General features: G+C 34.5%; 3 protein-coding genes and 2 pseudogenes across 4 annotated transcripts; 3 read left to right on the forward strand and 2 right to left on the reverse strand.

Annotated features, from left to right (window-relative positions):
* Window positions 1–9,362: 9,362 nt before the first annotated feature.
* On the forward strand, window positions 9,363–12,674 carry LOC120116844 (annotated as a pseudogene).
* Window positions 12,675–13,798: 1,124 nt separating this feature from the next.
* Window positions 13,799–16,323, reverse strand: LOC120116729 (mitochondrial substrate carrier family protein B-like). Its single transcript, XM_039137135.1, has 8 exons — window positions 16,176–16,323; window positions 16,045–16,139; window positions 15,286–15,462; window positions 15,053–15,202; window positions 14,803–14,904; window positions 14,649–14,719; window positions 14,469–14,536; window positions 13,799–14,367 (listed from the first exon to the last, which is right to left on the reverse strand). Exons 1-8 carry the CDS (start codon window positions 16,192–16,194, stop codon window positions 14,126–14,128), a joined length of 924 nt encoding a protein of 307 aa, XP_038993066.1. The 5' UTR covers window positions 16,195–16,323; the 3' UTR covers window positions 13,799–14,125.
* Window positions 16,324–33,377: 17,054 nt separating this feature from the next.
* LOC120116716 lies at window positions 33,378–35,254 on the forward strand. 2 transcript variants are annotated; one of them, XM_039137122.1, is made up of 5 exons: window positions 33,378–33,876; window positions 33,965–34,219; window positions 34,321–34,585; window positions 34,669–34,766; window positions 34,873–35,254. In XM_039137122.1, the coding sequence occupies exons 1-5, from the start codon at window positions 33,589–33,591 to the stop codon at window positions 34,966–34,968; spliced, it is 1,002 nt and encodes a 333-aa protein (XP_038993053.1). In that variant the 5' UTR covers window positions 33,378–33,588; the 3' UTR covers window positions 34,969–35,254. The 2 variants fall into 2 exon arrangements, with proteins under 2 accessions (XP_038993053.1, XP_038993054.1); XM_039137123.1 differs by having other exon boundaries at window positions 33,379–33,876; window positions 34,669–34,788.
* Window positions 35,255–37,421: 2,167 nt separating this feature from the next.
* On the reverse strand, window positions 37,422–38,044 carry LOC120116824 (copper transporter 2-like). The gene has a single exon (XM_039137240.1). The coding sequence runs from the start codon at window positions 37,911–37,913 to the stop codon at window positions 37,488–37,490; it is 426 nt and encodes a 141-aa protein (XP_038993171.1). The 5' UTR covers window positions 37,914–38,044; the 3' UTR covers window positions 37,422–37,487.
* Window positions 38,045–69,453: 31,409 nt separating this feature from the next.
* Window positions 69,454–71,911, forward strand: LOC120116728 (annotated as a pseudogene).
* The last annotated feature ends 178 nt before the right edge of the window (window positions 71,912–72,089 follow it).

Raw genomic sequence — 72,089 nt, forward strand, 5'->3', positions numbered from 1 at the left:
ATAGATTCTGTTCCACTGTCTTATTCTGTGCCATAAGTCCTCAATTCAAATTCAGAAATCTTCTGAAGGACATAATGGATATCATCTTGACAAAGAAAATGATCGGCATAGAAGAAGTAGCAATAATGTATCAAGACTTGAGCCAGCATCACGGTATAACCAGAGTGCAGGTAGACTTGTTCATGGCTCTATGATGTAATCTTCTAGAGAACATGAATTGATGGTTGGGAAAATAATCTGTCTGATGATGCTTATCACCCTCAGTATGAGATAAACGATAATCTTTCTTGATGAGCTGCTAATAATGTCATAGGAGAGTGTTACAAGTTCAATTCTCCAGACTTTCTGGCTTCTTGGACCACTTACCTTCAAATGTGAAGTGCTTCATTATTCTGGCCTCGTTCATTCTTTTCTACAACAGATGTAGAATAAGCAACAATTGCTTCAAGGACCTTCCTCATTTAAGGTGTCCTGTTTGAAAATGTTTTTCTCATTTCTTTAATGAAGAATGAAAGAATTTTGCAAAGTATTACCCCTTTCAGGTTCACAATATAATCAAACATAAACAATAAGTTTAATGAATATCCAATAAATCACTACACTTTTAAATCATTCAAAAATCATAGTCCTATGGCAAATGTCAAAATTATTGACTGATTTGAGGTGTAGGTTGATTTTGGTAAAGTAGGTTCTTTCAAGTTGGTTCAGTATGTCGCTTCGGCTCCACTATCTTGAAGAAAAGGTTGTTATGCTCATCTTGTAAAGATGCTCTCATTCCAAAATCTCAGGAACGTCTTTGGGATGTGCGGTGCTTCTTTTAAGAGCTTAAAATTGTCTCTTATGTCGTTGTTGCACCATTAATATTCGAGCCGCCTTTTCAGGTTTTCAACTCAAATCCTCCTTTGGTTCTAAGATGTTATTAAAATTATATCTTGAACCCACCTTTATCATTTTCATATGCATTAAAGATTTTAAAAACCAATTTTTGCAAATAAAAATCAATCTTGGAAGGTGGAATGAATTATAAAGATATTCTCTTTTACTTAGAAATCCATGGTCATCAAACCAAGGCAATTTATTCTGATGCATCAATCTTGTTGTTACTTGGATCTGCCTTGGGGAATTTCCATCAACTGGATCCCTCTAGACTGCCAATTTGGATCATTTCCCTCTATCTTCAGCATTTCTTGCTCTCTTGTTTGTACTTGATCAACCTTGTAACTTGAGGCTCAATAAGTCACCCATCTGATTCAATTTTTTTCTTTTTCTTCTTTTTTTTCTTCTTTCTTTGCTGATGAGTAAATACTTCAATTGCTTTGAGCACCTCCTTTTCCTTTTGCATTTGGAGGTTTTCCGTTATTCTTGTTGGATTGATCTTCAAGCACTCTGTATTTGACATACTTTGTAGTTCAAAACTTTCATGACTTCATGGAACTTGTCTTCGTAATAAAACTGTATGACAATCTTTATTCTTGTGAGCCATATCCTTTACCTTGCCCCCTAATGTAGAGGGTGATCCTTGGTTAGGGTGAATAGAAGAAATTATTCAGGCTCAAATGGGGACAACAAAGGATATATATATATATATTAAAGGATAAATGAAACAATCGTTCGTCTCTCATACACAGAAACCTTTGTAAAAAGAGGTATCTCCAGGGGATGAATATTCAAGATTAATTTTACTTACATGAAAAATGTAATTAATGCATGATATATTTATTTCAGTCAATCACTTTCCCCTTCTTCTTTGAGTATGCCCTAATCACTCGAATTATCATCAATGAGTTGGTCCATGATGCCTCATCTCGTCTCTTCTTGCAGTAAATTCATGGATAATTGAAAGTTTGGTTCTTTGAGGTCTTTTGGTTTATGATGGTTTTGTGTTTGGAAGGAAATGTGTGACTCTTAAAGTCATGTATATGGTGGAAGGGGTAATATCATAAACCAACCAACTCTATCCGAGAAGGTAACATCTAGAGTTGATGTCTCAAAAACAGTAGAGACATTTCTTCAGATCTCAGATAAATGTAGTGTCAGGATTTGGTTTGGTAAGGGTCGAGTAATAACATTGGATGGGATATTGAAGATATAATTTTACCACTTGCCAATAGATCTATAACTCTTGAAAATTAAAGAATATTTAATCTACTTGATACTCAATAATCTCAAGATTAAAATTGAATCCTTGCTCATAACCATAAAAGAAACACATATTTATTTATTGCCAAAAGGCGGAGAAAGAACAAAAACATTCAAAGATGCTGAAAATAGAAAGTACTACAGTGGTAGATAACACTTCCACTTGTTTATGCATCATTACTCCTCTATTATTGGGTGTGTACTTGGCCCGGATTTTATCCTTATTTTCCCCCATTCTGATCGTTTCTGTGTCAAGACTCCCTTGTCGACGAGCGTCTCTATTTCCTTAACAGTGACCAACATTCCCTGTTGAATGTCCAGATACTCCCAAGTGAAAATTACAGAAGATATTTGATCATAGCATGGCATAAGGCTTTGGTGACACCTTCACCAATCTGGTGTAATGTATTGACCTTTAACCAAATAAGGTACAGGTCTGAGATAGATTCTTGAAACACTTCAGAGTTTTCTCGCTCGCGAGGCTATCACTTTCTTTGATCGTTCTGAACGAATGAATGCTCTCATGTTATCGAGGGGGTTCTGAATGCTCATTTCAGCTATAACTGGGGTATATTAACCAGATTTCTTAAGTTGTCCTTTGCCTTACTGGTTTCGGAAAATCTTATACATGTATCGAGGTCTTCGGGTTATATTTCCCATTCTTTCTTAGACCTATAGGCCATCTCGAATTACATCCATGGGCCTTTGATTTCTTTCCCATTTTCTTTGCAGGATTTGGTCACATTAGTCTGTTGAAGCAACAATTTCTGAACATTGAACCTTCACCCCTTCTTTTACCTTATATTTTGAATTGTTGCTCTAAAGGATCTTGGAAATTTCCCTCAAGGTTACCAGGACCTTAGCTGAACAATTTGAAATTCAGTCTGATTTTTCCAAGGAACCTCCTAATAGGTCCAATTCTCATTTGGAGGCCACTGTGGTGGAACAAGTCATGGAGTAGTTAATCTGGCTGAGAGCATTTTTGAATGCAGTTTTTCACTCGAACAAGAAGGGAGGAAATTGAAAACCCTGCATATTCTTTTTCTTCTTGACACTTTATAAGGTTTGACACCATGTTTAATGAATAAGACCTCATTATATTAACTTCAGCTTCTTTCTCGACGTTAGTATCGTCAGAGCCGCTTATCTTGCCATTCTTGATAGGTATTTCGATCATTTCTCCAATCATGTCGATGTCAGAGAATTATTAGTGGCAGCCCTATCATGTGATTATATAGGGAAATTTAATGTACGATGAACAAAGTAGTGAACTCCCTTTCAGTCAATGGTGGATCACTTGAAAAGCGACGCCATTCCATCGTTGTGAATACTGTCGAAAACTTTCATTGCACTTTATATTCATGTTTGCAACATTGTTCGATCAGGGGCCATAGCCATATGATTGACCCAAAAAGGCTTGAGATAAGTCCCTCCAAGAACGTATTTGAGTACGTTTTAGCTGATTTACCTTTGATGCAGACCCGGATAAACTGTCTTGGAAATAGTGGATCAACAATTTTTCATTCTCCACATAGCCGTTATACGATAGTACATAGTGATATGATTCAGGGCATGTGGTCCCATATACTTCTCAAAATCTGAATTTTAAAATTTGGTGGGAGAACTAAGTCGGGGACCTTGTTCTTGCGTCAATCTCATAAATGATTCAACCGTCTCTCTAGAAGTAGTACAAAATTCATTGACTTAAACCCAGAAGCAGTAAGATAGTCAGTGGGGAACGAAACTCCAACTTGATATTGTGAGTTCTTAACAGCGAATGAACTGGTGATTGGATTTCCTGACGTACAGAGGTGTGCTCAGGAATGTGAACAGTGTAATACCCAGAGAATTTGTGGAGTTTCAACAAGACTCTTTCCAGCAGTCAAATGCTCTCAATTTCTTTCATATTGTTCAGTATCGATCTGAGAATTAGCTTCGATTTGTGCCAACTTGCTCCTCAATTTTTCCTGTGTCTCTTTTGCTTATCTCAAATTTGGCTAGCCTATCTTCAGTTTCTTTAGACATTTTTTTGTGTCGCTGAGCGTTCTTGCTTCAGGAAAAACCAAGATCACTTCGTTTGAAATCCTTTTAATGAATGAATGTTTTAATGTATTAACATAAAAATGCAAAGATGCCAAATGCAAATGTAAATATGAATGTAAAATGTAAATGTAAATTATTTAAATACCAGAATAGGACATCCAGTTATATTAAGACTGCCCTTTTCTTTGATATGAAAATAAATAAACATTATTTAATTAATATGTTTTAATGCATGATGTAAATTAAAAATGTAAATGTAAATACAAACGTAAAAATGTACAAATGCAAAATACAAATGCTGTATGAAAAGGTGTTACTCAAGAGTGATCATCTTAGAACAGATTTCATTGAACGCAAAAGTTCGGTACATCAAACAAACTTTACATATAGGGATATATTTTACTCCTAACTTCCAAAGCCTAATTAGTTTCCATTCATGCTCAAAAAGTTGAGTCTTCAGTCTGCTTCATCTCCTTGTAAAATCAGCTAAATCTATCATTAAGAACCATATTGCTTGTCTGGCTGCAACTTCTCTATGACATTCTCTTTCATCTTCTGTGTCACTTCTCGAAGTTGCTCATTTTCCCTTGTAATAGATCCTTACTGTCTAAGAAGTTCTTAACAAGATCTTCATATGTGTAGTTCTTTTTCAGCTTGGTGACCCCTGTGATCCCTCTTCTGGGGTACTTCCTAAGCCAGTATTTTGAAAGGCTTGACTGATTTTCTGAAAATCTTCATGCATAGTTTTCATTTCTGTGTTCAATTTCTTGTTTTGGTCGTCAAGTCCTTCAAATAACATGCTTGAGCTTCATAAAAATCTCCTACTATGAATCCGGACTGATACTTACCATAGACTGCTTTTGGTATCAATCTGGCAGAATCTTTGTGGAGTACTTTTGGTATTAATATAACCGGTTCTCTGTGTGCAGAACTTCCCTCGATCCTCGTAGTTTCTTCAGGATGCCTTCCTTGGCCGCATCATATTTTGTTTGATCATAAAACTTTTTGTCCATTTACGATTTCTTTCAATATGATGAACAGTCTTCAAGTAAACACCTTTTGGTTATGCCATGATCATGCAACAAAAGAAATCAATATGAACAGATTAGAGCAATGTAAAATGCATGAAAAAAATAAAAAAAATAGAATAGTTATTACCAACTAATGGAAAAAAAATCTATCAAGGTATAAATCTTAACCTCATGCTTTCTAGTTCCATGCTTTGTTTGGAAAAAGTTAACCTAACCACATGATTTCTAGTTCGCATGCTTATTCAGGAAAAAAGAAAAGGAAATAAAATAAATTAAAAGCTAGAGCGTATTTCTCCTTTGTGTATACCTATGAACAAGGTTCAGTATGTCTTAGATCAGGTGAATTTCTAGGGTTTTATATGCAGAGTTTCAGTTCTAGGAGTAAAGGTACTCGAATTGTCCTTGTTGATGCCCTCTTGGGCTGTCAACCCCAATCATAGTACTAAAGACTTAAGCAGACCGAGTTCAATTCGAGGGGACACATTCTCTATGCCTGACACGGAGAATAAATTCTCACGAAGACAAAAAGCATATGAACCCGAAAGTTACTTGCTAGGTCTGACACGGAGAATAAATTCTCACGAAGACGTCGCTTTCACTCCCACTTAAAATGGACAAACTCAATTATAGAGCTTTATGTAATGCAAGTGTTGTGTGTGAGGAGAAATGTTCAAACCTCTAACAGATAAATAAATAATGAAATAAAATGTTTGCAAATAAAATGAAATAATATATATAAATACTATAAAAATATATAAAAAAAATTGAAAAGAAAGAATTATAAATTAAATATATGAATTTTAATTTTCTAATTGATAGAGATAATTAATAATTGGTTTTAAAGTTTGACGTCCCCAGCAGAGTCGCCAAGCTGTCGTAACCGGTTTCGTCCGGGCACGAAATATTTATTACTTGACGGAAAAAATGATGTGAATAAATGGTTTTAAAAATAATTTGTGAGTCGCCATCGGCCTTTTGGGTCAGGTAGGTCGAATACCTAAAAATTATCTTTTAACAGAGTTTTTAAGAAAACATCAGTTAAAAGATGAGTTGATCTGCGTTTATAACCAAAAATTCTTTCTTTTTAATAATAAAAAGGGATTCGTGGTCGGTTACGTTTAGGGAAGGATTAGCAGCCCTACAACGCCCAAAATTGGTACTTTTTAATTATAAATTGTCTCTATTATTAGAAATTTAAAAATTCAAAATATATTTAATTTATAATCCTATTATTTCAAAATTATATAAAATATATTTATTTATTTAAAAATATCAGAAAATGACTTCTAGGTGCCTTAAGACAGCTCTTTTCTTTGATATTAATAAAATTAAAAATATTTTTTTATTAATATTTAATTTTAAAATACCAGAATAGGACATCCAGTTGTATTAAGACTGTCCTTTTCTTCGATATTGAAAATAAATATTAAAATAATTTATTGAAAAAATATAAACTATTATTATATATATATTTATGACTACATATATTAAAAAATATTTAAACAAGTAAAATTAAAACAATAAAAATACAATTAGAACTATATATCTAAAAGTTGTAAAATAAATGAAAATATTTAACTTAGTGACTAAATTATAATAAAATTAAAATTAAATATCTAAATCATAATTAATCAAAATTATAGGGATTAAACATATCATTTTCCTTATTTATTAATTTGGTGACTAAATAAAATTATATAAAATTCATATATCAAATTAAATAAATTAAAATATATACTCGGGATTAAAAAATAATTATTAAAATTAAAGGACTAAATATGATATTTATCCTAAATATTATTAATACGGTTAATGGCTAAAATATAATAAAATAAAATTTAAACATTAAATTAAAATGATTAAAAGTTAATTTTAGTGACTAAATTGCAAAGTTACAGACCTATAAGGGTTGCAGAAAGGGTTTACCCTTTCCTAAATTACACAGATACTCTCCCCAAAACGACGTCGTTTGGGGAGGGTTTTAAATACCCTAAACGCCTGGCCCGAAGGGCCAAGCTTCCCCATTTGCATATTTCCTTTCTCTCTCAAAAATGAGAGAACCAGAGTTCTCTCTGGTTTCTCTCTAGTTTCCCTCGCCGGAGGGAAACTGGCAGCCATAGGCCACCGTACTCCGCCGCCGGCCACCGTGAACGGTGGTCGAAATTTACAAAATACCCCCCAAAGCATAGATCTAACCGTCCTAATGCCCGATATAAGGTTATTTTAACCTAAATTCCCATAATATATCGTAGATCTACGATTTTCACCTTTGGCGTTTCGGTTCTCCGATGACTCGTGGAGGCTCCCACGGCGGCGATTTCCTCGGTAAGTCTCTTTTTCTCTTCTTTCGGTTTGTATTTTCTGGGATCGTTGGTGTAGCTCTTTCTCTGTATCTCTTTTTTTTCTGTTTGTTGTTGTCCGTTTGTTCTCGATTTTTTCTTCTTCTTTCTTTGCTGTTTATTGGTTGCCTCCTCCTGGCTCTCCTCCTCTTTCTTTTGCAGATTCGGTGGTGGCTTTATAGGCCACCACGACGTTCGCTTCAGATCGGTCACAAAGGGGTGAACCTCGATGAGTCACCAAACTATGGTGGTGACTCATCCTAGAGTGAAGACGTGTGCGGCTGGCGTTCTGGAAGTGGAGCTTCCTGAGGCTTCAGCGGCAAGGTGACGTGGTACTGGAGTGTCAGCGCCGCGTGACAGCTGGAATGGCTTCAGAGGCGGCTGGAAACCCTTGAGGCGGCGTCGCACGGGGCTAGGGTTAGAAAACCCTAACTGAAACCCTAAATGTTTTAGGGTTCCTATCTGGTTTGGGCTTGTAAAATGGGTCTGATTATTGGGCTCTGGGTTTTGTAATTATTTATTAAATAATAATAATATATAATATTAATATTAATAATAAATAATAATAATAATAATAATAATAATCAAATGAAAAAACTAGTGTCTTCACAAGGTAAATGATCTCATTGACCTACCAACTTATGGGTTGTTTTCTCCCCCTTATAATTTTCCATCTTTTTTAAGGAATCTTTGTGAGGAAATCTTACACTTCCATCCTCCTAGCCATATGGTTTAACCTTGGATGTTAAATTTGGCTACATGTGCAACATTGCAAGTAAACTTTTGGCTTGTTGGTTCATCAAATTGAGACCATCCATTCTTTGGTTCAGTTTATGTGCTTCTCTAGCTTTAAATGTCCTGGAAATGGTTTCTTTTCTCAAATTTAAAAGAGATGTAATCTTTGGGTGTAACAAGTAACTTTGTGATTTGTGCTTAATATAGTGAAGAATGAAAACCCTGGCTTCAAAACATGATATGTGTACTAAATTTAGATCTTCCCTCTCATTCTTGTAACATTTTGTACCCTGCCCTTGATTGCAAGAGATATCCTTTGGATTTTTGCCAAAAAAGAGAGAAGTTTGGAAATAATTGCAGAAATAAATGTAGCAGCAAATGGTCCTATCTCCTATGTAATTGGAATAAGCGAGTGAAGTTATTCACACTTATTATCTAGGGTAAACTACACAAATGGTCCCTATACTATAGAGCACTACTTTGTTGAGTCCTCAGATTATTAGAAGTTACAAAATGATCTTCCAATTATAGGAATTGCTTTGTTGAGTCCCTCTACTATTAAAAGTTACAAAATGATCACCCGACTATTCATATGTTCCAAACTCGTCATTTTCCGTTAAAAATTGACAGTAGTCTAAGCTGGATGTTAACACGTTGACTGGGATGTGATAATCATTTGAGATTTTTGGAAGATAAATTTGGAACATATGAATAGTCAAGTGAATATTTTATAACTTTTAATGGTCGAGATTCAACAAAGCAACGCCCTATAGCGGGAGACTATTTTGTAACTTTTAATAGACGGAGACTCAACAAAGCAGTACCATATAGTCGAGGGATCATTTTTATACTTTACCCTATTGTCTATTATCATTTATGCAATTAAAATGTTCATTTGTTTATATAACCCTAAGTATGATAGGGGAAAGAAGATGGAAAAGATTTTAATTTCGTGGAAACAGTGCTCTGGAAATCATTTTTCTAATGAAATTTTCATGCATAGTCGATGATTACAACATAGCACTTTTGTTCTGTCAGATCTCTGCAACCTAGGGGGCTTGCCGAAACATTATGTAGTTCACCGCTTTACATGGCTCCTGAGATAATGCAACTGTAGAAGTATGATGCAAAGGTGATAGTTACTCCCCTCCCATGGCTCCTCTTTCCTCTTCTTGTTCTACCTGAAATTATTGCCTGCTAAGTTTGACTTTAATACACAGGCAGATCTTTGGAGTGTTGGGGCTATTTTATTTCAGCTTGTTATTGGGAAAACTCCTTTCACTGGAAACAATCAAATTCAGGTTTAATGAACTTTCTCTTTGTGTAAAGTAGTCCCTGGGTTTCTAAAAAATTCTAAGTTTAGACTTACAATTGTTCACCTGAGTTGGACTGGTGATCCTTTTGGTGCATTTGCAGTTTTGTCAATCTATTTTTCGTATCTTGTCTTATGCAGTTACTCCAGAATATTATGAAATCAACTGAGTTGCTTTTCCCTGTGGAAAACAATTATTTGACTGCTGATTGCAAAGATTTATGTCTAAGACTGCTGCGCCGTAATCCAGGTATTTCACAAATGTAGACATTAAATACAAATCTCTGACATGTACAATTGAATTATCTGCTGACATATTAGAGAACATAACCTCAATTTCACTATTAGGTGCTTACTTAATTCTAGGACGTGAGGGGTCCAAAATTAGAGTACGTGGAAGAACACTTTAATTCATAGGCTTCAACCTCAACTAGAATTGTGTAGTTTGTACCTACAGTTCTTATCCTTTTGGCTTGCAATTTTGGGCGAATGCCTTTATCTTCCTATTTGTTTATTCAGTTTTCAACTTACAAGAATTATTCTAATCTAACAGCCTCTAAATGCTTAGATCAATGAAAAAGGATGATCCTAAGATAAAGCTTTAGCTGATCCATGAAGATATGGAGCAAAGAGTACCATAAGAGTCATGTTTCATTTAGTAATGCTATAAGAATAAACTGTGCCGAGCAATTCTTATTTATATGTTTTGCCTCATTCATGGTGTCTTTTTTCCTTGCATTTGCAGTGGAACGTTTAACATTTGAAGAGTTCTTTAATCACCCATTTCTTTCTCAGGGCCAACCAAATGAACCATTGAGGTAAATAAGGAAATGATTGTTCCCATCAACTTGTCTTGATGTACATCATCCTTCAGTTCCCTAAATATGAATTAATGATCCATTACTGTATTTTCAGAGAGGCAGAGAATTTCAAGAACTGGTTATTCTTTTTTCGAAAGCAGTCCTGGAAGGAATACTGATGAAAGCTTTCAAGAGGACTGTCTTCCTTTCTTTCTGGATGATGATTCAAGTGGTCCTGAAGGGAGCCCTTCCTTTGGAAAGAAGAGGTCTTCAGGAAATATCCTCATGGATTTTCTCCCGAAACAAAAGATACTAGAGAACAATCTTCTAATCCTTTAAATAAAGTATACATGGCATGAGCAATTGTCATACTTTGAATAACATGTCATACTCTTGCATTGCTTCCATAGTTGGGGATGCGCTGGAGTTAATCGACCAAGATTATGTTCTTGTATCTGGACCTCCCATTGATGTGTCATCCTCTTCATCTAGCACTTCCAACCCAAACCATATTCCATACAAACCAGAGAGTCCACCTCTGATTCTCTTTACGAGTGACACCACATCAACAGCTCCTGTGCTTATTGTTGGGGCAACCAATATTAACGTCTATCATGTAGGAAGCTTGGAAAGTCAGAGCTCTTCCCCTGAGACTTCTCCAGGATCCTTGGATATTGGGGATGCTCTGGAACAGCCATCATCACATTGCACGACAAGGATAAAATCATTACAGCAGTGCGCATCTGCAATTACAGAATTAGTGCTTGAAAAGGTTAGTCCATAGTATACCTACTATGAGTGTTATGCATGGTAGAATATCATACTAGTTCTCTCTTTTAGTACCTTCTCCCACGCCTGCATGTTTGGCTGCCATTTAACCAATAAATGTCTCATTTGTACACATCTTGGTATGCTGGAACATTTGATTGGCTCTCTTGAATGGGCCTTTGCATGATGTGTTAATATATGTTGTTGACCGTATTTGCTTACACAATGAGTGATCTCATTGAAAATTACTAGATTGTAGTATGAGAGGCAAATATTTTATGGTTGAAGTTGCCAGTGTAAACAGCTTCAACATTTAGATTTTCTACCTACTGCTCTTTTCTGCTGCTCCATATGTGACTTTTGGGTCGGTAAGGTTCGTGCAATAGTAGATATTTAAATGATATGACTCAATGCCACTCCTAATTATAATCGCTGTTGCTTGTGGAGCAGATTTTGCTAGCTAGGTTCACTTGGTATTTTCTTTGCTTTCATGAAGTTTATTGAGGATGTTTTATATTGTAACATTACCATGGTTCTTTTATAGACCCAGACAGATGGGCATCTCGAAGCATTCTCAATCCAGCTTGTGATTCTTGCAATATGGAAGCAAGCATTGCATATATGCCATACACAGGCTGCATCAGCCATGGAAGGACGTCCAAGCGAAGAGACAAACAGATTGAGAAGTGCCAGCAAGAAGCATGGAACATCTGATACGGAAGAATGTACAGAATATGTATCCTCAGAGATAGAGAGGGAATTTCTCCGGGAAGTTGAGAATGCCGAGGAACTTGCGAAGGCTATTGGGCCTGTTTTGCCTTTTGATAATTATCACTCCCTGTATCAATATTTGTTGCCCCACTTCTGAAATTGCCCAAGAGTCATTTCAGTTATTGCTGATGTGCATGAAAACAAAGCCATTCCGTTTTTGCTCATTGTAAAAAGTTTTAGAGTCTAAATAGCATTTTATTGTCACGGTTGCAGGAAGTACAGAGATGCCTGATGCGATGGAGACGATATTTCAGGCTGCGCTTGCTTTGGGAAGACGTAGAGGAGTGAGTCTTTTCCTTCTAACTTTCATATCATGCAATAGCCTAAACTGTATTCATCTGTCAGTCTAATTGACTAGGCATTGTCTTGTCCCATTCAAATGAAGTGAAAAGAACAAGAAATAGGATAATAGATCGAGCAGAGATCTTTTACAAATGAAGTTTTATATTTATTCATCATGAAAGTCAACAATTGAAGGAAACTTACCCTGCATATATCTTTCCAGGTCGATGAGCTCATGGGTGAAATGGAAAGTGCAGCAATTCTGTACTCAAAGGCAGTGTATTTATTAGTGTTCCTTCTAGTCGAAGCACCATCCCTCATTTTGAGCCCTCCATTTTCCCTCACAAACTCGGACCGGTATAGACATCGAACTTACATCGGTTTTCTTAGAAACAGGCAAGGTTACTCAAGATCCCAAAGGATGGCACTTCTCAAGAACAAGAATCTGCCATAGAGTCTTAACATTTTTTGCCTTTTTGTTGAACTTGTGATCCTGATAGCTTGCTCTGTGGCATTGTGTAAAAATATCTATTTGTACAGTCATTCTTTGATAAAAGGGGAACTGAGGTGTTAATGGGTCAACTGTATCCCGTTTGGATGTTGTAATATTCTCATTTCTGCGATTAAATATATATATATATATATATATATATACATATAAATAAAATAAAATCTTTAGCTGTGCTATTGTTTTCTACTTGGCACTTTTTTTCTTCTGCTAATATGCTGAAAGAAGCAAAAGTTAGAACGATACCGAACTGATGCACATTTGTAGACAATTATTGGAACTTAAATCATTTAAGGAGATTGACATTGACCATTTATTAGGGTTTAATATTAACTCTTAAATATGAATATAATTTGATTGCAAGTATTTCGGTGTACCCAAAAAGGGAAAATTGTAAGTATTCCGGTTTTCTCAATATATTTGATTCCATAAAAAAGCCAGGTAAAAGGCTCAAGAAATTCAAAGGTATTATAAAAGCCTTAAAGCACAAACCAGCCAAAACTCCTCAAACCTCAACAAACGAGCCGCTGCCGCCTCCGTGATGGGGGGAAGAGGGAGAAGAGGACATACTATAACAAAGCCCAAAGAAAAAAGTGCCCAAAACAATCATAGTACCAACCAAAAATGTCGTCCGTGTGGAACCATAGCCGTCTACAAGTGGCCACCAGCCACAAGAGGCAGATATGATGCAAAGAGTCCAAAAGTTCCCACAAAATTCAAAACCAACAAGACTCCGGAGTGAAGGTGTCAATTCATCATGGCCGAAGTGAGCTTTGCTGAAAAAGAAACATCACAAGCAAGTACAACGGTCAAATGTCGTACCGCTGACAAAAGACAACCATGGAGTAGCCCACTGGCTCCTAACATCACTACCGATGTTGTTCCAGGACAATCCCGAGGTCATTTACTGAAGCATAGAGAAGGGGACAACTCTCAGGGCCAAGGAAAACATCAAGGCTGATCTTTTAACAATGACCATATATAAAAACTGAAAAGAACTTGGTTTCTGCAATGGGCAAAAGTTGATGCCCTCAACGAACAGTCATTTTCCATATAACAAAGCTTTCTGGTCAATAACCATCATTTGTAATTAAATATCGCTTCAAATACAAAAGAATTGAAAAATGGCAGCCCGTCCGACCTGAATGGAGGCAGGTTACAAACAAGTGGAATAAAAATCATCTATAAGTGCTAATTCTATGGACGTTAAGGCCTAAGCATGTTGGAGCTACACAATGATGTACTTCTATTCATGGCAACAAAAGCAAAACCTACCACCAGTGTTTCTCAGTTAGCAGAACCACAGGACAATATCTTGACCTAATTTAACCGACTTCTTTCCCTTTTTAACCCTAATTTCCTTTTACCCTGCCAAAAAGTGGGAGTCTGAGATGATGCTAATAACTTATAGGGTTGCTTGATAGAAGCATCTTCAAAGTCTCATGGGTCATGAAGATTATGCCCACACCAGGAACCACCTTGTAGTACTCGGGCAGAATCCCTCTGTACAAGCCACGAAGGCCTTCAGACTGGATTATGTGCCTGAAAGTCCCAAACAACCCAGTTTTGTAAACACAGGCTCGTCCGGCAGCCCCTTCCAGTTGCATACGTCTCCTCACGAGATCGACAGGAAATGTCGCTGCAAATCATCCACGAAGAAAAAACAAATCGCGAAGAGATCAGAAGCAGCTTCTAAATAATTGAGAGTCAAAGCAAAGAGCAGGGTTGCAGATTATTAACCTGTTGATGATGCAATGCCCGAGAGACTGCCACAGGCAAGACTAACCATGATTTTGGAATCACTGGGCCTGATGTAAAGTGACAGAAATTTCAAAACAATTTACAGCTTAAAGGCACCAAGAAGAGACAGCAGAAAAGAAGGCATGCTTTCAATAAATCTAAACCAATAAGAACTTTTACCTTTGCAACTGCCAATAAGATCTCAAAGACTCATAAACCGAAAAGCTTATTGCCAAACTTGGTCCAACACCCTGGCATTGAATATAGCATTTCATGAGCAGTTACAGACAATGTGATAGGAAAATAAAGAATTCAAGAAGAACAATTCATATACCAATAGTGTTGCTCTAAGTCCTTTATACAAGCCCAAAAATCCCTCTTCCCTACAAATAGTATGAAAAGCATGCCAAATGCCTCTGTAGTATATTGAATTTCTCTGCAAAATTCAGAAGAATGATTGAAATGAGAGTAGGAACAAAAACAGAAACTGTATGCATAAACGTGGAGCAGTAGACTATATGTGAACCGTGTTTGAAGGCTATGCAATGCAACTGCATTAATCACCCATATATTACTGAAATTACCTGTGCTGCAAGTCGTGTCCTTACAAGATCCAAAGGATATGTAGCTGAGGCAGCAGTCATTCCAGCTAACCCACCACCCACAAAGTGCACACAAAGATCAGAACTAGCATTTTTCCCTTCATTTTCCAGACCAAGAATAGACTGCAACAACTGCAAAAAGAAATGAAAGAATGAAATGAAAAATCCTGTTGGGAACTTGAAAACAAAGCATGCTATAAAGAGAGAGAGCATACATTCTTGTAGTGTTCATGGGCATAGAAGCTGACGGCAGAATACGGAAGTCGATGAGCAATGGTAACCAGATTGCCTTTCCAAAATGCTCTAAAACCTTCTTCATTAATTATTCGTGAAGCCTCGCGCCATATGCTAGCCTTGCTCATTGATGATACATCCGGGTGCATTCCTTGCACCTGAAAAAATATGTGATCATCTTTCAACAGTTAAGGTAGAAGGTATTTGAATGCTTAATGTAACAGCCTGGCGTATTAAACTCAGGACCGGCATTCTGAATTATATAATTCAAAATCATTAAGCTGCAACTACAACTATGTTATTTCATGCTCGATGTACACATGAATTGAGTTGGTTTTAAATAGGGTCAATTCGAATTTTTAAATTTTCGGGTTCGGATCATTAAAAATTACTGGTTGGATTTTTAGTGCAAGTTATTTCAAGACATTTCGCTACTTTTCAGATTCGATTTGAGTTGTTTTTTGGGATTAAATTGAGTTGAAGCTAGTTCGAAATCAGGTAAAACAGGTCAAGTTTCGGGGCTTGGATTAAAATCGGCAGGTCTACCCACAACTTAAAATACACTTCACAACAAATTTTACTTTAAAAAAGATCTCACAAAATAATCCTAATCCCAACCCAGGTATACCTAATCGAAAACATATAAAATCACGAAATACCCAGATCAAATTACCAACAAAAAAAAAGAAATTAACATTTCATTTTTCTGATAAACACAAGAAGCAACGGTAAAACCATACCTGAAATAAGATGGTTAGACGAGAAAGGGGAGCGGTACAGGTCTTGCCAAAAGCACCAGCAATACCACCGGCGAGAAGCTGTTGAACAGTTCCAATATGCGGAGGCAACCCCTGCTTTGAAGAATGTCCAACTCTTGCCTCCATATTCATAATATCTCATTAAAACAGAAAATGGGGGGTTTGGGGGTTCATTTGATATCTCATGGTTTAAAAGAAGGAAGTGGGAAGTTTCAAGGGAAATAGGTATTCATTTGTTGAGTTTGGTCAAGTTTGAAGTAAAAGAAAACTGAAGAAACCCTAATTGGTGGGTTTTTTGGGCGGTTGAAGGCAACTTTGGGAGCTGGGTATTTAGCTTTGGAATATACTTTTTTATTTTGGTCAAAGTCTGGTTTCAGTCCCTCTATTGTGCTAACATTTGATATTTTGTCTTTGTAAGTAACTTTACATATTTGCTTTTATAATAGGCTTAAATGTGCATGAAGCGCTCAAAATTTTTGAAAATACATGAATTAAATTTTTGATTTTTTACACTCAATCATACTTTTAAATCGAAAAATTAAATTAATTAAGCCTTTATATTAAAAAGTTAAATCAGTTAAGTCGTTTAAGTAATTTTAACTGATAAGTTATAACATTTTCTAAAATTAATACTATAACAAGACAGTAATTTTTTTATAAAACAATTTATATTCAACCAAATATTCAATAATATATTTGAAAAATAGTAAATATTTAATTTAATAAGAAATTAAATTCCAGGAAGAGATGAATTGCATGCACGTTCTCCACGTTCACCGCGTGGAAATTTACAATGAACCCAAAATTCCATTAGACCAATTTTACGCGGATTTGGGTAAACTTCGTACCATCTAATGGTATTAACAATCAACCCAATGGTTTGGCATGTGACACATTCATAAATATAATTTAGAATATTAATAATATAAAAATTTTATTTGAAAAGAATATAAATATAATTTTAGAATGAGTATAATCGATAAAATAGATAATATTTTTTAAATAATATAGGATGATTATAATAACTCAAACTATAATCAATAATAATTGATTTTTTAAAAAATAATATAAGATGATTACAAGATACTATTTATTCAGAATCTTTTTAGTTATTGACAATATGTATGAATCTTGCATACATAACTAACTACTCGAATCTTCTAAAATAGTCCTATTTTATGATTAAGGTGACTCAGTCAATTTCAATAACTATCAGATTAGAGTGCATATGATTTATAAAAACAAGTTACTTGCGTCCCTAATTCAAATTGTAGCCACGGAATGCAAGGAAAGGCAGAGCCTAGCCTAGTACACGATCTTCATGGAACGGACCAGACTGTATTCCCCCCCTAAACTAAAACTTGAAAAGCCTAATGATTATTTGGGCTTTACATCAATCCACATCTTAACGAGCCTTCACCAACCTTGATTATTACCAAATTTAAACATGATTAGATGCCTAACCTATCATCTGTATTTGCAATGTCCAACGCTCCTCATATTTATGTTATAAATTGCATAAGGATGATAAAAGATTTATATCAAGTATTCAACCCACATTAAAAAAAAAAGCTTGATTTATTTACATTTCTTAGTTTTTATTCTTAATATATATAATAAATTCTTATTTGATATATTAATACTGGACTTTTCTCCAATCTCAATCTATTGTCATATATCTTATTCATTTATTTAAATATTAATCAAAGTCTAAAACATGGATTAAAATTGTTTGCAGAAAAAATCAAGTAATGTAACAAATAATTAGTTTAAAAAGTGTATTTAATTTATATTATCTAAGCTTACGGCTGTAATTATTTGATATATTGATAGATTATTTTAAAGGGTAAACTATACTATTTGTAACACCTTAAACCGGTACGACGCACAATCAACCGATCAGAATGCTACACGAAACCACCGGAGTGATTAACCAAAATTTTCTTTTAAATTTTTCCACTTTAAAAATGACCATTGTAAACAATCATGCTAAAATAAATCAACCACAATTTAAATAAAATGATTTACATCAGGAGCTCCCAAAAATATTATTTCAAATCATACAGACCATCGCTCAAAAACGACCCATACAAAAATATACGAAGGGTTCACAGGTATGCATGTCCTCTATAAAGATGACCTGAGACGTACTCTGCACTAACTGGGTCTGGTGACTGTTGGTCCCAAAAAGTCCTCGGACTGCTTGTCTAACCTGCGTAAGGAAACAAATTCCAAACGTTGAGCTAACTGGCCTAGTGCCACACTAACAACTAAGTCATACTAAAAATGTTCATGACATGCTCAAGCTATCAAGTCTATTGATATCTATTATACTATCTATTATGTTCTACTAGCCCACTCCTTGAGTATTGGATCTTGTGCCCAAGCTAGTATGCTTTAAAACTGCTCTAGTGAATATTCTCGAATACTCACTCTCTACGCTATGGTAGATATCATGGTGCGGCTGAGGGTTATGCATCTCGGAGTTCACACACCCCTCTAGTCTACCCTGGATACGGCCCCCGAAATTCTCTGCATCGAAAACTATACCCCTGACTAACCCACCCTTTCTTCTAAAGAGTGTTAAGGCAGCAACAAACATAGTTATTCAGAAGAGCCTCGACCCTACCTAAGGATATATTTGGACTGAATCTATACTTTCGATAATGCTAGCATTTTCTAAAGGAACTCGGGTGTCTTGGTCGTTTCCCGAGCATCATCCAAGGCTATTTTTATGTCATCCTAATAAATCTTGTTTCTAAGTGTAATTAATATCATTAATATTCTCATTTGCATTCTTATTTTATGAAAAAATGAAGTGTTGGATACCTCGAGTCTAATTCCCTTAAAAACTTACATTTTTGCCCAAAACAGACTGAAAGTATCGATATGCTGCAAAAGCTTCAATACTTCATATAAGTATCGATACTTTTAAACATTCTGTTCTGCCAAGTTTTGAAACTTTATGGAAGTTTCGAAACTATGACCCAAAGTTTCGATACTCTTAAAAGAGTATCGATACTTTTTCCCGAAAATACACGAATTTGCCCAAAACAAAGAACAAGCATTGATACATAATATCGATACTCTGCCTACATAAGTCATCACACACATACTAAAAATTCTATATTTCAAACCTAAAGACCTTAGTGATGTCCCCAAACATGCTTAAAGTTTTATTGAATCAATAAGGGTCATAATAGAAGCTTTAAACACATTTATAACTCTAAAACAAGAATTTCACTATGAAAATGCTTCCAATGCTCAACTCAACCATTTAAACTATTTTGAACTTCTAATGACTCACTAAGAGTATAGAAGAGTTGTAAATGTGTTACCTTGCTTCTTTGGTGGCTACAACCCTCATCAACTCAACCAATGCTCAACTTTATTTTGTCTTTTGGTTTGGAACTCTCTCCCACTTCCTTCACTAAACAAGGTAAGAAAATGGATTACTAATCTATCTATAGGTTGGATACATTCTAAATAACTCCTTATAATCCAAAACATATCTAGAATCCATATATTCTCAAACTCTCTAAAAACTCATTTTTCTCTATGGATAAAAATTAGTGAAATGGAGCTTAAAATGAAGCTTGAAGGGCGACGGTTAATAATCTTACCTTTGCTTGATCCAAACTAAACTTGAAGTCTCAAATCCTTCAACTTGAAGATGGGAGAAGAAAAGAGAAAAGATGGAAGAAGAAAATGAGTGTTTGGTGGGAAAATGGGGAGTTGTTCCCGTATATCTCATAAAATAGTGGAGTTTTCAACTTTTGAATTAAGAATTGGGTAAATTGCACTTTTAGTTCCTTTATTTTCTAATTCATAAGACATTCATCTTTTACCAATTAACTCTTAGGCCCAACTCAAGCCCAAAAACACTAAACTGGGTCCAACTATTTTATAAGGTCTAATTGGGCTCAACTTTAGGCTTCGGGTTGACCTGAACTACTAACACATGATCCGGGGCGTTACACTATTGAAAACTCATCTATGTAGTCCTTTTACTTTTGCCATTGATCTTTTAATTTTGTCAATCAGACCACTTAGCTATTTAAATGTGTTCAATCAAACCACTAATTGTTTATAATTAACGGGAATGTTGATGTGGCAGTCAAAGAAATTGGTGTAATTATGCATTTAGCCCTTAATGTTTAAATAATATTGTCATTTAGAAGAAAGAATCAATTATACCAAAACGTGATAGCTACTAGTGCTACGTCTCAATTATGAAATGATAAAATGTGCACGCCTCATTCTTACAGTACTAATTGTTTTTCATGTGCGTATATATATATATATATATTTCTTATTAATTAATCAGCTTTATATTTCAATGCCAATTATTTCAAAAAGTTAAAAGGTTTGGTTGCTTTCACACAATTTCTTTCTAATAAACAAAGACTTTAGAGTACTATTGTCTTCCAAAATCATCCTCCGAGTCTAATTTATTAAATTTAAGATGGCTCTACAATTCCATTCATTATGAGAAATTTAGAAAACACTGAGAAATTTTTAATATGGTCTTGGTTATTAAAAAATTCATTTATTAGATAACTCAAATTCAAACAGCATATTCTACAGGTGCGTATGAGTTAGATTTAAGTCTTCTAGAAAAACATGAAAATTATATTATTTATTAACGATATGAAGAATAAAAATTATATATTTTAAGTCTCAAATTTTCATTTGATCTAATCTAAAAATTGATCTTAGGGTAATTATAAATTCTCAAAGAAATACGATATAAATAAGGAAGATAAATATAACATATAATAAATCAAAGAATATAGAGATAATCCTTGTAGGTTATCAGCTAGTGAGATAAATTTGAAACTCTCTACTTAAATAAAAAAAAATGTTGAATTGTCAAAGTCCATCATGGTCTGTTGCCTCCGTTTATACATATATATAATGATACTCCCAAAACTCCATTGCTAGATTGGTGCTAAGAAGCAAAACATAATTAAAAAATGAACAAAATAGAATACCATAAATACTAAAACAAAGAAAAACATAATTCGTCACTTTATAGCAGTGGGTACAAGTGTTTCACTATTTCGCTTATTGTCAAAAAGCCTAAAAGCACATGAATAATAAATAGGAACCCTACCTCTTATCGAGAACTTAAAGAATATAACCTGATGTAATGCCCCGATTCCCAAGTTAAAATTTATGGATTGACCCGAAAGAGAATTATATAAATAGAAAATAATCTCAGTGGCCGAAAATTCTTTATAATATACGATTTTAACCAACTTTTTTACGATTTGTCAAAATGACCAACAAAATCACAATGCGATCTCTAAATCGCAACGCGATCTCCATTATCGCAATTCAGTTTCCAGATTCGCAACGCGATTTTGACCATCGCATTGCGATTTTTGAAATCCGCGTTGCGATTTTAGATAATCGCAATGTGAATATGTAAATCGCAATGCGAATATGTAAATCGCAACGCGATAACACGTGATCGCAACGCGATTCTGACTATCACAACACGATTCAGACTATCGCAACGCGATAATACGTGATCGCAACGCGATTCAGACTATCGCAACGCGATAATACGTGATCACAACGCGATTCTGACTATCGCAACGAGATTCTGACTATCGCAACGCGATAATACATGATCGCAACGCGATTCTGACTATCACAACGCGATTCTGACTAACGCATCACTGAATTTTAAATTCGCAACAGGTTTTAGTTTCGCAACATAAATGAGTATATAACTATTACGCAGCAGCATCAACTTATAACCTAAATCCCTAAATCGCAACTCATTCCATCTCCATCTATCACTCTCTCCGGCGACATCCGTTCCTATATCCAACGACATCCTTCCCCATCCGGCAACAGGTTTTAGTTTCGTAGCTCGTTTGTTTAGTAAATTAATTTACAATAATGAAATCATCTAATGTTGATCATGTTTGGATAGATTTGTGTTTTGGAGGGTCATGGGAGAATGTTCATGGTGTTTTACAATATATGCCTTTACCCATGAATCTTCAACTAAAACTGTCATTAAAAAGGTTAACTTATGAAACTCTAATGTTACGTGTTGCAAATAAATTGAATTTAGAGCCCTTAAGTGGATTTAGGCTATCTTATCAAAGAAAAGGTAAAGTTTATTTGTTAACCGACAATGAAGATGTTGAACGATTCATTGCTTACATTAGTGTTTCGTAATATGATGTTACATTGTATGTTGTTGAACCTAGAAGTAGTGAAGTTGGGTCAGTAGCGGGTAGTAATCAACTAAGTTTTTCAACCCCAGTTTATGGTGCTCAAAATTTAATGGTTCCACAACAATTTCATCACCAAGCAAATTTTGTTTCACCACATTTCCAATACCAAACACAATCTCAAAACCCACAACCTTTCCCTAATCCAAATCCCAATCAACTTTCAACACCAAATTCCGGTTTTCGTATTAACCAGTTAGACGATGATGAGCCAACAGAAAAAATTGTGAGTACTAGTCGGTATTCAAAAATTTGATCTTGGTCAATACTCGGACTTTGATCTTGGTCAATACTCGGATTTTGATGATGTTTCAGAAGAATAAACAGACACTACGTGTAATGATTTTGATATTGGTCAATACCCGAATTTTGATGATGAAACAACCGCTGTCGAGGAAGATGTTGTTGATGATAATGAGGAGGAAGTTACGACTGTGAATGAACATGTTGAACATCCATTCTGTAATTCATATAACCCTGAAGAAGAAAAAGAAGAAGAAGAAATCCCCCGAAGAAAAGTCCCCGAAGAAAATACCACGGGAGTATAACTGGAATATGCCAGAATTACTTCAGATACCGGAAGAAGAGTTGGTAAAAATAGCAATTGATTGTTACACAAAAATTATTCGTATCAAGAAAGATGATTGTTTTGATACAAAGGAAGACTTGAAGATAGCTTTGTATATGAAATGTGTGGAAGATGGCTATCAACTAAAAGTTAACAAATCAAGCAAAGATTGTTTCGAAACAAGGTGTATGATTGACAAAAACTGTATGTGGCGTATGATTGCAAAGAGGATAAAAGATTGTGAAATGTTTCAAGTTAGGACTTTTATTGATAAACATACATGTTCAAGAACCCAAGTTTTTCCTCACCATAGACAGGCAAACAAAAAGGTGTTGGGTGGTTTTCTGGCTGAGTTAATGTTTTTGAATAGCAGGGTATATCGGGGACATGAAATTATGACTGACATGAATGCTCGGTTCAAGATCAGTATCTCATATTCTCAAGCTTGGAGAGCCAAATGTTATACCTTGGAATTGTTGAAGGGGTCGCCAGAAGCATCGTTTGCCCAACTGTCGGCTTATTGTCACAATTTAAAGCTGAAAAATCTTGGGTCGGTAACTCATATCAAAACAGATAGAGATGGACGCTTTGAGTTGCTGTTTATCGCCATTGGTACTGCGGTTAGTAAATCAATATAATTTTGTTGACTCATTTTTGTTAGTTACATGCATTTTACATTTAAATGATTATATTTCTTGTGTATATGATTTTGTAGATTCGTTCGTTTATTACTTGCATGCGCCCAGTTATTATAGTTGACGGAGCACATTTAAAAGGTCGATATCTTGGAGTAAACTTATTAGTAGTAGCCATGGATGCTAACAATGGGATACTACCAATAGCTTACGGGGTTGGCAAATCTGAAACCTCTTATTCATGGACATGGTTTATGGGGCATCTTAGGAATTGCATAGGTCCTATTAGCAATCTGACAATCATATCCGATAGGGAAAACTCAATTGACAACGCTGTTAGAAGGTGTTTCCCAGATGCTTTTCATGGACTTTGTGGTGTTCATTTATATAGAAATCTAAAATCAAGGTCTGCTGGTATAAAAAATCACAAATGGACATACTGGAAGGCTGTAAAAGCTTATCGGGAAGTGGATTTTAATAAGCATATAAATTGTTTAAGACGTGTTTTGCCTCAGTGTGCTCAAACACTAGAAGATGTCGGGTTTGAAAGATGGTCAAGAGTACACCAACTTGGAGCAAGATATGGTTTCATGACGTCTAATAGTGCAGAATCAATCAACGCTCTAAGTCATCATTCCCGGAAATTACCCATTACTATGTTAATGGAGTTTTTTTGAGCCTCTATTCAACAGTGGTACTACAAGAAAAGAAACCATGCAGGTATTATTTCTTTAAATTCGTAACTTATCATATAATTTACTAAGTATTATTTATTTAAATTTACAGGAACATTGGAACATCGTGTTACACCATGGACTGAAAAAAGATAACGAAACGTGTTGTGAAGTCAACGTCATGGAGAGTTGAACCATGTTCAAACACTTTGTTTGAAGTACTGGATAATAACTTAAATGGGCTTGTCGATCTAAATGCAAAGACGTGTAGTTGTATGAAATGGCAAACATCTGGTTATCCGTGTGGCCATGTTATAAAAGTTGCTCTTCATCTAAACCAAGATGATTCAAGCGCATATGCTATGGATTGCTACACTACAAAAGTATATCGATAGACTTATGCCGAGATTATCTACCTTATTCCACATCCTTATGAGTGGGACATACCAGATGACTTACAAACAGTTTTGCCACCAGCCATGGACAGAAGGCTACCTGGCCGACCAAAAAGTCACGATCGTATACCGTCTAAGGGTGAAGAGAAGAAGAGATCGACGTGTAGTCGGTGCAAAGAAAGTGGTCATACAAGGTTGACATGTGGATCACTAGTGCCATCACAATCATCTTTTCCTCTACCAAAATATGGGTCATCATCAAAATCCAAAGCTCATATGGTGTCAATCAAAATCGCAATCAAAATCAAAATCCCAATCACAACCGGCTTCAGCTTTTGGGACTATTAACTTAGGTGATTTTTAAATGCAAACGTTGTATTATGTGTATTTTATGTGTAAACTTTTAACATTTTCAGTTAGACCCATGTATATTAGTAACTTGAGTTTGAACATTGCTATGATTTGTTCAGTTGTTATCACTTATTACACATTCATTTGACTATCGCAACGTGAATTTGAATATCGCAACGGGATAATCGCAATGCGAAAATGACTATCGCAAAGCGAATTTGACTATCGCAACAGGATAATCGCAATGTGAAAATGACTATCGCAACGCGAAAATGACTATCGCAACGCGAATTTGACTATCGCAACGCGAATTTGACTATTACAACGCGAATTTGATTATCGCAACAGGAATTTGACTATCGCAACGAGAAAATCGCAAAGTATATTAGACTATCGCAACGCGAATATGATGCAGATTAAAATCAACAAATCAACTTTTACATTTCAATCAATTAAACAAACACAAATAAGAATTATTTACACATCAATAATCAACTTTTAATCAATTAAACAAGCACAAATAATAATTATTTACACATCAATTAAACAAATAAGAATTATTTACACATCAATTAAACAAATCAACTCTTATTATATTATTTTTCTCATCAATTAAACAAGTAAGACTTTTAAGAATCAATTACAATAAAAAAAAGTGTACCCCAGACAGTTGTTTATGCACATCAATTTCACGCAGCTTACTTCAGGATTAACCTGCAGAAACCAAACATTTGCTCAAACAACACTTTCTACACATCTAAAACCAACAAACAACAAATTATATTGAATTCTAGGTACTTAACAACACTTGCATTTGACTTACCAATTGTTTATGGACACTTTCATAATGCGGATGCATGTAGGCAGTGTCTCGCATATATCGTTCTAGCCATAAAATGCCGAAACCACAAGCCTACTGCACCTCTATCTCTATCGGTGGGAGGTAGAAACTCTGTACTTCATGTCGTCAAATGCTCCAAGCACATGCATACGAGAGGACCACAATCCCCTCTAGCTTATTGCGTTTGTTGTGGCGCGGTCTCGTCTCTGATAACTGTAATATTGAACTTCTTTGGCTTCTTGTTTCCAGATTAAGTCCAATAATTAATCACATCCAAGAATTTAGCCAAATAAGAGCTCAATCCCTTAATAATATCTCTTAAATCAAGCAATGATATGTAATTTATCATGCTGTCATATACTATTGTCTTCAGGGATAGAAGCTGAAGCTCGACGAGAAGCCAATGAGTACGTTCCAAAACAGGGATAAACACCTACAATCATAAGTAATAATTCAATCGCGCACTTATTTATAAACACCTTTAAAATATTTAAAAAATAAATACTAACCTTATCGACCTCCCACCATGCAGGATAAAGTTTAGCTTGTCCATTAGCCAACACATATAATTCCTGTCGTTGATTCTTCATGTGAACTACGTGAAAAGACGTCGGCATAATTGTATATCGCGTATTTTTTTATTTTTCTTGATTTTCCTTATTATTAGAAGACGTGACACCCATGCATCAATATGCTGTTTACAAAAAAAGACATATATTAGTGAATTACATAAATTTAAAAAAATTAATCAAAATGAAATATAAGAAGAAAAATATAAGACTTACCCCCCATCGAAATAGCCATTGTCTTCAACCCCTAATAACATACCCCACCAAGACCGATCAATCAACAAATGCATATCATCGTTGAGTTTGTATATGTCAGCGTAACACCCCTGGCTTCGCTCATGTAGATAAAAATCAACTGCGGTCTTAGCCCAAAGGGTATTATCCAGAATTGTTTCCGGTAGTTTTTTCCTCTCCACTTCATCTGCCGGAATGGTACTGGCAGATAACTTATACGAAAGCCAACAGTCATCCATCATGTCTGGCACGGGAGGGGGTTTCTCAATAATTCGATATAATATGTCGTGTGAATCGGGCTCTAGAATATTGGGAGAGACCTCTTCAACGATGATAGTGGCCACTTGAACAGTGGGAGGGGAGTCTTGAGGGATGATAGGGGCCTCTTAAACGATAGGAGAGGCCTCTTGAACGATGACAGGTGAGTCGGGCTTCTTCTTACGGAGTCTTCGCACTATTGGGGTGAACGGAGACTTAATGGCACTTGCACGCCATCTGATGCATGAACCTTGTCGTGCAAGAAAAACCCAACGTAAAGCATCCACCTTATCGGGCCGTTAAAAATAAATTAATACATAAAATCAGTAAATAAACAGACATTATATTAAACAGTGAAAACAAAGACAAATATGTTTCAAACTTGCACGGTATTCACCCAAGTCATTATTTTATCATAGTTCATAAAATGCATCAGATAACATTCCGGAAGTAAGCACTTATATAAACATTTAAAAGGACAACATATAGGTTTAGTGCATGTTCAAGGACAACATAAAGGGTAGTAGTTTATTCTTCAAACTTAAATTTGCAACACTGTGAAGTTAGTATTTATCTTTGTCTTTTGGTTGAAGTAATGCAATCCATTCAAGTTTCAATTTGCAGAAGAAGAATAGTTTCTGAAACTTAAAATCGCAACACGAAACTTAAAATCGCAACACGAAAATGATTATCGCAACGCGAATTTGACTATCGCAACGCGAAATGACTATCGTAACGCGAAACTAAATTCGCGTTGCGATAGTCATTTTCGCATTGCAATTATCCCGTTGCGATAGTCATTTCCGCTTTGCGATAGTCGTTTTCACATTGCGATTATCCCGTTGCGATAATCATTTTCGTGTTGCGACTATTCTTCTTCTGCAAATTGAAACTTGAATGGATTGCATTACTTCAACCAAAAGACAAAGACAAATACTAACTTCACAGTGTTGCAAATTTAAGTTTGAAGAATAAACTACTACCGAATGAATTTACTAAGCAATCCAAAAGACAAATATGTATTTACTGACTTCAACCAAAAGACAAAACAAAGCCAAATACTAAGTTATTTTAGAACTGTTTAGCAGTATTGGCAGCAACCGAATGAATTTACTAAGCAATCCAAGTGAAATGGTTAATCTAAGTGAAATTATGAGTAAATCAAGTTAAATGAAAAATCTTAAACTTACCTCGTTGCGTAGAGTATGAACCTCATTCTGCAACGATGCTACCATCTCACGTAGAGCCGCTACCTCACCACGTAAGGTAGATACCTCCTCACGCCATTCACCATTGTCATCGCGTAAAGTACTGACCTCCTCACGCAAGGCATTGAGATTACCAGTAAACTTATCATTAATTTCAATATGAAAAACCTAATAATAATGCAAAAATTTCAAAATAAAAATAATTTAAAAAACTAACCCGAAATGGCTATCGCAACGAGATAATCGCAACGCGAATTTTGTCGTTGCGATATTCATTTCGCGTTACGATTCTCGGGTTTTAGGTTAAGAGTTGCGATTACGGGTAAATATTCGTGTTTGGAATTTAAAAATAAAATACGCATTGCGATACTAATGGCGCTTTGAAAATCGCATTGCGATTTTATATTATCGCAACGCGATAGTCAGAATCTCGTTGCGATAGTCAGAATCGCGTTACGATCACGTATTATCGCGTTGTGATAGTTAGAATCGCGTTGCGATCACGTGTTATCGCGTTGCGATTTACATATTCGCATTGCGATTTACATATTCACATTGCGATTATCTAAAATCGCAACGCGGATTTCGAAAATCGCAATACGATGGCCAAAATCGCGTTGCGAATCTGGAAACTGAATTGCGATAATAGAGATCGTGTTGCAATTTAGAGATCGCATTGCGATTTTGTTGGTCATTTTGGCAAATCGTAAAAAAGTTGGTTAAAATCGTATATTATAAGGAATTTTCGGTCACTGAGGTTATTTTCTCTTATATAAATTTAATAGGTTAGAAGTTATTGATTGACCCGAGAGAGAATTATATAGATTCAATAGACATGTAAGAAACTCTTGTCTAAATATAAAGTGATTGGGCTTCATTATAGGTCCAAATAGTAGTAAAAATGGGACATTGTTGATTTGGGACTAAACTAAGGAGAACCAAAGTTGTAAAATTTCCCTTAAAAGTTTCAAAGGTTGACTTTCTTTTATGAATGGGTGAGGTCACACTAGGGGAAAAATACAAACAAGGGTAACACTCTCATATCTATTTTTCCTCATCATTTATCTCATTCCTCATTCAAACTCTCCATCTTTCTTCTTTGTATTTTGATTCAAATGTGAAGACTTTGTGGGTGTCCATCCTTAGTTTGAAATTCTTGTGGTAAGGGTTGAAATCTCCATCTTCTAAACTCAATTTTAAGCCCCTAATATTAGAGTTTGGTTATAGTTGAGTTTATGGAGGGTTTTAGGTTTTAAAGCTTGTGAGTAGCTCTAGTTTATTCTCAAACCCTAGAAATTTCGTTCTTACCTTTCTTAAGCTCATAAATGAGTTGAGAACTCATTTTCATTATTCTATTGAGGGAAGTGGGTGAAAGGTAAAGAGAAAAATGTGCTTGGGTGAGTTTGAGGTTGTTCTTACAACTCCTATGTGTAAGGTAACACACTCCTAACATTTCATTACTGCTCGTAGATCAACATGTATAGTTTTGATGCTTGTATGAGTGTGTGAATCATTTGGGTGCATTTGGGGGTTCAAAGCATAAAATGGAAAATTATTGTTATTCATGCATAAAGTAATGACCTTTCATGTCCCTTAAACTCTAAATAAGCTTTAAACACCATTTGGGGGGTCTTGGGGACACTTTAAGAGGGATTTGAGAAGTTTTAGATAAGAGAAATGAAGTTTTCTAGGTAGAGGGTATATGTACTGTTCATATAGTATCGATATTGCTCATCGTGAATGGGCAAAATTCAAAGGATTTGTGAGGAGAGTATCAATACCACCTCAAGACGTATCGATATTGCTCAGGTGGTATCGACACTCAAGGGCATATTATCAATACTCAAGGACTTGATCAGATTCCAATAGGTCATTTTAGTATTGGTACTCATAGGAGTATCGATATCGAGTATAGAGCATCGGTACTCCCAATAGGGGTATTGATACTAAGGTATTTTCTAAAACATCAAATGAAATTTCGGTACCAATACTTGGGGAAGTATCAATACCACAAGAGGGGTGTACCGATACCCAAGAAGGAGTATCGATACCATCGTGAATTTTTAGGCTATAAGCCTAGCTTGGATTAGAAATACGAAACCAAGGGATTTGGTGAGGAAAACCTTCTAATAAGCTTACAAGTGGAAACCTTAATGAATTGTGTGATACCATAAGATTTTAATGAAGTAAGATTCCATAAGACTTATGCCTTTGTATGATGCTCGAGAAACAACGATGACACCTGTGTCACTTGTATGACGATTGTGTGATAGAATAAGGATTATTCAAATATATCCAATTTAGTACTTGTGCACTTTAAATGCTAGTTGGATGTTGTGCTGACACTATGTGGCCAGGTCATGTCCCGAGTACTCTAGAGGAGTAGACTTGCCGGGCAAGGTACTGATGTGACCCGAACCTAGCCTAAAGTATAGGGGAGATGTTGATGCTATGTGACCCAAATCTCGCCTAAAGGTGTTGTAGTAAGCAATTAGAGGTGTGGTTTCCGTGATGCTAGGTGACCTCGAGTTCCACAATGATGCTTACTTTTGTTGTTGTATGAATGTATTCAAATGTTCATAACCATACTTGTCGCATACTATGTTAAATGCATGTAGTATAGTCGGGTTATTTGTGTGGCACTAAGCTTGTGAGCTCAGCGTATGTAATGTGTTTTTGTGCGCATGTTTTTAAGTGTCATCTAAGGAGCTCGTTGATAGGTTTCAGGACTTCCAGACTCGATCCTTTATCAGAGTATGTCTCGAGTATTGCAGAGGGCATGTATTGTTATAGACCATATTGTTTTATTAAGTCGTAACTTTGTTCTACACTTATGTATTTTGGAGACTATTGTTGGGAGCTCTTCGTATTTTGTAATGGTATCTATAATGGTATTTCTATATTATGTTTAAATGTTGAAATTTGGTTAAGTGTTTTCAAAAAAATGTCAACCACTTAAATCATTCCATTCCGTCGTTCCATTCCGTGTGACACTTTAATCCTCCAAATTTCGGGTTAGACCAAATTAAGGTGTTACATTTCATTTGATACATCAATCCTCGAGCCTCAACCTCATATTTGACGTAACCTAAGAATTGATCCTATGATAACTATAAGTTTCGAGAGAGTTAAGATATAGATAAAAAAAAACAAATACAACACAAGGTATAGACTAATGAATATAATTTTCTTTCTCTTTAACTCACTCACGACTTTCGATCACATAAGAATAGATGAACCATAAATCATTAATTTATAACTATTGTATTTACCAATTACCATCATAAACTAAGATCTCACCTGTTGTTTATCAATAAATACATGTTTATACAAAAACGAATTTAGAAATTTGTAAAATAAAAACCGCTCAGTTAATCTTTTATTTAGTAAAGTTATGAGTTGCGAGTATTACTCTTTGTAGCTCGTGTAGTTAAAAACATAATATTGGCTAATTTCGTGTCTCATTTACCTACTAGTAACCATATTTTGAATGAACGTCCTACTAGATATATACACAAGAAAAGGTCAAAAGAATTTGGCCTGGCTCCACCGAAGCATGAAATGGACTTGGTTTGGTGGGTCCAAATCATTTTCATTTGGTTGTCAACTTGTGTGCAAATTTGCATGTTAGATCCTTCAGTAGATTTCACATGAATACGGTCAACTCGTAATGGAAGAATAACCAAAAAGCTAGCGATGCATGTGCTTAGCCACAGTGAACACTCTCCGTATCCATTGCTTAAAAGTAACGTTTTTAAAGAGCAAAGACTTGGTTATCATTAAAATTGAGACTTTTTTTTGGGGATTAAACTAGATTATATCGATTACAATTTTTAAAAATCTTATCTTATTATTTTTTTGAAGTTAATTAAGAATTTGCTAGCTGTAATATGAAATCAATTATCTTCAAGGCGTGAAAGTTAAATTATTTGGTGAGATTTTGTTCACTTTAATGGGGGGAATTATTGGAACAAAACGAGTTCATGTCTGTCACGCCGACTTGTCCAGTTTAATCGATCATTTCAACATCACGCGCTTCCGTTACAAGGCAAGGTCACGAAAGCTCCATCAAGCATTGGTAGCATGGAAACCGACAGTTGTGATCGCGAGTATATCATACGTGGATCTGGAAGACGGATGAAATGTACGGTCTGTGTTTTAACAGCCAAGTAGTACTGTCACTGTGAGCTGTTCCATGTCCCCCTAGTGACACATTCCCAACGTAAAAAACATATTGAATGGAATGGGATTGTGGATTTAAAAAGGTGGTATGGAATAGAGTTGAATGGTAGGTGTTGCGTCCGGGATAGGAGCACCGTCCAACGACCATACTTGGGGAAATTTGAAAACGACACGCCCTTAGTGAATGCAAAAAGGATTGACCAAACCGACTTATCTAACTAAAAGTTAAAAAATTACTGACTCCATTCCACTTCCACGTCATCCTCTTTTTAGCTTGCTTAATCTCGAATCCCCTTGTGTTTACTGAACTCCTCCTCCTTAATTATCACCTACTAATCATTAACAAAAAAGCATCTAGGTTGTTAAGCTGATATCAAAAATAATTTTGATTTTCCATCTTTTAAATTTGAGTTATTAATTTTTAAATTTTATTTTTTAAATTTTTTTCAGCGATATGGTATGAATTTATAAGATTAGATTATATAAAGAGAATATCAAATCTTTTTAAACCTAGTCGGTGGAAAAAATACTTATGATAATATACAAAAGTTTAACGTTTCAACTGTAAGTATTATTAATTCAGATTATTTTTAATTTTGTTTTCAATTCGAATGAAAACATATTTCATATGTAGCATTCATGGTAAGCGGTTGTTTCCCTTAATCCAACCTATTATACAGAATTATAATCTTAATTTTATACCCATGTTATTATCACAAAAGAATAGAAATACATTTTACAAAAAATCTTACTGTTTTTATTTAATTTTAGATGTAGAAAAATGTAAAAAAGTAAAATCATGCTTAGTTTTTTTTTTATAAATTAACAAAAATTAATATAACACCAGGATAAATTGATTCGAAATCAAGGGAAAAATAAGATATGATATTTAAGATTACAGATGTATAATAAAAACAGAGAAACAGAACATTCCAAATAGACAACATCAAGCAGCGGGATTTCATTTGAGATATTGCTTTACTTTGAAGTTAAACCTCAGAAAATGGGAAGAAAACAAAGTGGGGGCAGTCACATGCAAAACTGCGATCTGCATAAGCCCAAACGCTGGACTTGGGCCCCACGTAGTTCCAAGTATGTATAAATCTTAGCTGCCATACCGCCAATGGAAACGGAGGGCAGAACGTGTTCCTCTGGATTTTTTTTTTTGCCTTTTCTAGCCCCACACTCCTATCTGTTCTTCCTTGTTACAGTTACTTCCCTATATTTATACACCTGCGGTTATATTCAAAAGCAAAATTAAGAATCAGTGGTGCAAGGTGCAACTGCTTTGTTTTTTAAGCAACCCCCACCCATTTCTCATATCAAACGTCCCTTCTTTCTTCTTCTTTCTTTGCTCATGGCGGAGGTTTTGGACGACGGTGAGTTTTGGCTTCCTCCACGGTTCTTGGCCGACGATGATTTGTTTGTGGATAACGGTGAAGTTAACGACAGTCCTGACAAGGACTTGCTTCCGTACGAGTTACATTCGGATCTAAGTTCTCTGGTTGAGTCCGTGGTGGGTTCTACTGAGACAGCCAGTGACGAAGAAGATTACCTCGTTGGGCTAACTCGTCAAATGGCTCGCTATACTCTTGAAGATGATTTTGGCGCCAACCACCCTGCGTTTGCCTCTAAAAATTCCAAGGTCTGTTTATACTTGAACATCTAATTCTCCAATTGATTCGATGGTTTTTTCTTATTCATGTTTCGTTGTTTTTGCTACCGTTTTTTAGGATTGGGTATTGTTCAGTTCTCCCGAATCGACCCTATGTGCGTTTAGGTCCTGCCATGGAAGCTCAAACTGTGAATCTCGAGTTTCAACGCCGCCGGGAGCACGAACTCTGCTTTGTTCGGCAGCAGAGGAAGCTGCGAGGGTACGAATGAATGAAGAATCATACGGCGGGTTCAATAACAAGGGCCTCTTAGGTCCACCAGCCAAAAAAACCTCGCGAAACCCTCACCAATATCTTTCATTGCGGGCCACTGAGGTAAAAACCTTGAAAGAAATAGCTAAAAATAGCTTATTTTTCCTGAAATTCCCCCCTATAGGCTATTAATTTGGGTTGTTTTCCCCCCCTTTCATTTTCAGCAAGTGCAGCAAAACCAACTAATGAAACAACATAACCCACGAGTTTGGGGAGGAAAGAAGCAGCACCATCAGCAGCATGTGGTCCATCAAAACAGTACTAATAGGCCTCCGGGTTTGTTCCCTTCTGCATGTCCCCCTCTGCAACCCCAGCCTCAAAATGGGTCGAGTATGCGGGCTGTATTTTTGGGCAGCAAAGGGGAATGTACTGGAACTGGTGTTTTCTTGCCTCGCCGTACTAGTACAGCTGAACCCCGGAAGAAGCAAGGTCCAGAACTGTTGTTTTTTCTTTGCTAATTGCTATCTTCGTTGTTCCTAAATCCGATTTTCTTCTCTTTTTTTTCTTGGCAGCTTGCCCTGCTTTTTTGGTTCCAGCTCGAGTGGTTCAGGCCTTGAACTTGAATCTCGATGAGATTAACGCTCAGCCCCACCTTCGCTCTCGGTTTAAAGTGAGTGTCACTACTGATAGTGGTAAAAAGAGCTTCCTGGACAATCTTATTTGAGATTATGCTTTGTGAATTGCTGTTGAGTTTGTTTGGTTTATGACTATTGTAGGTGCTGGTTCGAGGCTTAGAAGTGGTGGGAACAAGTTTAGAAAACAGCAGGGGAATCAGCCATGAGATTCGGTTACCTCAAGAATGGAATTATTGATACTTTAGAACTTTAAAAAAAAAACAGTAGAAGTTGGTAGTTTAGTGTATAGGGAAAATAGTAGTTTAGAGGGTAGTTTATAGGTTTAAGAACGAAAATATGGTTATTAGGAAAAAATGGGAATTGGATTTTTAGGTGAAATTAAAGGAATTTTATAGTTTCAGGTGGGCAACGCAGCAGCTTTTTGTTTATTTGGTTTGGGCGGGGTTATTACTCTTTTGCGACTTTCTGTATGTTGTGGGATTTGGGATAATAATAATAATAAGTTTTGCATCTTGTTCAAATTGCAAGGGGTCCCTTTGAGTCATTGCTGATGGGACTCAACCCGGGTGTGAAAGATCAATTTATGGTGATCAATTTATGGTGCTGATGAATAGTGGCAATATTTAGCTGCAATTTGATATAAAACATGGGATATACCTCGCAAATTTGACTCATATTCGATTATCTGAATTAATTTATTCGAGATTTGATATACACTCATATATTATTATTCAAAATTGATTTGAAATCTGAAGTAATCTGAATCGAACAAAATCGATGTGAGTTTTAGTTGGATAGAGAGCAATTTATACTAAAATTAATCTGAATCGAAAGTAACATAAATAGAAAAAACTTGAATTAAAAATAACCCAAATTTAGTTTAACTATATCTGATCCCAATTGAAATTTTGACCCATGACCCCATAATTAAGTCTAAATAAATGAATAATTTATTTATTAACTAGTTATTATCTATTTTTAAGATTGATAAATAATAAAATGATGTGTGTTTTATTCTCATTTTATATTAAACTACTAATTAACTATCACTTTTACTAATATTTTAATGGTTCAATACTCTTTTCTCAGTTAAAAGATTATTTCTATGTCTGATGAAATAATTTCTATTCATCATTTCTAGCTCTGAATTTGAATTGCGACTATATATTTGCATAAAACTTTTGATTTTAAAGATTTATTGATTCGGTTTGATTAAAACTAAATTTTTAGCTCTAAATTTGGGATACAAGTAGTTATGGGTATGGTTCGGGTTGGGTTTTTAGATCACCCAACTCGACCCGAGAAGAAAGGGTACTCCACCCCGTAACCCGACTCGACCTGACGAAATTATAATTTCACCAGAACCGAGCCTACCCGATTTAATTTTTTATTTATTAAAACTCACAAATTTTTTAATTTAAAATATAAAAAATACTTAAAATAATCGTTAGAAACCACACCCTAATATCACGCTTGGTCCCGTATTTTGACTAAAATAAAAAAAAAGGAAGGAAAAAGCGTGAAAAAATCATTAAAAGGAGTTAAAAAATAGTTAAAATAATCATTGGAAGCCACACCCTAATATCATGCTCGCCAATTGTATTCACCTCCCTCGGGAACCATGAAAGTTGCCGACTAGCCTAGTTTTGTTTTGATGGTTCCTTCATCTTTTTCTTTTATGCTTCGAATTGATAGAAAACGTTGCGCATTACAGGGAAATAAAAAAAGAAAAAAAATTATGCATTAACTATTCGGGTTGAGTAAGATTATTTTAACCCTAAACCTGACTCCAAATATTTTAATATAAAACCCGACCCGACCTTGTTTTTTAAAAAAAAAAATCCAACCCGAGTCGGGTTTGGGTTCCATGCCCATCCCTAGATATAACAATATATATATATATATATATATATATATTCAAGTAACATCTTTAAGTTATAATTCTTGAATTATAATTAATAAAGAACAACACCAAAAGTTATAACGACAAAGAGCGATAAGGGTTGACCTGAAAATTTAAAAATTGACTAAAATCAACTCGAAAAAATTAATGGTTGACCCAAATCGAAACAAACCGACTTGATATTGATCCAACTGATTGACTCGAAATCAACAGATCTGATGTTAAACCGAATCAAAAATCAATCGATCCAAACTAAATTTTCATATACGCAAATTAAACTCGAACCAGATTTGATCTGATCCAAACTAAATATAAACCGAAATAGTCTACATTTAAAATGATCCAATCCCAAGTCGAACTTAATCTAAATGATCCGATTTTCACCTCTGCTTGGGGGCTCAACATAAATGATTTGAGATCGGTGGAGCATTATTTCCTAAGTTTTATAGTAAAAGTTTGACTTGAGATGTAAATTTAAGTTTGTTTTCCCATTCTCATACTCTGAGCTATTAATTACGAAAAGATAAAAGATAGAAGATAAGAAGTGCAAACATCAACCAAGTCCGAAAGTAAAGTTGATTGCGAAGTTTGTTTTCCAATTCTCTGTACGACGGTTATCAGTCTGATAAGGCTTGTTGGGCTATGAAACCCGATTTACTTGACTTGGCCCGTATGAAATCTAAGGCCTACAACTTTATAACAATCCTTTACTTAATTTTCTATCAAAAGAGTACACAACATGAGATCCAGAATTGTATGTTTTTATATGGAAACAGGGGGTTACAACTTGAATTCTAAATCTCTGTTAATATCTAGCAATTATTATTGAAATGGGTTGAGGCATTTAATCCCATCAAATTTTAGAAGCGATACCATTGCGAGACAAGTCCTCCTGCTGCCTGGTTTCTGTAGCCAAACCACGAAACTTGACGACAAAGAACCCGACACCATGGCCAAGAATTGCAGCTATGAAGATCCCACCATTGTAGGACATAACAGAGAGCATAACCATGTAAGCAAAACACATCCGAACAACGTGAACGCTTGTCTGAATCAAAGCTACGAGGATGGGTTTGGTCCCAGGTTTAAGTGCAGCCGGCAACATGGTCAGAATCTCAACGGTGGCGCCTAGAAACAGAACGAAGAAGAGGGCCAATACGTACATACCGTTGTTGCTTCCCGGCCACCCTGAGAAGAGGAACGTTACATCTTTACCCCAATAGAAGCTCATCTGCATGTTCATCGAGTTCATGCTATTATTCCACATTGGCATGTCCATGCCGATAAGAGATTTTGTGGGAGCTGAGAAGGGAGAAAAGCTCGAGAAAATTGAACAATTGCCGGAGGTGAGCTTTCTTGGAGAAGCTGTTTTTAAATAAACAAAGCAGGAAGTAACGAGGAAATTAACGCGTTGAAGATGATGATGACCAATTAGGAGTTAAATACAATTTTATGACATGATACCCTTATTCATTTCCTCCAAGTTTTTGTTTGTTTCTGATAATAATTTTTTCTGTAAAAAAAATAGATGAAGGGATGTTGTAAAGGAAGCATCTTTAATCCCCTCTCCGGACGTTGTTGTTTGAGTGGGATGTGAAGTTTGTCCATTTCAAATCCTGCTATATTATTACGGAGATGAAGGTGATACTATAAATATTTTTATATAAAATTTATTAAAAAATAAAATCAAAATTAATTTAATCCATTACAAGATGTGTAATACCCAAAATCCATAGTAGTTTCGAGTTAACCTGAGTAGGTTTAGATAAAACTATTAGTATTATAAGACCTATACCAAATTAGCCTTGGATTTGGGCTTGGTTTTGGCCCACCATATGATAAAGAGGGTATTTTTAATATTAGGATATAAAAATAAGGACCAAAAGTTTGAATAACCTCTCATGTGATTTAAAGCTGAAATCTTTCAATTGGTGGTGATTAATCAGCAAGGGAAATACCAAAATAGGCTATTCAACCTCTCTACCTTTTCCCATCCTCTTTTGTTTCTTTCTCTCTTCTCCATCTTCTTCTTCACCAAGATAACTAAGAAAGGTTGAAGATTTGAGACATTTTAAGCCTCAACATCATTAAGGCGAGAAACTTAATCTCCTCTTTCCAAGCTTCATTTCAAGCTCTCCTTTGCAAGTTTTAACTATGGTGACAAAAAACTTGAGTTTTGTGGGGGTTTAAGGAATTTAGGTGATTCAATCCGTTTCCAAAAGTCAAAGCCTTAGAAAGTGTTTTTGAACCTTTATAAACCTTTAAATCAAGCTAGTAACACTTGTGGTTGATTCTTATCCCGTGAGAGAGGTTGGAGAAAGCTTCAAGGCGAGAGGAAAAGAGAAGCTAGCGCTTGGTTGAACCTTGGACACTTTCAGCAACTTTGGAAATCGAGGTAACTCATTTCTAACTCAACTCTACCACATGTAGATCAATAGATGTGTTTTGGTAGGTTGCATGAGTTATGAAACATGTTCATAATAGAATTCATAAATCAGTATTTCCCAGCATGTTTATGGACTCTTTATAACCCCTATATTTATATATAACTCTTTAATAATGTTTGGGGACCTTAATAGAATGTTTAAGAATGTTGGGGAAGCATTTTTGTCCCTAAAATAAGGTATTTCTAGGCACAAGTATCGAGCATTTTTGTGCCCATATGACATTATGATTCAATGATCTTTAGATTAGACTAGATTACGGTGTTACATTTAGTGATATTAGAGCGTCAGGTTTAGTCGTTCTTAGGACCTGTGGGTTATAGTCAGTCAGCGTCTATAAATGTACATGCCTCTAGAGAGTCAAAAGTACTTTAAATACTAGAATGACGATAATAACCTTATTTTATTTCTAATTTCAGAGAAAATCTCATTGCAGACGACCTAGTTTTTAGTCAGGATGACAGAGACGGGAGCTGTACCTCATTAGCAGCTGACACCGAGGACCAATTCGTCCTAGATATATACCAACATGAGGTACACGTAGACAATGGTTGATGAGGTGACATTCTTTAGGGACATCACCTCAATTCATGGGTAGAGTGTTAGGGTCATACCTAGCGCCTCAGCTATAGCTCCTCCCCTATCGGTACCTCCAGCCCAGCCTGCAGTAGTGCCCTAGGTGTCCCAAGTCGAGAGGCTCCACATATATAAGACAACCAAGTTCTTTGGTTTTCCGTACCCTCAACCAGTTGCACCTTACCCTGGATGATAAGCTTGAGTATGCCAATGCCTTGCTCAAGGGAGGCACCACTGACTGGTGGGAGACGATAGAATTAACATTGGATCCAGAGAGGCTGACTTGGGAGATGTTCTTATCGGAGTTCAGACATAAATACATCGGCAAGGCTCACACCGATTACTTGAGGGAGTAGTTCTTGCACTTAACTTAGGGGGACAATATTATGATGGAGTACGAGAGGGAGTTATTCATGCTGATTAGATACACACTAGAGTTAATATCCATAGAGGAGCACCACAATCTCAAATTCTCCAAGCCTTCATTTTTTTAGATAAAACCTGTCACATGAATTTGATGTAGTTCAGATTTTGCTCCAAAGCTTCAATATACAGGATGTTGATTGTTAATTGGCAAAGCACATCAATAAAGGCTTTATATTACTGGTCCTCTTTTGTCTTCTTGAAGCGTTGAGAAAATGGATGAGGTATTATTGATTGTGATTGCTTAGCATTGGGATTAAAAAGTTTGGCAGTCTGGTAGGTGATGAAGAAACAGATGGACACCTATGAGCATGGTTCCAATTTGTACATGAACGCAACAAGAAAAAGCATGGAGAATTGGAGAACTTAGTATTACTTCTGACAAGTCTACTGATTGCAAGGATTAAAACACCATAAAAATAGTCATATGTTTATAATTTTATTTTAATGTTTAAACTGTGTGTAAGGTTTGTTATATTTATGTCATTAACGTATTGTGTTAGTGTTAATTTTGTTGTTTTTATCTTCTTAATGTAATATTGTTTTTATTTATTACAAGATATAATTTAGTGTCCAATCACATCATTTAATACTTCCAACTAAATTAACCCACAAACTGTCTTGTACAAACAAACAAAGAAATCGGGCATTGAGAAAGCAACCAACCATGTATTCAGTGAAAAATAAAATACCAATAAAGAATCTGTACCGAGAATCTACAACACTGGTAGTCATGACACCCTTTACTAGAAAAAGGGCCAATGAAAATTATTATTGAAAATACGATAAAAAAGAACTAAAAATGACCAGATGGTGGCCAGAGAAGACCATCACCACTGCCATGAAACAAAGAAATTTTAAAAACTGACCGGTAAGTTATGTAACTTCCGCAGAGGAGTTTGTAGTTTAGATAGTTTTATATTGATTTGGTGATTATTTCAAGTCATACAAAGATTTCTTCGATTCACGTATCTTGTTGGTTTTGGAAATTCTTTTAAACCTGAGAAAATTTTCATATAGACATCTTATTTAAGATTTTTATTTAAAAAGATATTATTAATGTTTAACTAGAAGAGGGATAAGTCTTCGTTTATTGCTAGTGATAACATTACACAACAATATTTAATTTTGTTATTGCTGCAAATGTCTCTTGATAGTATATTTCATAAAATTATGTGAATCTTTTTGTCACAGTCTTGTCTTGAATCATTTAACACTTCTGAGTCATATTCATTGTTTTGAAAATCAGACCGGACCGGCCGTTTCAACCGGGAATCGTTGACTAGTCCGGTTCAATTTACACCGGTTGAATCGTTACTAGTGAACCGACCGAAACCGTTGAACCGTTCAAACCGGACCGGCTGAAAATCGGAAAAAATCACCAATTTTGTATTTAAAAAAAAAATTAAACCAAACGACGTCGTTTGGTAAACGAGCCAAGTCGAACTCGAGTATTGCTGAGCTTGACTCAAACTTGAAAACTTTAAAAGTAAGCTAAACTCGACTCAAACTCATGAGCTAAAAATTATCAAGTTCAACTCGAACTCAAAATATAATATTGAAACTTGAACTCGAAAAGGCTTGAACTAAAAAAAATTTAGAAGCTCGATTGAAGCCTAAAATTCGAGCTTGATTAAAGTGAAAGAATAGTTCACTCAATGCTCACCAAAAGGCTCCATGATTTTGAATGCCAAATTACCTCTATTATTTATAGAAGTTAGTTGAGATGCTCTTTTATGTTTCTTAGCCATGTAGGATTGTTTTGTTCTCATATTTTTACTCTTTAGACTTCTGTAATGCTCTTCTATGTTTCTTAGCCATGTGAGATTATTTAAAAAAAAAATTAAACCAAACAATATCATTTTGTTATGATTTTTTTAGCCCTAAATTTATTTTTTAATTATAGTTATATAATTATATTTATTGTTTAATATGTTTTACCTTAAATATTATGTTGTAGTTAATTTGAATCATTTTGTTTCACTTGATTTTATGGTTTTTAACTTATATATGTTATGATTTGCTTTGAATATGACTTGTGATATAAAAAATTATTTTTTTATTAAATATTTTTAATATTTTTATTTAATTTTTTAAATAATTATGACGTCGTCCGGTTATTCTGATCGATCGAACCAATTCGATCGGTTGAACCAGTGAACCGATAGCATGACCGGTTCGCTAACCGATCTGGTTCTGAAAACCATGGTCATATTAACTACTTTCTTAAAGGTAGATTAATATGAATTCACATATCATTATTTTCTAAGACTGATGATTTCTTCTTCCACAGTTTTCCTCCATTATGAATTTTCAATCGTTTCTTGTATGGTATTTGAAATTTAAATTTTGTCTACTAGGTTTGTAAGCGAATCGAATAAGATAACTGTTTAATAAAAAGTTTATTTATGTTCGTTTATTTAATAGACGAACGAACATGAACAAGATTTTAAGTTAATTTAATTAAATGAACAAACAAGAACAAAAGGCTCATTTGTTCATTTACGTTCGTGAGCGTTTAATAATTTGTTTGTTTATGTTCGTTCATTTATATTTGTTTGTTTATATTTAGTCCAATCTCCAAACTCATTTAACATATTAAGACCTAATAAATTTTAACCTTAAATTCATTAATATTTAAAATCCAATTAATTTTAAACTCAAATAAAAAAATATCCAAATCAATTAAAGAAAATAAAACCTAAAATTATTTAGAAAGAAAATACTCTTCTCAAATATAAACCCGATTAATTTTATGTTCGTTCATCTGTGTTAGTTTATTATTTTAACGAATAAATATGAACGAACATGAACAAGTTACATTTCTTAATGAACGAACACGAACAAAAACTTTTGTTCATTCAGTTGTTCGTTTTCATTCGTGTGTTCACTTAAAATTAAATGAATGAACATAAACATACTGTCGTTCATGTTAGTTTACCGGACTAGAACTGACAGTCACAATAGGCATCGAAAATTGATGGTATTAGTTTGAATGTCATAATAAATACTTTGAATGATGGGATTAGTTTTCTATAAGCAAGATATGTAACATCCCAATCCCTAACGACCTTGAATCTTTTCTCCCATCCTTGAGCGATTCTCTCGAGGATCTTGCTGCTGCATACCGAACCTATAACTCCTACAACATATTTTTGCAGCTTCCATACTATCTTCATCAACATGACCTTTCTTTAACTTGGAGCTTTCGCCTTTTCCCAACCTTATCTCCTTCTCTCCTATATCGCCTTTTCTACCCATATTTTTAATGTATCTTCCGATTCGATCCAAAAATTGATGCTGAATTTACACGTTTCATGGGGAGACTGCTTTTTAATTAGGCTTATATATGTTTGTATATTGAAATCAACTTCCATAGATGCCCCCCAACCCCACCCTCTAAAAGAAATGAAAAAGAAATCAATATCCATACATTATTGGAAAGATAAGAAGAGGACTTCGATTTATGAAGCATCCATAGCTTCTCTAGTCTTTTTCGTTAAGGTCCCAAACCCCAGCTTGGTCTTTAGGTTTCAAACAACAAATAGTGCCCTACTGAGTCACCCGGTCTATGCGCTCTTCTTTACCAAATCTGATATCCAAAGATTCTTACTTTTCTACTGAGATATCCCCAGGGTCAGGTCTTCTTCTAACCTACAACCATATTCACTTTAAGTCTTTTTTATTTATACAACACTTCATATCCTGGTTTGTTTCTAAAAATAGATAAAAATAAATAAATCTTGTCGGTCATTAACGGTGCATTATCTATAATTTAAACGATAAATCTCAATTTATAATATAATAAGTTGGTTGATGTTTTTCTATGAGAAAAATAAAAACATAAAAGAAAAATGAGGGAAGATGAAAAATTGACATAATCCCCTTCCAAACTTTTTTCGATATATAGAGCGATTGGTATCACATTTATGATGACAATAGTAGTTTGTATGTTGACTTAAACAAGATAATTACAGTTGTTGAAACATGTATAACTCGAGTAAATCATGTAAGATCGTTAGAGGTCTAATTATTAAATTATATCATGTGAGATCATTAGAGAATTATAGTCATCTAAAAAGTATAAAACTTCAAATGAATAATAGGCCAAAATATTATTTTTAGAGTATATATTTGTAGAATGTCTCCAAAAACATAACATGCTAATAAAAATAGAAGACCCATTCAATACACTAATATCTCTCCTTTTATTCACCTAAACAGTACCCTAGCCTAGTGGTTAGGGCATGGGTAACCATGTTGCAGAACGTGGGTTCGAGACCATGGTTGCATTTAATTTCCTAAAAAAAGAAAATCTCTCCCGAGTAAAATTGGGCAAGGAGATGCTACAAACTAATCCAATCCAAGAAAAAAAAAGCAAAATTTGGGGAAAAAATGTGATAAAAGGCTCGATGAGCTTAATCGCGGCAAAGCAGCAGCAGCTCACTAAACCCATCTAGGATAACCTCAGGTTCATTAATTTTGGGTGTGATTTGACCAAATGTAATTTTTATATCGAATTTATATTATAAGATTATTTAGCATGTTAATAAATGTAAATTATATTATTAATTATTAAAATTTAAATAAAATATAATTTCAATCATTCAATTATAATTTTGTCAGTTAACATTTTGAATCATTTTTCTCAAATCATTAACAACATTATAACATCATCATTATTTTCTTGGAAAAAATCCTAAATTACATTAACTGTTATTATCATTTGACTAATTTCACTTATGATAATACTTGTACCAAAACATGTATATCTTTTTATCTTTTTTTTTCAGTCTAATTTTTATAAAACTTACTCAAAATTGATGAATATGTATCTAAATCCCTTTTAATGCCTTGATATTCTCTAGTGATTGTCCGATAAGACTATTTTTAAGATATATTACTCGTCTTATCCAAAAAACTATTAAATTTTCAAACCGTCATCCTAAATTTCACAAATGTGACTTCTTTCAAGCTCCAAAAATAATATAATTTTATGTTTAATTTCATGAGTTTTAGAGGTTTTGAACAACCTAAATTGATTGAATGATAAAAAAAGACAAATTCATAGAATTTCATAAGACTTGATTTAAGTTTTGTTTTATCATTCGATATTAAACAATTTTTATCTAAAATAAATTATTTTATTCTTCTTATACACGTATCAAAAGTTAAATATAAATAATTTAAGCATTTCGTTTTTAAACAAAATAATGAGATAATTTTCTAAAAATCAACATAATATTATCAATATTAAAGTGTAATTTCATCAATGAAACAAGAGCTAATGGCTCAATAATAAAATTGTAATATATCAATAATATAAATGGACGAAATATAACTTTTAAGAGTTGAATTATTTAAACTAAAAATCAAAATTGACATTAATTTTGATGTACCCTGTAAAAAGTTGGATTATGTTAAAATTCAAAATGATTATAAAAAAAAATTAAAATAAAATGTTGAAAATTTCCATTAGTTTACAAGCACACATTATTTTTCTTTAGTCAATTTTTTCTTCAGTCCCTCTATTATGTTTAGAAAGCATTACTTTTATTTATATTTTCTTCAAATTTTGATTTCGTCTCTTTATTATATTTAATATTTATAATTGTATTTGACATAACTTGATCTCCTTAGTCAACAAAACTACTTTTGATTAAAATGCCAACATTCACTTTTAAAAATTAAAATTGAGTTCAAAAGGATGGTTTGGAGAAAAATCATTGTCAGTCTTTTAATCAAAATGGTCAATATTTTGAGCAGGTAATAATAGTAATATACAAATAAAAAATATAAAGTATATAAACTAAATTCTAAATCAGAGAATTTAGAGGGACGGAAACCAAGATTTCACATATTTTCTCCAACTAAAGGTTAAAGAAAATAAAAGAAACTAACATATACACCAAGTCTCCTTGAAGCAGCCAAGCAAATATAAAAAAATTAAATACGAACAAATTAGCTGAGACATACAAATCAGTAAGCAATAAATATATATTTGTGAAATGCATCTCAACGTCCCTCTTAAATGTACCAGATTTTGTTTAACAAGTCAAACTAGTTTAATATTAGTGGATACTCAAACCAAGTGCCCCATACATTCCAGACCAGATTCAGGATGGAATTTCCTGCCTTTCATTCAGTTTCTTAGGAATGTTTAGGTCCCAACAGCATGCATTTTTCTTAAAACTTGTGTGTGTGTGTGGGTGGGGGGGGGGGACATTGACCTTGTTTTTTTTGTCTGCATTCTCGCTTTGAACTCTGTGGTCTGTACCATGAAAATGTTAATTAACTTGTTAGAAGGACTTAATCAAACTTACCTCGTCTTATATGTCGAGAGTACATCATCTCCACCCCACTAAACAGTTTATATAATACAAGTAGTTTTTATTTATTTATTTATAAAAAGTTTAATTGAAATTCATGTTGAATTCATTCGCCTTAATGATAAAAGAAAATATTGTTCTTCTTAAATGATCTGGGTTCGAGAAATTGCATTTACAGGATGTGTATGTATTATCGATTAGTTATAAAGTTTCAATTTGATCGTTTTGAAAATTATAATATTATGAACTGATATAATGATAATTTGCCTTTTGACAATCTCAAAATTTTACAATTTAATTTTCACTCTAATATAAAATTTGGTTTAATGGGTATTTTTTTTATCTCATATTCGATCAAAATTACTAATAGAGAAAATAAACTCAGTGACCGAAATTGTCTTATAATATACGATTTTAACAAACTTTTTTTGGATTTGCGAAAATGATCAACAAATTCGCAACGCGAACTCCAATTTCGCAACCCAATTTCCAAATTCGCAACGCGAATATGTAAATCGCATTGCGATTTTCCAAATTCGCAACGTGAATATGTAAATCGCATTGCGATTTTCTAAATTCGCAACGCGAAAATGTAAATCGTAACGCGAATCTCTAAATCGCAACACTGAATTTCAAATTCGCAACTCGATTTTCGATTTCGCAACTCGATTTTCGAATTCGCAACATGAATTTTAATTTCGCAACAGGTTTTATTTTCGCAACACAAATGTTTTGGGTAGATAACTACGTATCAACAGCAACTCATAACCTAAATCCCTAAATCGCAACTCATTCCATCTCCATCTATCACTCTCTCCGGCGACATTCGTTCCTATATCCAACGACATCCTTCCTTATCTCTAATTTTTTTACATAATTTTATTTCTATATAATTTTTCAATGATTTCTCTCCCAAATTATCAACTATCAACTTAATAAAGGTATGTTCTTCTCTAAGTTAGTGATGATATGTAGTTTATAGCTCGTTTGTTTAGTAAATTAATTTACAATTTGTAGAATGAAATCATCTAATGTTGATCATGTTTGGATAGATTTGTGTTTTGGAGGGTCATGAGAGAATGTTCATGGTGTTTTACGATATATGCCTTTACCCATGAATCTTCAACTAAAACTGTCATTAAAAAAGTTAACTTATGAAACTCTAATGTTACGTGTTGCAAAGAAATTGAATTTAGAGCCTCTAAGTGGATTTAGGCTATCTTATCAGAGAAAATGTAAAGTTTATTTGTTAACCGACAATGAAGATGTTGAACGATTTATTGCTTACATTAATGTTTCGCAAGAAGATGATGTTACATTGTATGTTGTTGAACCTAGAAGTAGTGAAGTTGGGTCAGTAGCAGGTAGTAATCAACTAAGTTCTTCAACCCCAGTTTATGGTGCTCACAATGTACAACGTTATTATCAACCTCAAAATTTAATGGTTCCACCACAATTTCATCGCCAAGAAAATTTTGTTTCACCACATTTCCAATACCAAACACAATATCAAAGACAATCTCAAAACCCACAACATTTTCCTAATCCAAATCCGAATCAACTTTTAGCACCAAATTTCGATTTTCATATTGACCAGTTAGACGTTGATGAGCCAACAGAAAAAATTGTGAGTACTAGTCAGTATTCGAAATTTGATCTTGGTCAATACCCAGACTTTGATCTTGGTCAATACTCGAATTTTGATGATGTTTCATAAGAAGAAACAGACTCTCGTGTAATGATTTTGATATTGGTCAATACCCGAATTTTGATGATGAAACAACCGCTGCCGAGGAAGATGTTGTTGATGATAATGAGGAAGAAGTTACGACTGTGAATGAACATGTTGAACATCCATTCTGTAATTCATATAACCCTGAAGAAGAAAAAGAAGAAAAAAAAGTCCCCGAAGAAAAAAAAAAGAAGAAAATGCCACGGGAGTATAACTGGAATATGCTAGAATTACTTCAGATACCGGAAGAAGAGTTGGTAAAGATAGCAGTTGATTGTTACACAAAAGTTATTCGTATCAAGAAAGATGATTGTTTTGATATAAAGGAAGACTTGAAGATAGCTTTGTATACGAAATGTGTGGAATATGGCTATCAACTAAAAGTTAACAAATCAAGCAAAGATCGTTTCGAAACAAGGTGTATGATTGACAAAAACTGTACATGATGTATGATTGCAAAGAGGAAAAAAGATTACGAAATGTTTCAAGTTAGGACTTTTATTGATAAACATAAATGTTCAAGAACCCAAGTTTTTCCTCACTATAGACAAGCAAACAAAAAGGTATTGGGTGGTTTTCTGGCTGAGTTAATGTTTTTGAATGACAGGGTATATCGGGGACATGCAATTATGACTGACATGAATGCTCGGTTCAAGATTAGTATCTCATATTCTCAAGCTTGGAGAGCCAAATGTTATGCCTTGGAATTGTTGAGGGGGTCACCAGAAGCATCGTTTGCCCAACTGTCGACTTATTGTCACAATTTAAAGCTGAAAAATTATGGGTCGGTAACTCATATCAAAACAGATAGAGATAGACGCTTTGAGTTGCTGTTTATCACCATTGGTGCTGCGGTTAGTAAATCAATATAATTTTGTTGACTCATTTTTGTTAGTTACATGCATTTCACATTTAAATGATTATATTTCTTGTGTATATTATTTTGTAGATTCGTTCGTTTATTACTTGCATACGTCCAGTTATTATAGTTGACGGAGCATATTTGAAAGGTCGATACCTTGGAGTAAACTTATTAGCAGTAGCCATGTATGCTAACAATGGGATACTGCCAATAGCTTATGGGGTTGGCAAATCTGAAACCTCTTATTCATGGACATGGTTTATGGGGCATCTTAGGGATTGCATAGGTCCTATTAGCAATCTGACAATCATATCCGATAAGGCAAACTCAATTGACAACGTTGTTAGAAGGTGTTTCCCATATGCTTTTCATGGACTTTGTGGTGTTCATTTATACAGAAATCTAAAATCAAGGTCTGCTGGTATAAAAAATCACAAATGGACATACTAGAAGGCTGTAAATGCTTATTGGGAAGTGGATTTTAATAAGCATATAAATTGTTTAAGACGTGTTTTGCCTCAATGTGCTCAAACACTAGAAGATGTCGGGTTTGAAAGATGATCAAGAGTACATCAACTTGGAGCATGATATGGTTTCATGACGTCTAATAGTGCAGAATCAATCAACGCTCTAAGTCGTCATTCCCGAAAATTACCCATTACTATGTTAATGGAGTTTTTTCGAGCCTTTATTCAACATTGGTACTACAAGAAAAGAAAACATGCAAGCATTATTTCTTTAAATTCGTAACTTATCATATTTAATATATATTTTACTAAATATTATTTATTTAAATTTACAGGAACATTGGAAATTCGTGTTACACCATGGACTGAAAAAAAATAACGAAACGTGTTGTGAAGTCAACGTCATGGAGAGTTGAACCATGTTCAAACACTTTGTTTAAAGTATTGGATAATAACTTAAATGGGCTTGTCGATCTAAATGAAAAGACATGTAGTTCTATGAAATGGCAAACATCTGGTTATTCATGTGGCCATGTTATAAAAGTTGTTCTTCATCTAAACCAAGATGATTCAAGCGTATACGCTATGAATTGCTACACTACAGAAGTATATCGACAGACTTATGCCGAGATTGTCTACCCTATTCCACATCCTTATGAGTAGGACATACCAGATGACTTACAAACAGTTTTGCCACCAGTCATGGACAACAGGCTACCTGGCCGACCAAAAAATCACAATCGTATAATGTCTAAGGGTGAAGAGAAGAGGATATCAACATATAGTCGGTGCAAGGAAGTGGTCATACAAGGTTGACCTATGGATCATCAGTGCCATCACAATCATCTTTTCCTCTACCAAAATATGGATCCTCATCAAAATCCAAAGCTCATATGGTGCCAAGTAAAAGGAAATCAAAATCAAAATCTCAATCACAACCGGCTTCACCTTTTGAGAATTATTAACTTAGGTGATTTTTAAATGCAAACGTTGTATTATGTGTATTTTATGTGTGAATGCATACATTTTCAGTTAGACATGCATTAGTAACTTGAGTTTGAACATTGCTATGATCTGTTCAGTTGTTATCACTTATTAGATTGTTGTCTTTTATCTTTTTCAGTTGTATTTTATGTAGTCAAATATGCAACGTGAAAATCAAATTCGCAACACAAAAATCGCAATGCGAATTTGACTTTCCCAACAATCGCAACGCGAATTTTACTTTCGTGTTGCGAATTTGACTATCGCAACAATCGAAATGAGAAAATCGCAACGCGAATTTGACTTTCGCGTTGATAAAGTGTATCTTCAACAGGTCTTTTTTACCTTCAACATAATGCAGATTAAAAATTAAACAACAAATCAATTAAACATTGTTGTGGGTAAATTATTTGAACATTGTTATGGGTACATTATTTGGAAAATAATGTTCTGAACTTCGTTAGAAATAACCCTTTTTCATCGGATTAATTTTGTTATTGTGGGTACATTATTTGAACATTGTTATGTATAAATTTGTTGTGTATGTATGTTTTGGTTTGATTATATTGTATGTATATTTTCATTCAGATGGGATGAGCTAAGCATAACAAAATAATCTATCTCTTCCATGTGAGTACTTTATTCCCACCATGTGAAAAATGTGACAACCTCATCAACTCACAACTCAGCTTTGAACTCAATCAATATTGTCTTTTAACTTGATGATTCATAAAGCATGTTACTTAAACAATATGAATCAATTATGCAATTTCCATGTTCAATTTAACACTGCATTTCAAATTCATTTAATATGTAATTGGAGTTTGAATTTAAATTTCAATTTGAGTTTGAATTTCAATATAAATTTTGGCTCCACTATAAATATTAGCCCAAGCCTTTGTTCCATCCAAACAACAACTTACTCAATGAAATAACTTAGCCAATATGCATTTTATCATTGATTATTCCTAATTTCCATTGTTTTTTTCCAACTTTAAACACGAGGGAAATCCCGACCATCGTAATTTTTGGTTAACAAGCAAGAAGATTGAATATCCGAAGAATGCCTTTCGGATATTATCCATTTCAGTCAGCTCACTGAGGTAGTTTAACCCTAAACCAAAACTTCCTTAACTAAACATACTTGATGTAGAAGCAGTTGCAGATTTAAAATCTCAATGGTGATGCATTTGGTTCTCAAACAGTTAAAGCGTCAGAAACGTTTTGGACGTATGATCTGGAATGTAACACCCCCAACTCATATCCAACTCGAATACGAGTCCGAAGTGTCACATTGACTTTTCATTCAAATAAAATACTTTAATTTACATAAAAGAGACCATTTAATACAAAATCTATCAGATTATTCATAATTAACCACTTGTTACATGCCAACACTCTATACATAACCAAATACCTACTTTGTCAATTACTTTTGATCTGATCTTCTAGTAATGATACTGTCTTTGCCACTTCTATTCTTGCTCTTCTCGTTTCTTGGTACCTACGTGTAAATCACTTACACGCTAAGTCATAGACTTAGTGAGGCATATAAAACATATAATAAAACCACAAACCATTTCATATAACATAATGCATACTTATACATATATCATTAATATACTTATCAGTACTCATATCATTATTACTAATTTCTTTCTATCATGTAAGCATATATTGAACCTTTCTATACTCACCATCGAGTATCCATGTCATTTCACAACAAAGCATATATATAGTATCATAACAAGTTATTTATTATCTTTAAATCCCTTGCATTAGCCCATGTATACATTTGAGAACTTAAGGTATGTGACTATATTGAGGTTGTGCACTAATGCTGTCACCACAGCTCGTATCAATTCCCTCATGGGGCACCGAACCTTAGTTCAGTATTCGTCCCGAAGGACCAGTCCATAGATCCCGAAGAACCTAGGTAAACAGTCCATATGTTCCGAAGAACATATGTAAACCCTCGACCCTTGGCATGCCAACTATACCACTAGCTCTCTTATCACATAACATGGGCATTAACATTCATAGCAGTTCAATTTACTTATTCATATCCTTTCTCTTATGAACATATATATTTTCTTTTCAGTCACGTACCAAATGTACGTGTAATCATTGATCTTATAATCACATGTTCATTCTCTTCGGTCACATACCATATGTATGTGTAAACATATATCTAATATCATATAACACGCATCACAAATGCATGTATTCACATAAATCATTTCTTATAGCTTTATTCATATTACATATTCATATAAGCTCATATCTTATTTCACATATACTTTCCATATAACTTATATATCTCATAATCACACAAATCATAACATTGATCACCAATCAAATAACATTTTAGGAGTTACTTCTTACCATAGTAACTCCATCACTGACTCATCGCAAGCCAAATGTTTATTCAATAATATAAGTACAAATTAAATTGCACTCACCTTAGCTTTGCTTTGATTCGATTATAATCCTTCAGTTGATTTGGAACGGGATCACGTTCTATATCTACATAATCATACATAGATCTATATCAGTATCATAACTAATATACTCTAATGGTTCACTCTTTAGACTAAGAGAAAAGTCAATTTCATCTTTTAATGAAGGTATGCATCGATGCACTACTAATGCATTGGTGCATAAAATGTATTCGATGTTTCATTATTAATGGGATGCATCGATGCACTACTTATGCATCGATGCACGAATTGCATTCGATGTATTTATTTTAAAAGAGCGCATCGATGCACTTCTTGTGCATCGATACACCTTCAAACGATTTCTGGGTTTTAACCTTGATGCATCGATGCACAATGAATATGCATCGACGCACTCTACCCAGAATCCTCTTTTTGAACCCGAAAATTCATTCATTTTGGATTAAATCCTTCATGTTTCATCCCCTTTTTCATTCTTAACTCTAGTACACATTCTTAAACCAATCTATATTCATTTATTTCATTTTAAACCTCAAAATCCTATATTCCATATGTAATTCAATAATTACATCAATTTTGTAACATGTTTCAAATCCAATTCTATTACTTCATATCTCTTACTTAGATTGATAACAAGTCAAATCCAACTTTCAATTCTTGTTATGAACTCTATTCCAATATTTCATTCAAGAACCTCTAATCTTTAATCTTCTCTATCTCCTTTATCTTTTGATCTTAAGATAACTTAAGCTTTCCTTAAGCTTAGTTATCATCTAATGATCAAAACCCAATCTTAAACTTAACAAATAATTAACTAAGTAGAAGACCCACCTTTGAGCTTGGAGATACGGGAGGAGAGGAAGAAGAAGGAGAAGAAGTTATGGAGAAATATCTCCCTACATGCTTATCTCTTAATAAAGAGATAAGATAATTATCTTTTAGATAAAAAGACCATTTTGCTTTTTAATTCCTTTAATAATTACTAACAACTTTTAGGATTTATTTCCAGATAAATCATTGAACTAATCCATTCTTCTACTTTAATCACCAAATTCTAAAACTTTACAATTAAGTCACTAACCCATAGTTTGGGATGTTACAACTCTCCCCTCCTTATAAGAAAATTCGTCCTCGAATTTTCATTGCACAAGGAGCTAAAATACTTTCTATACTTCTACTATTCATTTTCACCTATTACTTCTTCAATAAATCTTTCGTGATATCATAAACTTCACTTCATTGCTTAATTCTTTTATTAACATTTTCCTTGAATTCTAATGGGACACCTTCAACATATCCTACTTACTCAAACACTCTGCCCTAATAAGGTTGTCATTACTACATCACTATAAATAATTTCTAATTACATTCTCAATTCTTTCACAAAATTACTTCTAATCGATGAATATGCAAACCCATATCAAACAATAGTATAATGTATCTATTATATCGTAGAAAAGTACCTGCTATTATCTCTGGATCATTAAAATCTTCATTAGTATTAATATTATACACTCGAGCAGTGGAGCGTATTTCCTGTTGAGTAGAGGATTCAAGTTGGCTTCTTCCTCTACCTCTTCCTCTCTGAGACATCGAAGCATATCGCTCCGATTGTACTGGCCCTTTTGTTCCAAATGGACAATCTTTTACGAAATGTCCCGTTTCACCACATCAAAAACAAGCTCCAGAAACCATTATACATATTCCACCATGGTATTTTCCACAAGTCTGACAATGTCTCTGTTGTGTTCTGCCCTCAACAGATCCTACTGACTGAGTCTGTCTCACTTTCATTTGATTTTATTCCCTAACGGAGGATACTACCGATCCAGATCTTGCCTGAGACTGAAAACCAAAATCTCTACCTCTCTTGAGTGGTGCAAAACTCGATGAAGCCCCCATTCTTTTAGATGGTTGGGTTATTTGATCCTTAAACCTTTTATTTTGAGCTATCTCTAGAGCTTTAACACGATTTACGATTTCTTGAATCGAGGACAAGTTCAACACTATTAACATTTCTTTCAATCTCGGGCGTAAGCCCTCTACAAACAATCACACGCATCCTTCTATGTTGGAATTAACTCGGCCACAAAACGACTTAACTTGTTAAATTCACACTCATATTCATATACAGTGAAATCTAATTGCTTCAGATTTAAGAATTCTTGCTTTATTTGTCTGATAAACTGGTCTCCTATATACTTGTGCTTAAATTTTTCTAAGAACAAGGACCAGATCACTTGGTCATTTGTCATTCTCAGAGTGACATTTGTCCACCAGATTCTCGCTTGCCCACGAAGCAAGGAGACCACTCCATCTAACTTTTCCACATCAAAACAGTGGAGTCCATCTACCATTATTTTCACATCATTGAGCCAAAGGTCCGCAACAACAGGACCTTCCTAAACTTCACCTTTGAATTCAGGAGCTCCTAATCTCTTTAATTCCTTTGCTACATTCATCCTCTGAGTAGAGGAAGTAGGAGGTTGAAAACGCGTCAGAATAGCGTCCAACGTCCTGAAGAAAACATCTTGATCTTGTACAGACACTCCAGTAGGTGACTGTTCTTCACCTTGCCTGACCAGAGCAGGTGAATTACTACTTTCCGCGGGTCGATCATCTCCCGCTTCATTTCTAAAACTACCTTGTCCAGACATCTATAAAAATACAACCATATAGTTCTATTAGCAAAACAGTATACTTACTATTTCATCATATCAAAAGTTTCCACTATTTTGTTGGCATGTATACCTTATAAGACACTCTAGACTTCGGTTTATGACGAGAATCGACTAAACCGTAGCTATGATACCATTTAAATGTAACACCCCAAACTCATATTCGATTCGAATACGAGTCCGAAGTGTCACATTGACTTTTCATTAAAACAAAATACTTTAATTTACATAAAAGAGACCATTTAATACAAAATCTATCAGAGTATTCATAATTAACCACTTGTTACATGCCAACACTCTATACATAACCAAATACCTACTTTGTCAATTACTTTTGATCTGATCTTCTAGTAATGATACTGTCTTTGCCACTTCTATTCTTGCTCTTCTCGTTTCTTGGTACCTACGTGTAAATCACTTACACGCTAAGTCATAGACTTAGTGAGACATATAAAACATATAATAAAACCACAAACCATTTCATATAACATAATGCATACTTATACATATATCATTAATATACTTATCAGTACTCATATAATTATTACTAATTTCTTTCTATCATGTAAGCATATATTGAACATTTCTATACTCACCATCGAGTATCCATGTAATTTCACAACAAAGCATATATATAGTATCATAACAAGTTATTTATTATCTTTAAAGCCCTTGCATTAGACCATGTATACATTTGAGAACTTAAGGTATGTGACTATATTGAGGTTGTGCACTAATGCTGTTACCACAGCTCATATCAATTCCCTCATGGGGCACCGAACCTTAGTTCAGTATTCGTCCTGAAGGACCAGTCCATAGATCCCGAAGAACCTAGGTAAACAGTCTATATGTTCCGAAGAACATAGGTAAACCCTCGACCCTTGGCATGCCAACTATACCACTAGCTCTCTTATCACATAACATGGGCATTAACATTCATAACAGTTCAATTTACTTATTCATATCCTTTCTCTTATGAACATATATATTTTCTTTTCAGTCACGTACCAAATGTACGTGTAATCATTGATCTTATAATCACATGTTCATTCTCTTCGGTCACATACCATATGTATGTGTAAACATATATCTAATATCATATAACACGCATCACATATGCATGTATTCACATAAATCATTTCTTATAGCTTTATTCATATTACATATTCATATAAGCTCATATCTTATTTCACATATACTTTCCATATAACTTATATATCTAATAATCACACAAATCATAACATTGATCACCAATCAAATAACATTTTAGGAGTTACTTCTTACCATAGTAACTCCATCACTGGCTCATCGCAAGCCAAATGTTTATTCAATAATATAAGTACAAATTAAATTGCACTCACCTTAGCTTTGCTTTGATTCGATTCTAATCCTTCAGTTGATTTGGAACAAGATCACGTTCTATATCTACATAATCATACATAGATCTATATCAGTATCATAACTAATATACTCTAATGGTTCACTCTTTAGACCAAGAGAAAAGTCAATTTCATCTTTTAATGAAGGTATGCATCGATGCACTACTGATGCATCGGTGCATAAAATGTATTCGATGTTTCATTATTAATGGGATGCATCGATGCACTACTTATGCATCGATGCACGAATTGCATTCGATGTATTTATTTTAAAAGAGTGCATTGATGCACTTCCTGTGCATCGATACACCTTCAAACGATTTCTGGGTTTTAACCTTGATGCATCGATGCACAATGAATATGCATCGACGCACTCTACCCATAATCCTCTTTTTGAACCCGAAAATTCATTCATTTCTGATTAAATCCTTCATGTTTCATCCCCTTTTTCATTCTTAAATCTAGTACACATACTTAAACCAATCTATATTCATTTATTTCATTTTAAACCTCAAAATCCTATCTTCCATATGTAATTCAATAATTACTCAATTTTGCAACATGTTTCAAATCCAATTCTATTACTTCATATCTCTTACTTAGATTAATAACAAGTCAAATCCAACTTTCAATTCTTGTTATGAACTCTATTCCAATATTTCATTCAAGAACCTCTAATCTTTAATCTTCTCTATCTCCTTTATCTTTTGATCTTAAGATAACTTAAGCTTTCCTTAAGCTTAGTTATCATCTAATGATCAAAACCCAATCTTAAACTTAACAAATAATTAACTAAGTAGAAGACCCACCTTTGAGCTTGGAGATACGGGAGGAGAGGAAGAAGAAGGAGAAGAAGTTATGGAGAAATATCTCCCTACATGCTTATCTCTTAATAAAGAGATAAGATAATTATCTTTTAGATAAAAAGACCATTTTGCCCTTTAATTCCTTTAATAATTACTAACAACTTTTAGGATTTATTTCCAGATAAATCATTGAACTAATCCATTCTTCTACTTTAATCACCAAATTCTGAAACTTTAGAATTAAGTCACTAACCCATAGTTTGGGATGTTACAACTCTCCCCTCCTTATAAGAAAATTCGTCCTCGAATTTTCATTGCACAAGGAGCTAAAATACTTTCTACACTTCTACTATTCATTTTCACCTATTACTTCTTCAATAAATCTTTCGTGATATCATAAACTTCACTTCATTGCTTAATTCTTCCATTAACTTTTTCCCTGAATTCTAATGGGACACCTTCAACATATCCTACTTACTCAAACACTCTGCCCTAATAAGGTTGTCATTACTACATCACTATAAATAATTTCTAATTACATTCTCAATTCTTTCACAAAATTACTTCTAATCGATGAATATGCAAAGCCATATCAAACAATAGTATAATGTATCTATTATATCGTAGAAAAGTACCTGCTATTATCTCTGGATCATTAAAATCTTCATTAGTATTAATGTTATACACTCGAGCAGTGGAGCGTATTTCCTGTTAAGTAGAGGATTCAAGTTGGCTTCTTCCTCTACCTCTTCCTCTCTGAGACATCGAAGCATATCGCTCCGATTGTACTGACCCTTTTGTTCCAAATGGACAATCTCTTACGAAATGTCCCATTTCACCACATCAAAATCAAGCTCCAGAAACCATTCTACATATTCCACCATGGTATTTTCCACAAGTCTGACAATGTCTCTGTTGTGTTCTGCCCTCAACAGATCCTACTGACTGAGTCTGTCTCACTTTCATTTGATTTGATTCCCTAACGGAGGATACTACCGATCCAGATCTTGCCTGAGACTGAAAACCAAAATCTCTACCTCTCTTGAGTGGTGCAAAACTCGATGAAGCCCCCATTCTTTTAGATGGTTAGGTTCTTTGATCCTTAAACCTTTCATTTTGAGCTCTCTCTAGAGCTTTAACACGATTTACGTTTTCTTGAAATGAGGACAAGTTCAACACTATTAACATTTCTTTCAATCTCGGGCGCAAGCCCTCTACAAACCATTCACACACATCCTTCTCTGTTGGAATTAACTCGGCCGCAAAACGACTTAACTTGTTAAATTCACACTCATATTCATATACAGTGAAATCTAATTGCTTCAGATTTAAGAATTCTTGCTTCATTTGTCTGATAAACTGGTCTCCTATATACTTGTGCTTAAATTCTTCTCAGAACAAGGACCAAATCACTTGGTCATTCGTCATTCTCAGAGTGACATTTGTCCACCAGATTCTCGCTTGCCCACGAAGCAAGGAGACCACTCCATATAACTTTTCCACATCAAAACAGTAGAGTCCATCTACCATTATTTTCACATCATTGAGCCAAAGGTCCGCAACAACAGGACCTTCCTAAACTTCACCTTTGAATTCAGGAGCTCCTAATCTCTTTAATTCCTTTGCTACATTCATCATCTGAGTAGAGAAAGTAGGAGGTTGAAAACGCGTCAGAATAGCGTCCAACGTCCTGAAGAAAACATCTCTATCTTGTACAGACACTCCAGTAGGTGACTGTTCTTCACCTTGCCTGGCCAGGGCATGTGAATTACTACTTTCCGCGGGTCGATCATCTCCCGCTTCATTTCTAAAACTACATTGTCCAGACATCTATAAAAATACAATCATATAGTTCTATTAGCAAAACAGTATACTTACTATTTCATCAGATCAAAAGTTTCCACTATTTTGTTGGCATGTATACCTTATAAGACACTCTAGACTTCGGTTTATGCCGAGAATCGACTAAACCGTAGCTCTGATACCATTTAAATGTAAAACCCCAAACTCATATTCGACTCGAATACGAGTCTGAAGTGTCACATTGACTTTTCATTAAAACAAAATACTTTAATTTACATAAAAGAGACCATTTAATACAAAATCTATCAGAGTATTCATAATTAACCACTTGTTACATGCCAACACTCTATACATAACCAAATACCTACTTTGTCAATTACTTTTGATCTGATCTTCTAGTAATGATACTGTCTTTGCCACTTCTATTCTTGCTCTTCTCGTTTCTTGGTACCTACGTGTAAATCACTTACACGCTAAGTCATAGACTTAGTGAGACATATAAAACATATAATAAAACCACAAACCATTTCATATAACATAATGCATACTTATACATATATCATTAATATACTTATCAGTACTCATATCATTATTACTAATTTCTTTCTATCATGTAAGCATATATTGAACATTTCTATACTCACCATCGAGTATCCATGCCATTTCACAACAAAGCATATATATAGTATCATAACAAGTTATTTATTATCTTTAAAGCCCTTGCATTAGACCATGTATACATTTGAGAACTTAAGGTATGTGAGTATATTGAGGTTGTGCACTAATGCTGTCACCACAGCTCATATCAATTCCCTCACGGGGCACCGAACCTTACTTCAGTATTCGTCCCGAAGGACCAGTCCATAGATCCAGAAGAACCTAGGTAAACAGTCCACATGTTCCGAAGAACATGGGTAAACCCCCGACCCTTGGCATGCCAACTATACCACTAGCTCTCTTATCACATAACATGGGCATTAACATTCATAATAGTTCAATTTACTTATTCATATCCTTTCTCTTATGAACATATATATTTTCTTTTCAGTCACGTACCAAATGTACGTGTAATCATTGATCTTATAATCACATGTTCATTCTCTTCGGTCACATACCATATGTATGTGTAAACATATATCTAATATCATATAACACGCATCATAAATGCATGTATACACATAAATCATTTCTTATAGCTTTATTCATATTACATATTCATATAAGCTCATATTTTATTTCACATAAATCATTTCTTATAACTTATATATCTCATAATCACACAAATCATAACATTGATCACCAATCAAATAACATTTTAGGAGTTATTTCTTACCATAGTAACTCCATCACTGGCTCATCGCAAGCCAAATGTTTATTCAATAATATAAGTACAAATTAAATTGCACTCACCTTAGCTTTGCTTTGATTCGATTCTAATCCTTCAGTTGATTTGGAACGGGATCACGTTCTATATCTACATAATCATACATAGATCTATATCAGTATCATAACTAATATACTCTAATGGTTCACTCTTTAGACCAAGAGAAAAGTCAATTTCATATTTTAATGAAGGTATGCATCGATGCACTACTGATGCATCGGTGCATAAAATGTATTCGATGTTTCATTATTAATGGGATACATCGATGCACTAATTATGCATCGATGCACGAATTGTATTCGATATATTTATTTTAAAAGAGTGCATCGATGCACTTCCTGTGCATTGATACACCTTCAAACGATTTCTGGGTTTCAACCTTGATACATCGATGCACTCTACCTAGAATCCTCTTTTTGAACCCAAAAATTCATTCATTTTGGATTAAATTCTTCATGTTTCATCCCCTTTTTCATTCTTAACTCTAGTACATATACTTAAACCAATCTATATTCATTTATTTCATTTTAAACCTCAAAATCCTATCTTCCATATGAAATTCAATAATTACATCAATTTTGCAACATGTTTCAAATCCAATTCTATTACTTCATATCTCTTACTTAGATTGATAACAAGTCAAATCCAACTTTCAATTCTTGTTATGAACTCTATTCCAATATTTCATTCAAGAACCTCTAATCTTTAATCTTCTCTATCTCCTTTATCTTTTGATCTTAAGATAACTTAAGCTTTCCTTAAGCTTAGTTATCATCTAATGATCAAAACCCAATCTTAAACTTAACAAATAATTAACTAAGTAGAAGACCCACCTTTGAGCTTGGAGATACGGGAGGAGAGGAAGAAGAAGGAGAAGAAGTTATGGAGAAATATCTCCCTACATGCTTATCTCTTAATAAAGAGATAAGATAATTATCTTTTAGATAAAAAGACCATTTTGCCTTTTAATTCCTTTAATAATTACTAACAACTTTTAGGATCTATTTCCAGATAAATCATTGAACTAATCCATTCTTCTACTTTAATCACCAAATTCTAAAACATTACAATTAAGTCACTAACCCATAGTTTGGGATGTTATAATGCAACAAATGGCAACTAAAAATCCTGATAATTGAGGGCTACAACTTGTAATAATAACAAAAATAATAAGTCCAAAATGCTTCCGAGTACCACCCAAATCATAAGTCCAAAATGCTTCTGATGCTTTAAATGTTTGAGAACCAAATGGATCGCTTTCGAGATTTTAAATATGCAACTGCTTTTACATCAGTTATGTTTCTCTCAGACTGTTTCGGTTAATGATTATCCTATCTTCATGAGCTGGATGAAATGGATAATATTCGGAAGGCATTTTTTTACATAATTTTATTTCTATATAATTTTTCAATGATTTTTCTCCCAAATTATCAACTATCAACTTAATAAAGGTATGTTCTTCTCTAAGTTAGTGATGATATATAGTTTATAGCTCGTTTGTTTAGTAAATTAATTTACACTTTATAGAATGAAATCATCTAATGTTGATCATGTTTGGATATCGACATGTGGATCACCGGTGCCATCACAATCATCTTTTCCTATACCAAAATATGGATCCTCATCAAAATCCAAAGCTCATATGGTGCCAAGAAAAAGGAAATCAAAATCGCAATCACAATCAAAATCCCAATCACAACCGGCTTCACCTTTTGGGACTTATTAACTTAGGTAATTTTAAAATGCAAACGTTGTATTATGTGTATTTTATGTGTGAATGCATACATTTTCAGTTAGACATTCGTTAGTAACTTGAGTTTGAACATTGCTATGATCTGTTCAATTGTTATCACTTATCATATTGTTGTCTGTTATCTTTCTGAAGGTGTTTTCCTTGAATTCGCAACACAAAATTCAAATTCACGTTGCGATTTTTTGTTGCGATTGTTGCGAAAGTCAAATTCACATTACGATTTTCGCGTTGTGATAGTCAAATTCGCAACGCAATTTTCGCGATGCGATTGTTGCGAAAGTCAAATTCGAAACGCGAAATAACAAACCGAAAATCGCAACGCGAATTTGACTTTCGCGTTGTGAAAGTGTACCTTCAACATAATGCAGATTGAATTTAAAACAACAAATCAACTTTTACAAATCAATTAAACAAGCAAAAAATAATTCTTATTTACACATAAATTAAACAAATCAACTTTTACAATTCAACTTTTACAAATCAATTAAACAAGCAAAACATAATTCTTTATTCCTCATCAATTAAACAAATCAAATTTTACAAATCAATGTAAAATTCAATTAAACAAGCAAAAAAAGTGTACCCCAGACAATTGTTTATGCACAAATACATCAATTTCACGTAACTCACTTCAGGATTAACCTGCAGAAACCAAATATTTGCTCAAACAACACTTTCTACACATCTAAAACCAATAAACAACAAATTATTTAATTCTAAGTACCTAACCAAACATTTTCAAACCAACAAAGAGTATATATGTTAACAACACTTGCTCAAACTTACCAATTGTTTATACACACTTTCAGCACGCGGATGAAGGTAGGCAACGTCTCGCATATATCGCTTGAGCCATAAAATGCCGAAACCACAACCCTAGTACACCTCTATCTCTATCTGTGGGAGGTAGAAATTGTTTACTTCCTGTCATCAAATGTTCCAAGAACATGCATACAAGAGGACCACAATCCCCTCTGACTCCCTCCGTTTGTTGTGGCGCGGTATCGTCTCTGATCATTGTAACTTTGAACTTTTTTGGCTTCTTGTTTCAGAATTAGTCCAATAATCAATCGCGTCCAAGTATTTTTCCAAATGAACGCTCTATCCCTTACAAATAATATCTCTCAAATCAGACAATGGTATGTAATTCAACATACTGTCATATACTATTGTCTTCAGGGATGAGAGCTGAATCTCGATGAGAAGCCAATGACGAAGTTCCAAAATAGGGATAAACACCTGCAATCATAAATAATTGCGCACATCAAATAAAATTTATGAACACCTTTAAAATATTCAAAAAATAAATACTAACCTTATCGACCTCCCACCACGCAGGATAAAGTTTAGCTTTTCCATTACCCAAAATATATGAAGAATCTCTCAGATCCTTCAAGTGAGCTACGTGAAAAGACGTCGGCATAATAGTCCATCAAGTATTTTATTTTTCTTCAATTTCCTTATTATTAGAAGACGTGACACCCATGCATAAATATGCTGTTTTATAAAAAAATACATATATTAGTGAATTTATTAATAAATTTAAAAAAATTAATCAAAATACAATATAAGAAGAATATAAGACTTACCCCTTTCGAAATAGCCATTATCTTCAACCCCTAATAAAATACCCCACCAAGACCGATCAAGAAACAAATGCATAACATCGTCGAGTTTGCATATGTCAGAATAACACCCCTGGCTTCACTCATGTAGATAAAAATCAACTGCGGTCTTAGCCCAAAGGGTATTATCCGTAATTGTGTCCGGTAGTGTTTCCCTCTCCTGCTGAGGAATGGTACTGGCCGGTAACTCATATTAAAGCCAACTCGCATCCATCATATCGGGCACAGAAGGGGGTTTATCAATATATCGACATATGATGCCATGTGAATCGGGCTCTTAAACGGTGTGAGGGACCTCTTGAATGATGACAGGTGAATCAGGCTTCTTTTTACGGAGTCTTGGCACTAGTGGGGTGAAAGGAGACGTAATGGCACACACACGACGTCTGATGCGTGAACCCCGTCGTGCAAGAAAAACCGGACGTAAAACATCTACCTTATCGGCCCGCTGAAAATAAATTAATACATAAATCAGTAAATAAATAAATAATGCCAAAAAAATGTTATTTTCATTTTTAGTATAGTATTAAACAAATTTACCTCATTGCGTAAAGTATGAACCTCATTCTACAACGATAAAACAATCTCACGTAGAGCGGCTACCTCATCACGTAAAGTAGATACCTCACCTCGTAGCGCACCATTGTCATCGTGTAAAACATCCACCTCACCATATAAAGACCGTACCTCATCACGTCATGCACCATTGTCTTCACGTAAAGTACCGACCTCATGACGCAAAGCACCGAACTCATCACGTAACTCCCCTAACTCATCTCGTGGAGGTGGAGAACAGGGAGATAAATATCATGGCCTCTTTTTCGGTCGCCTATCATGAGGTGATGGTGGAGAAGAGGCTCGATGATGTGATGGAATAGGTGATGGTGGAGGTGGAGAAGAGGCTCGATCAGGTGATGGCTCCGAGTGTCGAGCTGTAGAATCGGCCCAATCAGATGATGGCTCTCGAGGTGGGGGGTGCTCATCATCCGTCCCATAAAAAAACCGTTTACTAGCTTGCCACCAATTAGTGGTAAGCTCAGTCTCTGTGGGTGTCAGCCTCTGTAATGGATAGTTGACCTCCTAATAATATAAAAGCTCAAACAAAGTTAAAAGTGTACTAGTAATAACTTGTTTATATATGGTAGTATTTGTGTGTTAACTTACATCATTCATCGTCGTATATGGTAGTAACTCTTCCCAATCCAACAGGCGGATCCTCCTCCAGGTAATAGCCCTAGTAATATCATTTGAATTTTTATCACATATGTCTGCATGCTGGGAAAAGCCTCAAATATCCAAATCTACAAACAATATAATACACAAACATCAGTAATTATTAAATAATTAATTATAAATTTGGAAACATTATATAGAAATTCTTACCTTTAAGGCCCAAATAAAGCCTGCCAAAGTGTATTTAGAACCATCGCCCCGCAAACTTTTTCGATCCTCAAAGGCAGACGACAACTTCTTCAAGGTAGCTTTCCATAGATATGAACCCCACGAAAATAGGTTCCATGCATTTAGGTCCTCTACCAATAATATTAGGTCCTCAGAAATAGGTTGTCTGCCCTCTTTGCCTAAAAAGCCGGCATGCAAAAGTAATAAATGTCATACTCGAACAACATCAAGGTCATCCATCCGAGTAAAACTATCTTTAACAAATAATCTCTTCAAGTCATCGACATGTAAACTCGGCTTCGACTTTGCCAGCTCAGGAAAAACCCGAGATAACCATGATGGGCGGGAGATATGACTAGTGTACCGGGTTACTTCATCGTGTCCGAAGCGTAGACCAGTGATTAAGCAAAACTCCTCCCGCCCAAAACAAGTATACGCCGAAGGAAAATGAAACCATATCTCTTCATCACCACGTTGTATCCTCTCGGGTAGATCGTTAGTCATCTGAAGAAACAAATGTGTCAACATAGTATCTCCACCCGTATGTTGTACTTTCAGCCATGGCCCGAAGCAAGTATCCTCAAACAATTTTCTTTGTAGAGGTGTAAGCGTCGACGCAATTTTAGTGGCTAGGCTTAATTTATTCCTTAAGGTTAATTGAGCCGAAAAAATTTCTACAAAAACAATAAACATACCAAGTTAGATATACCAAAAACTACAAATTATACACTATAAACAGATATGATATTAAATAGTGAAAACAAAGCCAAATATGTTTTAAACTAGCACGGTATTCACCCAAGTCATTATTCCATCATAGTTCACAAAATGCATCAGATAACATTTAAAAGGGCAACATATAGGTTTAGTGCATGTTCAAGGACAACATAAAGACTGTGAAGTTAGTATTTGTCTTTGTTTTTTGGTTAAAGTAATGCAATTCATTCAAGTTTCAATTTGCAGAATAAGAGTAGTTTCTGAAAATTAAATTCGCAACGAGAAAATCGCGTTGCGATTTTCATTTTCGCGTTGCGATTTTGGTGTTGCGATTTTCATTTTCGTGTTGCGAATTTAAGTTTCAAAAACTATTCTTCTAAAAATTAAAATTTGAATGAATTGCATTTCTTCAACAAAAAAAGACAAAACAAAGACAATTACTAACTTCACAGGGTTAAAGACTAAACAATTTAGCAGTATTGGCAGCAACCGAATGAATTTACTAAGCAATCTCAGTGAAATGATTAATCTATATATATTGAAATTACCAGTAAATTTATCATCAATATAAGAAAAATCTAATAATAATACAAAAATTTCAAAATAAAAATAAGAGATTAAAAAAACTAACCCTCGGTGGTTGATTTTTTATTTCTGACAGTGAATGGTTGTGAGGGTTGCTCTGAGAGATGGAGATAGACGGATTTCGCTGGAGATGGGGACGAATTTCGTCGGAGATGGGGGCAGATGTCGCCGTAGAGAGTGAGAGATGGAGATGGTACTGAGTTGTGATTTAGGGTTTTAGGTTATGATTTACGATAATATTGTTTACATTTGTGTTGCGAAATTAATATTGTGTTTCGAATTCGAAAATAAAATCCGCGTTGAGAAAATAAAAGCTCTTTGCGAATTTGACTTATGTGTTGTGAATTTGACTTCTGTGTTGCGATTTATATATCCGCGTTGCGAATTTGGAAACTAGGTTGCGAAATTGGTGTTCGCGTTGCGAATTTGTTGGTCATTTTCTCAAATCCAAAAAAAATTTGGTTAAAATCGTATATTATAAGGCATTTTCGGTCACTGAGGTTATTTTCTCTTACTAATATTATCTCTCATTTTTAATTGCATTGATGTTGTCCTTTATTCTTGTTCCATCAATATTGTCCTTTGATCAATTGAGATCTTTATTTATTGTTATAATATTGATGTGATAGTTAATTAGTCTATAATGCTAATATGGTGGTGTATAGTGTTGATGCGACGATTTATAATATTAATGCGACAATCCACATATGAATGATGATCTGATAAAAGAACTTAATTGAATCTTTAGAAAAACTCAAAACTTAATTGGATTTTTTTTAAAATTTAATGATTTATTTAAAAATTCATAATATTAAAACACATTTGCAAATTATGTATTTTCAAATATTAAAATTATAAAAAAATCAAGAAATTATATTTAAAACTACTTGAAAATATAAAAAATCAAAAATCAAATAAAAATATGAAAAGAATTGAATATGACCTTTTCAACAACTTGAGTTAGTCATCTTTTATGAATTATAATTTCAATGGATTTATGTAACATCATAATCATGATTTGAAATATCCAAAGCATACAAGGTACTACATTCCAAAAGTACATGCATCAAGTTTTAGTTGAAAATATTAGTAAAAGTAGTAAATCAAAGCACACAAGTTTAAACGTTTAGACTTTCAAAAAAAATGTTTCATAAAGTTGGAGCTTTAAATACGATATAATGTAAATCTAAATAAGATAAAGTTTATAAACTACAATATAAAAGGATCGAGTAAAAAATTAAGTTAATTAAATTAACGAGTCTTACTTTATAATTTAATTTTATTTGAATTTTTTAATCAAACTAAGTCATTTGAATTTTTTCGTTAAATTTAATTATAATTATTCATAATATTATGATATATTTTAGTTATAATTTAAATAATATTATCTAAGATTTACATATATTTTCTATTTTTTTACATGATAAGTAAGATTTTTATTGTTGTTTAATATGTGACATTTGTCATAGGATCAATATCCTCTTCTTAAAAGACATATATGCTAGGATATATAGTGTCACCATTTTCAAACTCCATAATTTTTCATTTCCATTTTAACGTGAGATTAATCACTTTATTACCTTTTAGGCACGTCTACTTTCTTGAGAGTGCGGGACATGACATTCTCCATCATTTAATCGTGTCAATGAATAAGTTGATTTATATCATATATTCTGATTATTAGAGTATTCGATATGGAATTAGTCAATGAATAAGTGTCCCTTATCACGTAATCATTATAAATTTTCTAAAAGTAGTTTTAGATTTGGGAACCTTTCCTTTCGGCCAACGGTAGACAAATATATTGTGTCATCTCATAGCTATTATATTTCCCTTTGATAAATATAGATAAATAATTTATAAGCAAATGTGGCATATAATGTACAAACATATATTCTGGACCAACCAATAAATTACTTGTTTGTTTGTGCTAATTTGTTTAATATGTATTTTGGTTTTTGATTAAGATCATGAGGATTCTACCAACTCTAAGATTTTTGACTTAATCAATCGCTGTGGGTTGTTTGAAATGTTATACGATATACTTCTGCACAAATGATTAATCTAATCCAGGGGTGGCTGTTTACATCTTTTCCTTCACTTAAATAACAATATATTTTGTCAAAATCCATTAATTCGGAAATTGCAATTGGCAGTATCCCTCACCAACCAAATTCTCTCATTATAAGCGCATCAATTGCCCATTCCAAATGCATAAAATATTTAACAAATGGTTCGCCAAACTGCAAATATTTTGGATATTACAGGCTTTATTTGACATATGACAAAACAATTATTTTATTTTATAGGTTGAACAATAATATGATTCAAGTTCCACGCGGAACACTGGCGTTTCTAATATATTATATATATATATACATACAGAAGCTATTGTTTTTCTTACCATTTCATTCTCCTCTCTTCTTTCATCGTCTCCCACAAAAATGGGGCGCCACGTGTTCTTGTTTGCCTGCACTTTACTTCTTTTCGCTGCCTCAGCAACTTCAGCTGCTGGAATAGTGGAGCACTCATTTTATGTAATTATCTACTTCATGCAGCTTTGATTTACCCATTTATAATATTCGTTTTGAATATTTTGACCCTAACTTTAGTTATTACTTAAATTTGTTGGCAGGTGAAAAATTTGACTGTTAGTCGGCTATGCAAAACGCAAGTGATTACTGCAGTAAATGGTGGTTTACCTGGTCCGACGATTCGCGTTCAAGAGGGCGACACATTAGTTGTTCATGTCTTTAACCTATCACCTTACAACATGACTATTCACTGGTATGTTTTCAATACAATTGGTAATGTTAAATAAAACTATATTTTGTGTTTTGATTGATGGTTATTGGTTGAGCAGGCATGGAGTGTTTCAGATGCTGAGTAGCTGGGCAGATGGACCTAGCATGGTCACTCAATGTCCGATACGGCCCGGATGCAAACACACGTATAAATTCACGATAGTCAAACAGGAGGGGGACACTTTGGTGGCATGCTCATGTCTCGTATCTCCGTTCCACCGTCTACGGTGCACTCATCATCCGCCCCCGAGACGGCCACCCGTATCCGTTCCATAAGCCCTACAGGGAAGTTCCGATCATTTTAGGTGAGTGGTGGAATGGTAATGTCGTTGATGTGGACAGACTGGCAGCTGCTACAGGAGCTTCCCCTATTCATTCTGATGCTTTTACAATAAATGGATGGCCTGGTGATACCTACCCATGCTCTAAACATCGTAAGTCATCTCATAACATTCGATTTTCTTTAATTTAAGTTTTTTTTTTTGCGATTTATATTCAAAATTATGATTACCTTTCAATAGTAATATGTAGTTGATTTTACAAGTATTTAATCTTATTTTGATATGCTGTAATTAACTAAGTGGTTTTTCGATCAGAAATGTTCGAGCTTACGGTGTTGCAAGGGAAGACCTATCTCTTACGTATCATCAATGCTGCACTCAATAGCCAGTTCTTCTACAAGATAGCCAATCATAAGATGACAGTAGTTGCCATCGATGCCAGCTACGTCGAGCCTTACATCACCGATGTTGTGGTAACCACCCCCGGTCAGACGGTCGACGTTCTGTTAACGGCGGATCAACCAATCGACTCATATTACATGGCCGCTAGACCATATGCAACTGCAGTTGTATCCGGTGCACTTGTACCGTTTGCTAATACCACCACAAGGGGTGTCCTCATCTATGACGGATGTCCATCACCGGCACTGCCACTAATGCCAGCCCTTCCGGCATTCAACAAACACCCCCGTGGCGCACAAATTTTACACCGGCCTTAAAGGATTGGTCGGAGGGCGTTTCTGGGACCCGGTCCCGCTTAAGGTAGATCACAAAATGTTCATCACCATTGGATTGGCGCTCGAGCCATGCCCGGCGAACACGAGTTGCAAGGGTCCAAAACTCTCAGCCAGCATGAACAATGAGTCCTTCATGAAACCTACAAGCTTGTCGTTGTTGCAAGCCTTTTACCAAAACGTCAATGGCGTTTACACCACCGATTTCCCTGCCAAGCCCCCCATCGAATTCGATTACACTAGTGATACCGTTAACGAACTTCTTCCGATGAAATTTGCTCCGAAGAATACGAAGGTCACCAAGCTTAAGTTCAACTCAACCGTCGAGATAATATTCCAAAACACGAATATCCTGGGACCGGAGAATCATCCTATGCACCTCCATGGCTTTGATTTCTATATATTGGCTCAAGGGTTCGGAAACTACAACCCTGCTACTGATAGAAAGAAGCTCAATTTAATTAACCCTCAGATACGCAACACAATCGGTGTGCCGGTTGGAGGATGGGCTGTCATCAGATTCGTAGCTAATAATCCAGGTTAGTTTCCGATCATCACTTACATATCTTCTTAAAAGGATTAAATATCAAATTTCAGTTCAGTGGAAGAACAAATTACAATTTGGCAGAAAATTTTCTTGATATTCTTGTTTCCTCTTTTTTTTTTTTTTTGCTGGGCAATTAAATTTTTATTGAAATATTATGCACTCTTAGATTCGAAATATATATCTCATTAAAAGTCTTCTTATATCCGAAAAATGATAGAATATAACGGCCCCAATCAACAACAGCAAGACACACTTCTTATAACAGAAAAATTTCTTGATATTCTTGTTTCTCATATATACTGTGCAGGTGTATGGTTACTGCATTGCCACCTGGACATGCACTTACCGGTGGGCCTTGCCACTGCCTTCACGGTTGAGAACGGACCGACGCCGGAAACAACCTTGCCTCCACCGCCGACGGATCTTCCACAGTGCTAGAGATATTTAAATTAAAAAAATAATTTATTTAATGTATAATATGCAAAACAAAAATTCATAGCAAGTGAAGGGTACAAAAATTTAGAATCTTTTAAGTTTTAAAAAAGAAAATGATATTAATTCCTATTTTTAATCTCAAATTTTCTTTTAAAAAATTATAAATATGATTACATTTTCTTGTCATTAATATATTACTATAAGTTAACTCGTGAGTGAGGATGGAGTCTCCATCATAGAAAACTTC

Source organism: Hibiscus syriacus, unplaced genomic scaffold (genome assembly GCF_006381635.1).
Source record: "Hibiscus syriacus cultivar Baekdansim isolate YM2019G1 unplaced genomic scaffold, ASM638163v2 tig00110303_pilon, whole genome shotgun sequence".
NCBI lineage: Eukaryota > Viridiplantae > Streptophyta > Magnoliopsida > Malvales > Malvaceae > Hibiscus > Hibiscus syriacus.

Excerpts from the sequence above, each read along its gene's own strand:
- LOC120116729 (XM_039137135.1), bottom strand. Across the intron at positions 15,463-16,044 it reads GTCTAACCATCTTATTTCAG|GTGCAAGGAATGCACCCGGA; the intron begins GTATGGTTTTAC and ends ATATTTTTTCAG. Across the intron at positions 14,368-14,468 it reads GGGCATTGCATCATCAACAG|CGACATTTCCTGTCGATCTC; the intron begins GTTAATAATCTG and ends GATGATTTGCAG.
- LOC120116716 (XM_039137122.1), top strand. The coding sequence starts at position 33,589 with ATGGCGGAGGTTTTGGACGACGGTGAGTTTTGGCTTCCTCCACGGTTC. Across the intron at positions 33,877-33,964 it reads TTGCCTCTAAAAATTCCAAG|GATTGGGTATTGTTCAGTTC; the intron begins GTCTGTTTATAC and ends ACCGTTTTTTAG. Across the intron at positions 34,220-34,320 it reads TTTCATTGCGGGCCACTGAG|CAAGTGCAGCAAAACCAACT; the intron begins GTAAAAACCTTG and ends TTTCATTTTCAG.
- LOC120116824 (XM_039137240.1), bottom strand. The coding sequence starts at position 37,913 with ATGGACATGCCAATGTGGAATAATAGCATGAACTCGATGAACATGCAG.